Source organism: Pimephales promelas, chromosome 5, assembly GCF_988280905.1.
Source record: "Pimephales promelas chromosome 5, fPimPro1.hap1.1, whole genome shotgun sequence".
Classification (NCBI taxonomy): Eukaryota; Metazoa; Chordata; class Actinopteri; order Cypriniformes; family Leuciscidae; genus Pimephales; species Pimephales promelas.
The window spans coordinates 25,360,563-25,431,987 of record NC_142773.1 but is presented as its reverse complement, the minus strand read 5'-3'; the positions used below and the strand labels follow the sequence as shown (position 1 = coordinate 25,431,987).

At 37.3% G+C, this 71,425-nt stretch overlaps 5 protein-coding genes across 8 annotated transcripts in view; 4 read left to right on the top strand and 1 right to left on the bottom strand.

The window, feature by feature from the left end:
- The window catches only part of lamc1 (laminin, gamma 1), a 58,655-nt gene extending 53,864 nt beyond the window's left edge, over positions 1-4,791 (top strand). Inside the window, exons 24-28 of the mRNA XM_039654728.2 lie at positions 738-852; positions 1,274-1,473; positions 1,658-1,816; positions 1,902-2,001; positions 2,691-4,791. Of these exons, the coding sequence (XP_039510662.2) occupies positions 738-852; positions 1,274-1,473; positions 1,658-1,816; positions 1,902-2,001; positions 2,691-2,947 (831 nt within the window). The 3' untranslated portion in view covers positions 2,948-4,791. The remainder of the gene's footprint in view (positions 1-737; positions 853-1,273; positions 1,474-1,657; positions 1,817-1,901; positions 2,002-2,690) is intronic.
- A 4,156-nt stretch (positions 4,792-8,947) lies between these two features.
- On the top strand, positions 8,948-22,167 carry lamc2 (laminin, gamma 2). Its single transcript, XM_039654814.2, has 22 exons — positions 8,948-9,443; positions 12,873-13,052; positions 13,317-13,440; positions 13,529-13,671; positions 13,757-13,888; positions 13,990-14,179; positions 15,110-15,222; positions 15,333-15,548; positions 15,641-15,817; positions 16,068-16,301; positions 16,413-16,549; positions 17,441-17,597; positions 17,689-17,894; positions 18,079-18,158; positions 18,607-18,744; positions 18,879-19,023; positions 19,498-19,647; positions 19,862-19,976; positions 20,540-20,736; positions 20,946-21,104; positions 21,208-21,307; positions 21,505-22,167. The coding sequence occupies exons 1-22, from the start codon at positions 9,368-9,370 to the stop codon at positions 21,756-21,758; spliced, it is 3,423 nt and encodes a 1,140-aa protein (XP_039510748.2). The 5' UTR covers positions 8,948-9,367; the 3' UTR covers positions 21,759-22,167.
- A 1,304-nt stretch (positions 22,168-23,471) lies between these two features.
- nmnat2 (nicotinamide nucleotide adenylyltransferase 2) lies at positions 23,472-34,815 on the bottom strand. Its single transcript, XM_039654562.2, has 11 exons — positions 34,580-34,815; positions 32,394-32,482; positions 31,205-31,272; positions 31,007-31,085; positions 30,803-30,920; positions 30,642-30,722; positions 30,046-30,090; positions 29,535-29,611; positions 25,837-25,938; positions 25,620-25,687; positions 23,472-24,813 (listed from the first exon to the last, which is right to left on the bottom strand). Exons 1-11 carry the CDS (start codon positions 34,662-34,664, stop codon positions 24,711-24,713), a joined length of 915 nt encoding a protein of 304 aa, XP_039510496.1. The 5' UTR covers positions 34,665-34,815; the 3' UTR covers positions 23,472-24,710.
- Positions 34,816-37,347: 2,532 nt separating this feature from the next.
- On the top strand, positions 37,348-57,152 carry smg7 (SMG7 nonsense mediated mRNA decay factor). Of its 4 annotated transcripts, none has more exons than XM_039654600.2 (23): positions 37,348-37,498; positions 44,108-44,139; positions 44,514-44,631; positions 44,762-44,894; positions 45,198-45,369; positions 45,502-45,573; positions 45,677-45,827; positions 45,941-46,076; positions 46,160-46,322; positions 46,713-46,869; positions 47,202-47,272; positions 47,362-47,422; positions 47,531-47,641; positions 47,920-48,337; positions 48,418-48,559; positions 48,655-49,028; positions 49,226-49,570; positions 51,262-51,411; positions 51,930-52,007; positions 52,216-52,372; positions 52,541-52,711; positions 53,222-53,376; positions 54,337-57,152. In XM_039654600.2, exons 1-23 carry the CDS (start codon positions 37,473-37,475, stop codon positions 54,448-54,450), a joined length of 3,507 nt encoding a protein of 1,168 aa, XP_039510534.2. In that variant the 5' UTR covers positions 37,348-37,472; the 3' UTR covers positions 54,451-57,152. The 4 variants fall into 4 exon arrangements, with proteins under 4 accessions (XP_039510534.2, XP_039510533.2, XP_039510536.2 ...); XM_039654599.2 differs by having other exon boundaries at positions 47,510-47,641; XM_039654602.2 differs by lacking the exon at positions 51,262-51,411.
- A 5,324-nt stretch (positions 57,153-62,476) lies between these two features.
- trdc (T-cell receptor delta constant) lies at positions 62,477-65,260 on the top strand. Its single transcript, XM_089131191.1, has 4 exons — positions 62,477-62,918; positions 63,494-63,793; positions 63,910-63,984; positions 64,126-65,260. Exons 2-4 carry the CDS (start codon positions 63,619-63,621, stop codon positions 64,233-64,235), a joined length of 360 nt encoding a protein of 119 aa, XP_088987317.1. The 5' UTR covers positions 62,477-62,918; positions 63,494-63,618; the 3' UTR covers positions 64,236-65,260.
- The last annotated feature ends 6,165 nt before the right edge of the window (positions 65,261-71,425 follow it).

Here is a 71,425-nt window from a genome sequence, read left to right as displayed (position 1 = left end):
AACTCAGACATTGTGCTTATGAAAGTTTAAGTTCACTTTTTGAGATGTTTGATAAAGTTTGGCATTTTATAAATAGCACTTTCATGATTACTTTAATAGAGTGCCGAAGTTATGATGTCACTTTGTAGGAAAACTTGGAAGCTAGCGGCGCATGGGTTCCCTCGATCGAAAAGCTATGCATTTTCCCCATAGACTTTTGGAAAATCACAAAAAATAAGATATGTGTTCAACAAAGAGTTGTGACCCTTACACGTTTTGTCTATCAAGATAATCTTTACAAGTTAATCCAAAATGTATACATTTTGAAGCCTATATAAAGTTTAAAAAAACACAAGCTGACACAATAAAGTTTAAAAAACCACATGCGGGTTATAACTGGTGTGTTTTATGTCATAGATCATAAAATATGAAAATATTTAGAGGCTTTGTTAACCACAGACCTTATTTCAGTTGATTTAGCAAAAGCCCATTCAAAAATCCATAGACTTTAGGGTGAGGGAACCTGGAAGTGCTAAATAGCTAAATCACTTCCACAGAACTTCGGCACTCTATACTGGATGTTAATAATATTGTGTATTTGTTCACCCAAAGTATTGCCTTTCATTCTTAGAAGTGAATATGTTTCTGATAAACAGTAAATTTCGTGTCCGTGTTAGCCAGTCAAGTCATTGAAGAGAGTGGTGCAAAAACCCAACATATACTGTGTTGTCCAACTCTCTTTCTATCCCTGTCTTCAGACGGCCGATCAGTTGTTGGCACGGGCAGATGCAGCAAAAGCTTTGGCTGAGGAGGCAGCAAAAAAAGGCAAATCTACCTTCCAAGAGGCCCAGGACATATTGACCAACCTCAGAGGTGAGGGCTCTTGGGTTATGGTGCAATATTATGTATAGAAATATATTTAGGGGAAAAAAATAAATAAATAAAAAAAAAATAATATATATATATATATATATATATATATATGTGTGTGTGTGTGTGTGTGTGTGTGTGTGTTTGTATAGTGTTATATAAATAAATAAAAATATTTATTTATTTCTTTTACATCTTTAAGAAAAATTGTGTGTGTGACAATTCTACACACAAAAATTCTAAAATAATGATTAAAAAAGAAAATAAATAAAGTTTTTTATTATATATATATTTTTTTATTATATTTATTTTTTTTATTATATTTTATTATATATAATAAATAAAATGTCTAAATAAATATATACATTTAAAAATAAATATATATTTATTTAGTTATTCATTCATATTTGTGTCTCACTTTTAGATTTCGACAAGAGAGTGAATGACAACAAAACTGCTGCTGAGGATGCCATGAGGCGAATCCCAGAAATCAATGCGACAATCAATGAAGCCAATGAGAAGACCCGAAGAGCAGAGGCGGCTTTAGGCAACGCTGCCGCAGATGCTAAAGAAGCTAAGGCAAAGGCAGATGAAGCGGAGAAAATTGCTAACGATGTACAGAAGGTACATGTTGATTTTCAGATGAAAAATATCACAAGCATAAAGTTCTGGGATGTCTTTATCTTCATCAAATACTTACACCACAGTTGTTCATTGCATGTTCTTACCAAATGTGATGTTTCCTCTTTATCAAAGAGTTGCCTTATATATTCTCAACTATTATTTGATTTGCGTTTTCCTAATTTAGGGTTCGGCAAAGACTAAGACGGATGCAGAAAAAGCTTTTGAGGACACCATGAAACTGGATGGAGAGGTGAACAATATGATGGACCAGCTCACCGCTGCTGAGAAAGAGCTAGAGAAGAAGAAAGCAGAGGCGGACGCTGACATGATGATGGCATCCATGGTGCGTTTTGGACTTTTTGTTGACCATTTGTTTTAATAAATCATTGCAGAATTTGTATTTTGATTGTCTTTGCTGTTTTTCACAGGCGTCTGATAATGCTAAAGAAGCTGAGGGTAATGCCAGAAAAGCCAAAAATGCTGTCAGGACGGTGCTGAGCACAATCAATGAATTATTAAGCCAGCTCGGTAAGACTATCTAGTTGCTAATCAATAATCCACATTTTTGTGACAATAACGAATCGTTTTCATTTCTGCATTTTAAGCAATTCAACTAGCTTGAAATAATCCTAACTGTGTATATCATTTTGTTTTAGCTAATCAAGAGCTTTTCCATTTATCATGAAATTTTAATGAAAAACTAAAACGAAAATGTTTTATATTCTTGTATGTTATAAATTTATATATATATATATATATATATATATATATATATATATATATATATACACACACACACATATATGCATATAAGTGTGTGTGTATCTATTTATATATATATATATATATATATAACTGAAATAAATAGGTTTAATTTGAAGTACTGCAATTACTAAAAGTGAAATAAAATTAAACTAAAACTAAATAACTAAATAGAAAAAACTAAAATTAAAATGAAAACTGAGAATATAAAAATAAATGCTTATTTGGAATATTGTATATAGTATTTAAATAATACTAAATGAACACTGGTAAGCTAATAGGCTAAGCTGTTAGCTGTTACCCGAAAACTAAACTTGATTTTTAGCTTAATAATTCCACTTGGTATCAGTAATAAATTGAATTTCCCCATTATATTGTGCAAGAAGAATGTAGTTCTGTGAAATGTAGTGACGTCTTAGCACACATAATTACAACACTACCTTATCCTCTTCCAGGCAACATCGATAAGGTGGATCTGAGCAAGCTGAATCAGATCGATAACGCCTTAAAAGACGCCAAGGACAAGATGGCAGGAAGTGAGCTGGACAGGAAGCTGAAGGAGCTGAATGACGTCGCCAAGAGCCAGGAGGACATGATCAGCGACTACGACCGTCAGATCCGAGAGATCCGAGCGGACATCGCTAACCTCAACGACATCAAGAACACTCTGCCGGAAGGCTGCTTCAACACTCCGTCTCTAGAGCGGCCTTAACCTCCACGCCACACGCTACACTCCCTGTGTTCTTCAGTGTCCTCATCAGACAACACCCTCAACCAAAACAGGCTATTTCCTTTCAAAATCTCTTATTTGCATTTGATTTTCTTTTATTAGGTTATTGTTTGTGTTTCTACACGTTTCTTCGAGATCATGTTTTACAAACAGAAGACAAAAGCAGCTTTTGATTTTTTTTTTTTTTTTTTTTTTTTGATACGTGAAGAGAACTCCAAGCAATGGCGCTCACCAGCCGTGTGTGTGTGCGTGTGTGTTTGTGTGTGTGTGCGTGCGTATTTGTGTTTGTGTGCTTTTAGAGACCTTAAACCCACATGACTGCACCACCTCCAGCTCTTCCTCTCAAACCTCTCTGATCTTTACCACAGAATCAGAATTATATGACTCAATCAGAAGCCTAGACGTTTGTCAGGGGAAGTTCGCTACTTAAGCTAGTGTATATCATCATCGGTAACGCTCAAAGCTATAACAGTGAAGGAATCTTAATTTGTTCGTAATGCGCATCTGCTTTCGCCCCTCGTGCTAGATTTGGTACTGATAAAGTGTTTCGTACACGTTAAAACAGTATTTCAGCTCGTGTATATATAAATTGTTCAGTACTAGAAGTCCCTGCATGGCTCTGCTGATTTCATACATTTCATGGTTGAGACATTTTGTGTTCATTTTTTATTTTTATTTTTGTCAGACGCTGCTGCTTATTACAGGTGTCCTGCGAATCACATTAACATGAGCAAAACTCAACACTATGCAACTTTGTACATTGGCGTAGCAAGACTTTTATCTGAATACACTGGTGCTAATAATTATTTCAAATGTTATATTTTTGTGTGAATGTTTTTTTTTTCTCCTTTTTTTATTATAATATAGAGTTGAGGAATTGTTCTTTGTGTAAATATGCGTAAATGATTCAGGAACGGCTGATTTTAAACCCAAGATCTAAACAGCCACCTCATCGGTTCCTTCATCAGAAAAAAACAAAAATCAGCCAAAACTTCTGCATAATATATATATATATATATAATATGTTCTGTGGTATAATACGCTTGCCTGTATACATGGCTCAGTGTTGCATCATAGCTCTATCATTTATTTTATTTGTGGTTCATTTTCAGCGGATGGTGATGCGTAATGTCTTGACCCTTTAACTTGTACATCCCCCAATCATGTCTGAACATCCACACGTCTCTAACATTTCATATTTATCGGAATGATTTGCTTTACTTGAGATGGTAAGCTTAATCACGTGTTGCTAGTTAACCATCTATTTTAGTGCCTAAACTTTTGGACATAATCCTCTAAATGTGGACGTTGCATTTTAAGTTAGAGGTCTTTCAAATGATGTCCAAATGGTGATTTTAGTACATTTCACTGTTTGTTTCTTACTGTTACCGTATCCGTAGTTCCTTCAGTTACAGTCTTACTCTGACAGGTTCGCTGAGTTTAGCTGAGTTCCTCGGCCGATAATGTCACGTCGAGATTCAACTATGGAAAGTGCCACTATTGAACATCAGACATATTATTATAGACCTCCCCACTGCGGACATAAGTGCAACACGTACACGTTTATGTATAAACAGTATTTTTAATTTATAATGTATCAAGTATTTGTGATCTGTTGTTCTACAGTTAGAGTATGTGTTTGCTGCACAAGTCTTTGTGATCCTTTGGTTCTAGAGAGTGTAATGGTTTTTAAAGACTCCCTTCCCTCTGTTTTAATCAAGGTATTCATAAACACACTCCCAGGACCTCACACACCTCTGCTTGTTACCCATTTGCCTGTAAATTCGAGCGTAACATTTGAATAATAAACAGTGGTTATTACAGGATTCGTCAGCGTGTGATTTTGCTTCATTTTCATTGTAGAATTCAATTTGCGTGTGTGTGTGGTTCAGGTATTCTTTCGTTGGGAGGACAAAATGTCCCCATAAGAATAGTAATACCTGGATTAAAAAAAAAATTTAATTAAACAGCTTCTATATCGTACTAAATTATGCTCTTTAAAAACATTTGCAATATCAAACACTATAAAGAGCTGGTTTGAAGGCTACAGCTAAAAATAACTGCAAGAGAATGACATCAGAAGGCAGACACTTTAAAATTACAAATGGCCACGCCCGCTTTTACCTGTAAAATAATATGGAGACATTTTTGGTGGTTTTCAAACTTTTGAGGCCAATAACCTCCAAGTATGATAATATAATAAGAGCCTTTATTCTAAAATATAAAAGCAGATTTATATTCATGTATTAAAAATAACATTTACTGTATAAGACAAACACTTAATTTATGCAGCTTTGTTTTTTTATTTCTTAAAAAAGATTTCCAGATGTAGGCCTATTATATTTTCCAAAAAATATTATGCCGCTCATCTGTTCTCGACATTAATAAAAATTGGAAAGATTTCTTATTATAATTATTTCTGAAGAACTGTGTGACACTGAAGACTGGAGGAATTAGCTAATCAAAATTCAGCTTTGCCATCATAATTAAAATATTTAAAATTAGAAAACGTATTTAAAATTTTAACTGGATATTTGATCAAATAAATGCAGCATTAGTGAACATAAGAGATATAGTTTTATTTTAAAAATCTAACCAACCACAAACATTTGAATGAGTATATATTTAATTAAAATGCTGACTTAAAATAACCCTTAGAAATGAATTTTCTGAAATCATTTTTGTCTCGAATTGTCCATGAGCACCCTCTTGTGTCTTTCTTGTGGGTTTCGTTTTTGGACCCCTGTTAAAAAAAAATTTAAAAAATGTAAAAAACACTTCACAATTGCGTAATTAAATGTTATATTCAAACCATGTTCATATCATTATAGCAAGGCAATAAACAGTATTTATTTCTGTACAGGAAATGACACAGAGTCATTACCAAATCTTGTTGGTCAGTATATCAGACAGATTCACTCATCATGAGACACAAAATCAGCACTATTAGCAATATCACTACATTTAGTAAGACTATGTGCTATGATTCAGTGGCCGTCATCATCGGATGCGGTTGCACATCATACTCATCAAACTCCATTTTAAATGTGTTTTTCTCTTCCGCGAGCCTGAAAGTACAAAATGTGAACTAGACACATAATGAAAAGCATTGTGCCAGTTTTGGCCTCAACAGACTGTAACCAACTTAGTATTTCCAAATGTCATTTACATATTTGACATGAGAGGCTCTCTTTTAATGTGACTTTTAATGTCATGACTCTAAAAAAAAAAAAGAATTAAAGAGTTATTTTCTCAAAATCCACCAGACTGATGACTAGATTGAAAAGAGCATGAGCATCATGATTCATGTGCACATCCGCAGTCTCAAATCTTTGAATCAGTCAAATCAAATGAGTTCATTATTGTTATGGTCGTTCAACTGAAGTTAAGTTTAACACAAAATAACTGACTTAGTATAAGTAGAAATAGCATGAACAGCTCACTCTTTAATATGTAAGTTCAGGCAATGATGGTTCAATGAAGAAACTTCAACATCCATGGGACCTTTCAATTACATAAGAGGTTCTTTGTAGTTTTTCAAGCCAAAAATTAAGAATTGTTCAATAGTATATATATATATTTTCTTATGCCATAATTTCATGCACTGATACTCATGCATTTTAATGTGTGACATAAATGTCCTAACTTCTAAACTTATATGAAGCACATAATTTGAATATTGCAGTGTTTTGCTTGATGAGAGGCAGGTTATTTCTTGTATGTTGATGATCATTAGTGATCTATGAGAGTGCTGTTTCTTGCTCTTGTCTTGTGTGAGGGTGTGGTGTTGGCAGAGTCCTGCGAGGGGTTATAGATGTATTCTGTGCTGTTCTCTGTGGCCGAAGGGAAAGGGTTTGAGCATGTTTTCCTGCAGAGGTTTTGGGTGGGGCTCGATCACTGCGTCTGTGTGAGGAACAAGGTGTGGAAGATAAAGATGTGTGGCACTGGATGTTTGGGTGTGTTTTTGTAATGCGTATCTGAGACACACACCTCTGACTCAGCCCAGAGTCTCTCCTTTCCTCATGGAGAGTTCATGACAGGGCGTAGCCGACTGCACGCACTAGAAAATACACTGCCTGAGGCTTTGGATTTTTCATGAGTGGAATATATTTGGCTGTGACTCTTCCAGAGCAGTTCAGTTTGTTCCGGTATTTTTATGACAGCTGTGGTTTTGATTTCTACGCAACGGTCAAAGATCCAATGGCTTTTTATTTATTACTCATTTTCAAGATGATTAATTAAAAGATGGCAAACATCATATGATTCAGTGCCACAGTAAGTCAGGATCCATGCACCCAATTCAACACGACAGTGATTCGCTGTCAATTCAGAATATATTAGAGATGCCAAATACCAAGATCACAATTTTGTTCTTTAAATTCACTTCATATATTGAAGTTTTTGATGTGTCCAAACTTGAAATGCAATCTCCTTGTGGATCAATTATTGTAGTTAATGTACCCATAGATCATTGTGTGGTAAAGAAGAAAACTGCAATCTCAGACTGTTTATGGTTGCTACATATCTATGGCTTTGGTTTGGTGGCTTGGTCTTCAGTTTGGGTGTGGTTCTCTTGCCATCATTCTCTTGCCATGGTGTGAACTTCTAACAATTTAGCCCAATAAAAAAAAGTTTTAAAAAAATAACACATTAAATAAATATAATAATAACAACCATAGATAGACAGACAGGCAGACGATGATAGATAGACAGACAGAGAGACAATGATGGATAGATAGATAGATAGATAGATAGATAGATAGATAGATAGATAGATAGATAGATAGATAGATAGATAGATAGATAGATAGATAGATAGATAGACAGACAGACAGACAGACAGACAGACAGACAGACAGACAGACAGACAGACAGACAGACAGACAGACAGACAGACAGACAGACAGACAGACAGACAGACAGACAGACAGACAGACAGACAGACAGACAGACAGACAGACAGACAGATAGATAGATAGATAGATAGATAGATAGATAGATAGATAGATAGATAGATAGACAGAGGATTAGTTTGATAGACAGACAGACAGACGATGATAGATTAGCGTGATGTCTAATTTTACCATTGGTGATTGTAGCCCTGAGATTCTATAGTTTGAGATCCAACAGTTATTATGAACACTTTTGAAAATACTTTGTGCATTGAAGCTATTGTGTTTGGACACACAGACAACAGAATCGGCATATGAATCTCAACAATGGTGACAATAAACAAACAAACTAGTGACAAACTTTACTAGTGGCAACTTTACATTTTCCGTCGGTCTTAGTGCACGGTGTAACTACAGAACAGTGAAGTTTTAAATAAGAAAAATATCGTAAAAATATTTTGTTTTTTTGAGAAATGCTAATGGTCTTGTCTACTTCAATGATGTGTACTAAGCTATGCTAAAAGTGGTACCGCCAGAGCCGGAGATCGGCTGAATGGATTCGATAACAGTAAAACTCAACAGTTTAACTATGGGGGAGTTGTAAAATGATTTTTCTATTTCCAAAAAAAAGTCAAGTATCCCTTTAACACTGGGGATTTTGCTGTGTGTCTCTGCTTAACTTTTGTATCTTATTTTATTTGTTTGTAAATCTAACATGGCAATGTTAAATTATTTCCTTTTTTTCTGTCAACAGTCCAAGGAGCACCACCAGTGTCATTATTAGGATTATTATTCACTGGATGAAACCAGGTGTCCAGGTGGTTTGTTGTCCTGCCTCTCTTTTTTTGTACTTGAAAAATAAAAATAAAAAACAATTCTATAATTACAAAAAATATATTTTCTATAGGCCTATCCAAAACTCAAAAATTCATAAAAGTTATATTTATACATAGGCCCATATATTACCTTAAAAACATAGGCTTAGTGGAGATGAATATACTTACTGGAGATGAATATATGGAGATGAATTAATAAGAAAATTACTTCTAATGACTTTAATTAGCTACTTCAATTTGTATCTAATGCTGCCTGTTGCCTTTTTAGTTAGGCTACTAACAATAGTAGGCCTAGTCCTACTATAGAGCATATTAAGCACAACAGAGCACAGCATCAAGCATAATAGCACACTTAGATCTAAAACAATGGGTTTAATTGTTCGTTTGCGGTGTTCTAAACTTCTGCTATCTAGGCGTTTAATCAAACACGTTTTTATGTGAGGGGATGATACATATCCTATCAGGCACGTATTCTCTGTGAATCACTCGTGAGTAAATATACAGTTGAGACACGAGCTTGACGTGCCCGCGCTTGTCAAGTTGGAAGTTTTTAAATGCGCGCGCAGGGATCAGCTGGCACAGCCGTCAGGTGTCTGTCTCGCGCTGAGGACCGTCAATATCTTTAATATCGACCTGACCCTATAAAAGAGACAACGTGCCGTTTTGTTTCTTGGATGTGGAAAATGAAGAGCAGTTGGTTCTTTCTGTTCGCAGCTTGCATCTGGTATCCAATTCACGGGACTGTTCAATGTAAGTGAAGTCTGTTCATTTTGTTTTTCAACATTATTGAGTTGACAAGTTGTAGCTTCATGAAAGCTTTCATTTGCAGTAGACATATTTTGATTAAGTTGACCTATTGCTGAAAATCTGATTTGTGGGCATGATTTCTTTATGACAGTAGCCTAATCACCGAATGTAATAAGCAGATTGCATAAATTCCAGTCTAAGAAAGCTTAAGGTGTCCAAATGGGACAACCAAAGTAAGGATTTGTATTTAACATTTCTTTAAAATAATAATAATTCTGTTCTCTTCATATTTAAGTGAAATTATGAAGAGAACAGAATTATTATTATTAATTTTATTATTATTATTATAACCATGCAAAATGATATTGTATTGGATAGGCAATTTGGCATCGAAAACAGCAGCAGTGACAGTAATCAGAAAGTGTCTCATTTACTCCTGATTATAATATAAACAAACAACAAACATAGACATTATATAGGCTACCGCATTGCCTACATATAGTCTAACAATAACCTATAGGCTAACCATTACCACAATACTTTTCATAAAGGCGATGCGATTTTCTGGCCATAAATTATTTTAAAAACTGTTCTTTAAAAAATGCAATTAGCCTATATAATTATTCTACATGCAGTCGGTCGGTGTCTGACTTTTTAATTTTTTTACAGTCTATGCTTATGACCTGCTATGCCATAAGATATCGTCTTTCTGAAGGCTGCTTAAAAACATTTTTTGTTACAGGACTAGGCTTTATTTAGGCTAGATGTAAAAAACAAATTATGCCAACATAATACGACAATATGCTAGGACTTGGCTAAAAGACGATAAAATGGTTAGGATAAAAAGTCCATTCTCAGCACATTACATGAGCATTGTTTTGCGCGCTGATTTATTGTATTTCTTTGTAAACATCGATACATTTGCACGTGTCCAGCTGCATAGACAACATCTCGCGCATGCGCCCTACTTTTCTGTGAGAACGACCCTGTAAATATCAACTCACATTGTTATATGTCTTTTTCACATTTCCCGGCCGCTCAGAAGCGAAACTCGTCATGTTTGGTTAAATTCAGCAGACTACAGCAAATAGCCTATCATTTTTGCTATCCCATTTGCTCCAATAGGCCTAGCGAAAGAAAATCCATGACAAATATATAGAGGGTATTAGTCAAAATATAGCTAGACAAATATCAAAATGAATTGCAGTCACTCCCTCAGCCTTAGTATTAACACCCTTGCAGCAGTGCCAACTATTTAATTGAATGCCAATGTAATAGCCCTAGGACACAAAGTACAGGTTATAAATTAATTTTAAAACAAATGAAAAACTTAAAACTGGAATGCAACATCAGTCTGCACTGTTTACTATAAGGATAACCCTATAGTCTTACGGTTCGGTTTAGCTGTTGTTGCTGCCTGCCTGTTGCTCACCTGTGAGGGACCCTGATGTTGCCACATTAGAAGGAATGGAATGTCTGTTCTGAGTGGATGACGTTTTGGTTCATGCTGACTTAATATTAATGTATTATAACTTTGTGTTAAATTACCTACAAGAGTGAGCTTGTCCTACCCTCTAAGCCAGTCTATTATCTAACATCTATTATCGTCTGTGTGTTCAGCATTATAGGCCTGGCTGAACATAGACTAGGCTGTTTTATTGCAGGTAATCCTACATGATCTAATGTGCTTACACAGCTGAGGGCATTTCTCAGGGTGAAAAGATGTTCACCCTGGATGTCCGGTGTGTCTTTCAGATGCTTGTTGATCCTTAGGCATTTGTGGCTTTGTCATTGTATGCTCTGCAGCTTATGGTTTGTGGGTTTGAGTAATTGTGTATGTAATATCATAGAGAGTGAGTGAATATAGGCTACCTTAGGGCGGGGTGTTATTTACTGCATTGATGGCGCTGTTTGTTTTTATCAGTATAAGAAGGTCTTTAGATGTTACTTTCCCATGCTCTCAGCAATACCACTAAAAACTTGACTGGCGCCAGTTAACTTCAGCAATGTGATGCTTTCTCTTCAAAGATTGCATAAAGTTATTCAGCAGATTCCTTAACCATTGAAAGTTGGGAACATCTTTAAAGGGGCGCAGCGTCAGAAGCAGAGGTCAACGTGTGCATTTATTGATAAATTGTTATGATTTATGTATCTGTGTAGTTCTTTATCATAAATGCAATTTACATAATATGATGCAGGAGCAATTCAAGAGCATCCACTGTAGTTTCCCATCCACTGTAAAACTTGGGTTATTTATTTATTTTTGTTTATTTGTTTGTTTATTTAAATGCAATTCCTTTAATCTATATCTCATGAGACTTTGGGACTTTTCCTACTTTTGCTATAATTCATACTTTAGTGCAATAAAATAGCTCAAATTTGTTATGATATTCATTTTTATAATAAATCCAAAAACAAAATGCATGAAAAGAACTATAAAAGGGAGTAGAAATGGCAAATGAGCTAATGAGTGGTCCGCTGCTGCATCTGCTGGGTATAGTGGTAATTTGTCATGTCATTTTTCATGTTAACGACAGAAATCCTTCACTAAACTTAAAGCATGACACATTTTTCATGTTATCTCCCTGAATAAAAATGAAAAAAATGTAGATCTTTAAAGTTATAGGGTTAAAAAAGAATAGTGTTTAAAAACTGTGTTTTGAAAAATCATTTTTAAACAGTAAGTACAATCATAAGTACTGTAATATAAAGTTTCTATATATTTTTAATGAATATTTATGAATATTAGCTGGTTATTTAAAATGATTAGAATTTGATTCATTATTCAGGTAGTGTAGAGTCTATATTGTTAATGGTTATACATGTTATTGGTCTGGTATACAAGTATATATATATATATATATATATATATATATATATGTATATATGAAGAGTTCAGATGCAAAAGCCTCTAAATGCCATTTGAAATTTTCTTCTTTAATGATGATTTTTATCAAACTTGTATATTTAAGTCCAGTAATTTCACTTAAAAAACAATTAATAGGTAATTATCATTGCCATTCAAGTGAAATCACTGAACTTAAATATACAAGCTTGATAAAAATGATGATTTTAGAAGAAAATTTCAAATGGCACTTAGAGGCTTTTGCATCTGAACTCTTCATATATATATATATATATATATATATATATATATATATATATATTAAATAATACCCTCATTGTGTGCTAATATTGAAATCCTAGAATCACCCCTGATAGGGGCCCTTCTTTGAACAGGGGAAAGTCATTGGCACCAAGTAACTTATCTTGACATATATATATATATATATATATATATATATATATATTAAATAATACCCTCATTGTGTGCTAATATTGAAATCCTAGAATCACCCCTGATAGGGGCCCTTCTTTGAACAGGGGAAAGTCATTGGCACCAAGTAACTTATCTTGACATGTTGTCTTCAGCCTCCACTACTTGTTCGTGTCATGGTAATGCTCAGTACTGCAGACAAGATCATCTAGGAGAACTGTACTGTATAAACTGCCAGAGAAACACAGAAGGGCGGCACTGTGAAAACTGTAAAGAAGGATACCACCACCAGAGGGCAGGAGACAACTGTGTGCCTTGCAACTGCAACACTGCAGGTGAGATGAACATTTATGTGCTCTCCTGTTGTCATATAGGAAAGAATTTTAGTTTTTGGGATCAACTATGTTTTAGAATGTTTTCAAAAGCAATTGATAGTTTTCTTCGTTTTGTGCAATATTTTAATGCTGCATATAGAAAATTAATTTAAAAAGTTGTTATATAATGCAAATATGCTTATTTATACGTTTTTAATTGTGGCTTAAGTGCTTTACAAGTGTAGTTAAGTTGTTCAAAATGCATATATTCTTTGTTCTGTTCAGGTTCTCTAGGACCGTTCTGCAACAATGAGGGACGATGTGCGTGTAAACAGGGATTTTATGGAGACAAGTGTGATCGCTGTGATGATGGCTCTCAAGTGACTCCCAATGGATGTAAGCCTTTGAGGTGAGAATAATGAGCCCTACATCTCAGACTGCTATCTGACTATTAATATGCAGGTTTGTCTGGTTTAATGAATGATCTTCTCCTGCAGGCTAAGCTGTCGGTCACGTAACAATGGCCGTCTTACATATAATCCAGAGGAGTGCCTGCCCTGCTTTTGCAATGGCCATTCAAGTGTCTGCTCTTCAGCTGACGGATATTCCGTTCACAACATCACTTCAACTTTTGAAAATGGTGAGCTTGATGTGTAACCTCTGGTTTTAGTAAATCACATTTGGTTTTAGTTGTCTTTGTTCATTTCATTTGTCTCGTCTCACAGGACCTGAGGGCTGGCGGGCTACCACTGGTCAAGGTGTGAGCTCCTCACAAGTGCAATTCAGGTGGTCTCCCACTCACAAAGACCTTGAGGTGATCTCTAAAGAGATCCTTCCTGTTTATCTGTTTGCTCCTGGTATGATATGACTTTTTTTTTAATTAATTATGGGCAATATCAGTAATTATCACTGATGCATTGTCATTTCCTTGACTCTTGTGCTTCTGTGTTTAATACAGCATCTTACCTGGGGAATAAGGCATTGAGCTACGGTCAGACGCTCACCTTCTCTCTGCGTCTGGACAGAGGCGTCCGTCGTCCTTCCATCTCTGATGTCATGCTAGAAGGAGCAGGTCTTAAGGTGTCCGCTTCACTTGGAGACTTGAGAACTGTGGTGCCCTGTGGAAAGAAAATCGCCTACACGTTCAAGTCAGTAACATCATCAGTAATAACTAGATCTTTATGCTTTCTAAATTAACGTGAGGGTTTTTACCCTGCCCTGGTCCCTGCTACGATTTAAAGGAGTAGTTCACTTTAAAAAAAAAACTTTTGCTGATAACCCCCCCTCCATGTCATTCAAGATGTCCACGTCTTTCTTTTGTCAGTCGAAAACAAATTAAGGTTTTTGATTAAAACATTCCAGGATTTTCTCCATTTAATGGACTTCATTGGGAACCAAACTGTTCAAGGTCCAAATGAGAGTTTCAGTGCAGCTTCTACGGGCTTTAAATGACACCAGACGATGAATAAGGGTCTAATCTAGGACCCTTCGAGTCATGATTCGAAAAAAGATTTGTTCATTTTGATGTTTTGAATTTGAACAGGAGAGTCACGCACACTCATCACAGAACAGTGCAAGGCGAGCATTTGTGCTTATAAAACCTAAACTTTTTTATTTCTTTTTTAAATGACCGTTCGTTTCGCTTTATAAGATGCTTATTCATTGTCTGGTGCCGTTTAAAGCCCTTTGAAGCTCCACTGAAACTCTCATTTGGACCTTGAGCCGTTTGGTTCCCATTGAAGTCCATTATATGGAGAAAATCCTGGAATGTTTTCAGCAAAAACCTTTATTTTTTTTTTCGACTGAAGAAAGAAAGACACGGACATCTTGGATGACATGGGGGTTACTAAATTATCAGCAAAAGTTGTTTTTAAAGTGAACTAGTCCTTTAAGACTTTTTAAGGGATTACATTATAAATGGGTACCATATCAGTTATTGGCCAATTTTAGACAGGGTTTGATCGTTTTGTTCAATATTTTATATGCACTACCATTCAAAAGATTGTAGAATTGGTACAAAATGATCCATTTGTTTTAAAGGTATATAGGCTGATAATTATTATTACCATATTTCACAGACTGGACGAACAACCTGGAAGCAAATGGAAACCGCAACTCTCATCCACAGAATTTCAAACACTTCTGAGCAATCTTACAGCCATTAAAATCAGAGGAACATTTGGTGAAAATGGTGAGTGTTTAATCTCTCCAATCCAATTATGTACATCCATAAACTGTTTTAAACATGCACACAGTAATGTAATGCAGAATAAAAGAATTGCGTGTCTGGTTTCACAACAGGACGTGGTTATCTGGATGATGTCTCTCTGGTGTCAGCTAAACTGGGACCCGGCACCCCTGCAGACTGGGTTGAAAAGTGCAGATGCCCTGTTGGTTATGATGGACTGTTTTGTGAGCGCTGTGCCACTGGATACAGGAGGCGTTTCCCTGGTCAAGGCCCCCGAAGCCCCTGTGATCCCTGCTCCTGTCAGGGTGGAGCATGTGATCCAGAAACAGGTTTGTTATTTCAATGGTTAATGCGTGTTTGTGCTTTAGTTCTGAAAAAGAAGAAGCCTGAGCTGAGAAAAGTGGATTTGTTATGTTTACAGGAGGCTGTTACTCGGCTGATGAGATACCGAATCTGCAGATGTGCCCTAAAGGTTATTATGTCAACCGTCAACAGTCCAACTCCTGCCAGAAATGTCCTTGTCCCGAGGGCGAGGCTTGCTATGTTATTCCAGTAACCCAGGATGTGATGTGTGCCCGCTGTCCCCGGGGGACTACAGGTGAGGAACACGGAGCAAAAGAGCAGGGAAACATCACGTAGATGGGTCTTAAAGGGAATGTACACCCAAAAATCAAAACAAATTTTTCCTTCTGGCTTCTCTTTTCAATATAATGAAAGTATGTCAAAAAGCACTATAAAAGTAGCTTAAAAGTAATCTAGTAGTCATGCATTAGATTTCTGATTTAACTTCAAATGTAACTATAAAAACAGTTTGAATCTCATTATTTCTGTTTGTCATGTTTTTAAAGGATCTCGTTGCGAAATATGTGATGACGGTTTTTATGGAGACCCCCTGGGAGAGTATGGCCCTCCCAAACAGTGCCAGCCCTGCCAGTGTAATGGCCATGTGGACCAGAACGCCATCGGGAACTGTGACCGCCGAACAGGGGAGTGTCGGAAGTGCCTGAACCACAGCAACGGCCCCAAGTGTGAGAACTGTGATGATGGATACCACCACATTTACCCCACAGACCCATGTCAGGGTAATGAAAAATACCTTGACTCTCACAAGCATACATATAATACTGCATACAATACCAGTAAAGTGAAATACAAAAAGTCACCTCAGTTTTTGCTTTCTTTTATCACTGTAGCCTGCAACTGCAATCGCCTGGGGTCTGTGTCGAACTCATGTAGCGATAAAGGCCAGTGCGAGTGCAAGGAAGGTTACGATGGACTCAAGTGTGAGAAATCAACATGTCCATCCTGCTTTAACCCAGTCAAGAGCAAGGTAAGACATTGCAGAATGGAAAACAAAATAAAGAAATACAAAATGTTCAATTATTTGATCAAAAATACTGTAAAAACAGGAATATTGTTGAAATTATTACATTAAAAAACATCTATTTTAAAATGCATTTTATTCTTGTGGTGACAGCTGAATTTTCGGCATCATTACTTCAGTCTTCAGTGTCACATGATCCTTCAGAAATCATTTTTAAATACTGATTTGGTGCTTAAGAAACATTTATTAGTATTAGTGTTAGCATTAGTGTCAATGTTGAAAACAGTTGTGCTGCTTAATATTTTTGTGGAAACTGTGGTCAATTTTTTTCAGGATTCTTTGATGAATAGAAAATTCAAAAGGAACAGCATTGTTTTGATATAGAAACCTTTTGTGAAATTATACATTTCTTTGCTGTCAATTTTACAAAAATTTGATGTGTCCATGCTAAAAACTAATGCACACGCGTGTGTGATTTAACCATGAGAAAATAACGATCATTTAATATGTGCTATCATGTCAAAACAAGCACTTTTGACTCTACGTGTGTGAAAGAAAAGACGAGAGAATCCTGCTGGGTTTGATGATTGTTTATTATCTGGAGTGATATAACGGTATGTTGCTCTGCAGCCGATCTTGAACACTGAGTGTGTGGGTGGAATTAAATGTGCTGTTTGCCCAGGGACCAGCACACACAGTCAAGACTGATCTCATACACAATCTCAGTGCTATAGTGCATTTACCACACCTACATAAAAAGAGGAAAAAAGCCCACTCAAGGCTAAAAATGATTAAACAACGTTTAGCGTTGGATCCAGTCCCTGGGCAGCTGCTAATGTAGAGGTATTAAGAACAAACGTTGACAAATTAAATGTTGATCTTTGTGTTTTAATTCAGATAGAGGTTTATGCACGTCAGCTGCAGGAAATGGAGGATTTATTTAAAGGAATTGGAGGTGATGATGCTCCAGTCAACGATGCTCTGATGGAACAGGCTATTAGGGCTGCGGAAGTCATGGTGCAAACCCTGAAATTAAGAGCAAATGAACTCACAAGTACAAAAATCCTTCATTTGTTTTGTTTAATCCATTTTTTTCTAGTTAGTTCATTGTTTTAGTTAAACATTTTTTTTAAAATTCCAAATAGGTACAGAGAAACAGCTTCAGGATAAACTGGCGAGCATTAGCCGATCCCAGCTGAGAGAGGACAGAAACATGGAAGCTTTGTTGACGACATTGGATGGGGTCAGAAACAAGGATCAACGGTACAGAATGGAAGTTTCAGAAATCAGTGACCTCATCAGTGACATCAGGCTAAAACTGCAACAGGCCAAACGGGACATCCAGCAGGCTGTAAGTATTTAATTATTATATTTTTATGGGTGGTATTATATTAATATTGGTGTTTTGTTTAGCATTTGGTTTTCAGCCGGTTGTTGAAAGGTGATCTATAGCTTATCTATCGCATAGAGGGTTAGTAAAAGTATAATTATGGTTGTTTTGAAAATTCTCAGTATTTTTGTAATGTCTATTTCAGGAGTTTCCCTCAGGTGATGGGGTGCCAGGTGCTGACTCCTTGTTTGATTTGGTTCAGAGAGCTGCTGATCTTGCTGAGCAGTATGTCATGTGTTTTTCTCAAATGCCACAAAGAGTGAAACAGCACAACATGTTGTGCCCCATAACTACATGTGCACTAATAAGACACTTGCTTAGCCAACAAAGGCTTTAATAGGTTTCACAGTTACACATTAAAATGTGGTTATGAACTGTTTTATCCCCAGACTTTGTGAAGACATTATTATTAAACAAAAGTCATAAATCAAACAGTGAAATATATTAAAATCCAGAGTTTGACCTTCCGCATTAACCACATCAACAACAAAAGATTAAAAGCTGATAGCTGATAACTATCCATTATTTAGTTGCATTACTGCATTTTGCATGTTTGTTTTTTTACTTAAAAATGCATTTAACCATTGAATAGACTTCAACTTCACTTGCTTATCTGCTGTACATATGTTGTGCATCAGTTGTGTGTAAAACTGACTGCTGTTTTTCTTTCTAGACATCAAGGTGAGGCAGTGACGGTGGAGACCATTGCAGCAAATTCTCTAACCCAATCTGAGAAAGCACTAGATCTCATCCGAGGTGTCATCAACCGAGAAAATAAGGTCAAAGACCAGGTCAAGGACCTCAAGAGACTGTAAGTTGCTTATAGCTCAACTTTTGAATGAGAAATATTGTTAAACAAGATCATTCTCTCCTCAGTACATGACTGTTATTATGCATTATGCAGAAGTAAAGACTGAGCTTACTTTCTAATGATTTTGATCACAGGTATGAAGCAGATGTTAACAAAGTGCTTGACATGGAGAATAAGGCCACTAAACTAACTGATACAGCCGGAAAGGAGAGCGAAGTAGCTCAGAACACTCTGAAACAGTTATCTGACCTGGAGAAGAAACTTCCAAAGCCTCTGACGGTAGTGAATATGGATTCAATATTTATGTAGTTTGAGTAAAAATAATACAGGAGCCTCAAGTCTTTGTTCACAACCCGATTATTTTCCAGAAACTATTTGCTGGTGTTACTGGAGTCTAAAAAAAATACACTATATAAAATGAACATTGTGTAGTACACATTTAAAAAGTTACATAAATAAAGTTAAAGTTAAGTGAAAGCGTCAGATACGACATTTCCCTTAGGTCACATTCAACATTAAAAAAATACTTATAAAACAGAACGAACTACTACAACAGTAAAAGAAAGAAAGTTATATATATATATATATATATATATATATATATATATATATATATATATGCATCTAAATTATCACAGAGTAAGACATTTTAACCAGGTTCCTCTGGAAATGTATATTTGTGTGTGAGTGTGTTATTGTATGACTCTATTGCGTTTCTGGAAGTTGTTAGTCAAAACCTTTCTGTTTCTGCAGAAGGACATTGCTGGCGTGGTTTCCATGTTTGACAATCTGAAGGGTATGGTGGAGGGGAATCTATCACAATACCAGGACTTTCAGCAGTATATGCTCAGTGAACAGAAAGAGACAGCTGATCTGTTCAATAAGGCCAAGACTTTCCAACAGGTAAACAAGATCATCTGTTAAACCTTCCCGAGACTGTAGATGCTCAGAAACCACTGAAAAAAGATGTAAAAGATGTGTAAGAATGTGATGACTGAAAATGAGCTTGATTTTATTTAACCAAGAATTGGCAACAAGATCTCTGTGGAAACATTGACCTTTAGTGCATTTCCTGGGTCAACAGAAAACTTGACTTTTTGTTTTTATTTGATTTAAGGTTCAAGACAAACTTCTTGCCAGGGCAAACGCAGCTGAAGCAGTCAAAAATAAATCTCTGGAAATCTTTGCCAACAACAAAGATAGTCTGGAAAAGACACTAGCGACGCTCAAAGGTACGGATGAACAATGGATTTTAAGCTATTAAATATCATATACACATTACCGTTCGGAAGTTTTCTGGTCGGTAAGATTTTTTAATGTTTTTGAATGTTTAAGGTTGCATTTGTTTGATTTACAATACAGCAAAAACAAGGAATATGGTGAAATATTATTACAGTTTAAAATAACTGTTACTGTGATGGTAAGCTGTGATTTATCACATAATCCTTCTTATATGCTGATTTGGTGCTCAGGAAACATTTCTTTTTATTATCAATGTTAAAAACAGTTGTGTTGCTTAATATTTTTGTGCAAACAATAATTCTTTTAGGGTTTTTGATAAATAGGAAGTTAAAAAGAACAGCATTTATTTGAAATAGAAATCTTTTGTAACACAGCAAATGTCTACTGACACATTTGATCAATTGAATGCATCCTTGGCTATATAAAAGTATTAATTTCTTCAAAAAAGTAAAATTCATACCTCCCCGAACTTTTGAGCAGTAGTTTATATGTTCTGCCATCATTTAAACTATCCAACACAATTGACCTAAATGTCTCTTTGGTCTTTTCTCAGATTTTGATGACCAGATTGGTGGTAATAAGGATCTTGCCGATGCTGCCATTGCAAAACTGCCTGCTATCAATGACACCATCCAGAAGGCCATAGCTGACAACACCAAGACTCAGGACATTTTGGATGCAATGGCTCCTCACTACAGAGATGCTCAGGATACCATTGACTCTCTTACAAGCACTGCAACCAAACTGGAGGTATGGCGACCTGTTATCTTGAGTGTTCACCTAATTCATTTCTAAAAACAATATTTGTGCCAATGCCATTATTATGTCAATTTCACAGAGAGACCAGTTCAGTTACTCACAATGTCTGTCACAAGATGAGCCGAGATGAGTTGGCCTATTTGAATTGTATACAGAAAGTTTTGAATGTGCTCACAGGGTGCTTGTATGTGTCTCCACAGGGAATGTCCGATTCTCTTCCGTCTTCTTCCGATATTTTGGAAGCTGCAACCAAACTGAAAGAGGACGTGGATGGACTAAATATACAAGCATCTTTAACTAGGGACAGATTGAATGAAGAGAAAAACAAGGCAAAAGAACAGATTAATCAAGCGAAGAATGTAAGAATGTCTGCTTACATAAAACTATTTGAGAAAACTATTTGAAATCATATTTACTTTGGAGCTGCATTCTAAACTTTCTATCCTTTGTTTGTCAAATCAGGCTATCATGGAGTCTACTGGAGCTCTTGGAAATGCAAAGAATGCTAGGGATGCTGTTAGTGATACTTTGAAGACAATCACTGATATTATGAGCTCACTGGGTGAGTTATAACAGTAATTCACTTCATGCAAAATATACAGTCAAGTATGGGAAACTTAGAATTGTCTATTAAAGATAATTATCAAACTGGATGAAGACATGTTGGAGGCAGAATATATTTTCGTAACTTGATCTTAATTCCAAAGTTCAACGATGAGGAGGAATTCACTATAACTACTGTATGATATTGCTTTCCAGGAACTCCTGGGACAGTCGACGACAAGCGAGTGGCCGACCTAGAGACCGCCATTGCTAAAAGCCGCAACCGTGTGGAGACGGAGCTGAGGCCCAGACTCAGGGAGCTGGAGGAGAAGGAAGCCCTGCAGAGAGCCAGCATTTCAGGCATGATCAATGACATTGACACCATCCTGGCTGACATTGCCAACTTAGAGGAGATCCGTAAAAGCATTCCAAATGGCTGTTACAACATACCACCTATTGAAAGGCCGTAAAGGCTTTGGGTTACTGCCGGGCCAAATCCCAATGTTAGCTAGTTTAATATATGAACTTACTGATGATACTTTTCAACTAAAGAGTGTTTGTTGCATATAACATGATTTTGTTTTTGTTTTTAGTATTTATACGTGTTTTTTAGACTTTTTTTAAGTATTTATTTTTTCATTTTTTTTTTACTGTGAAGTTTGAAATGATGCCAAAGATATTTCCATTTTGGGTAATTAATAGAGACATATATACCATATCTGAAACTAATTGTTCTTGAGAAGAAGTAACACCCAGTTGCTTCTCCATCTGTTTCTGGATATAGTGAAAAATACATTCAAATGTGAAAGAAATGCACAACATAACAAATTTCATTCGTTTGATTTCTGTTTTGTTTTATTAAATTCAGTATTCATCAAGGACACGAGTTATTGTCATGGCAGCATACTTTTTCAGTGGTTGAATGCTTATCGAATAGCCACTATAAAATAAAAAATATATTAATATATGACATTACGCTGACACACGTATACATGCTTTTCACCATAGACCACTAATTTAAAAAAAAAAAGAATAATATTGAAGATCTAAAATTAAGTTCTGCAGTTTTAGCATCTTAAAAACAGAACCCTGAATCTCTATAATCAATTCAAAAGCATGAGGGCAATTAAAATACAAGAAGAAACAAACAATATCATCAACAATATCTACTCTTGTTGATCACGAGTTTTAATGAAGACATGATGAATGCAAGGAAGCAGTGAGGATTGTAGAGCTACAGAAGAATGCAGCATGCCAAAAACATGGAAAAATATATTATTTGTGAATTATTTCCTACAATCTTCTACATTGAGAATACATTCTTATTGAGTCTTCTATTGATTCCTAATACACCAGTTACTAAGGTGACTGCTCAGCAAAAAATGGAAATAAAATCATGAAATTATACTGATACAAACAGTGAGGTATCAATGTGTGTTTAACAATTATTTGTATATTAGAGATAAGTGTAATCGGTTCAAAAAATGAAATGGGGGGTTATATTTCTCCTTCAATGTCTGTGATAGTGTACATATCTAACACAGCATATTAGATACAGTAAACCTGGGTATGAGTTGGTTACGCAAGGAATATTTTATCATTTTACGATCTCAGTACTGTAATACGTTTTCATATTTTTGAAGATTAACATTCTGGCTTCCAATTACATTAATGATAGTCTCGGTTAAAGTGATCAACATTAAACATCATATTTCACCTATTTGTTTGAACTGAAATCATATATTGTATAAAAAACAGTAATTACAGTTAAATATTGAAGTCTTCATATCATAAAGCCAGAGCCTTGTGTAAACTTGCAAAGCCTATCAAAATGAACTATGCAATATACACATAATTCGCTGAATCTGTTATTCTTCTCATCAAATACACTTTGATTCATTTATAAAGGTGTTAGATGTGCAGTTGATTGACATTTCATGTTAGCTCAAATCATTTAAAAGATGTTTCCAACAATCAAATTGAGGAGTTTTTAAAAGCATAGAATTACTTTATGCCTATGTCTAACAGTAACAAAAAGCTCTCAAATAGTGTCAGTGTGGGTCTCTTCACAAATCAAGCAAAAAGTGAACGGAATCTTGACTGAAATGAATGGCTTGACGCAGAGGCTGACTAATGTCGAGCATTTAGAGCTGTGTGAGAAGTAAATGTGCACAAAACCAAAGTAAATGAAAATGCATTCTTTAATGTGCAACCAAATACTCCACGTATACATGAATGCACATTGAAGACAAAACATTGAGGCATAATACAGCATATGAGACAGACGTTTTCTGTACATACAGTTGATTGATGAGTAGAAAATGTATTTAGAGATGAGATGAGTCTAAGCACAGTTAACACTTGTAACCACTGACTATGGTCTACGTGGTCATTGAAACACTCATGCGCTGAAAGAAAACCCTTAGGCATGCAACTACAAGAACAGAGAGTATCAAATCAACAGCAAAGGCCGACATTATAGCAGGCAATGGTTCATTTCATTAAAGGGATACTCCACCGTTTTTTTCATATTAAACTGTTATTCCCTTAACCAAGACGAGTTGATACATACCTCTGTCGTCTCAGTGCGTGCGCTCAATCTTGACACTTTGATAACACTTATCTAGCCCAGTTCATTCATTAGGGGCCAAGCAGAGAAGCGACCAAACACCTCCACGTTTTCCTTATTAAAATACACTTACACGAGTAGTGTAACTCGACCTAGGACGGTGACACTTTGACACAGCGCATATTTATCTATGGACTCAGTAATATTATCACTCTGGGGAGTGAGAGGACTTTTCACGAGTGATGATATTACTGCGCCGAGTCGAAGTGCTCCCAAGCACTTGCTGTGGTATTCCGCCATACAATATAGTTATCCACTTTACACGCTTAGAAAAGTGCAACGTTTTACTTTGTGTCACCGTCCTAGGTCGAGTTACACTACTCGTGTAAGTGTATTTTAATAAGGAAAACGTGGAGGTGTTTGGTCGCTTCTCTGATTGGCCCATATTGAATGAACTGGGCTAGTTAAGTGCTAGAGCGATTGAGCGCACGCACTGAGACGACAGAGGTATATGAATAAACTCGTCTTAGTTAAGGGAATAACATAGTTTAATATGAAAAAATGGTGGAGTATCCCTTTAAATCAAACTCTATTTCTGTCATAGTGGCGGCGAGGCTCTCTCATCTTCCTCCTATTGGGCACCTAAGCCCACCCAGTCCCTTAAAGCTGATTGGTGGAGCAGATCCCTCAGGCACAGTGCTGTACATCCCAATGAGACATGAGTAAGAGGGGAGGACAGATTAATGCTCCTCTACATGGTAAAGCAGTGGTAGCACAGGAGGATTATACTCTAGATTACACACAGAGAGACAGACAGGGATGACTGACAGGTTCGGAAGTGGACTTCCCCACACTATCCAGAAGCATTGATGTAGAGCTGACTCTGCAGGATGTAGTCGATGACCGGCTGGCTCAGGTAATCCACCACGTGACCGTCACCGTGCTGAAGAGCTAGTCTGATAAGGAGAAAAGCAGAGGGTTAAGGCCCGTTCAAACAAATTTTTTATGACAACGTAAACGGAAAAGGAGTAGCCTAAGGACGACAACGTCGTCAAAACGACCCCCATTCATGCGGATATGCGAACACAATAAAAAAATGCTGTATTATGCATTAAATGTATTAGTACTATTAGGTCAGTAGTTAGCGATGTCACTTTGTAAAGAAACAGTACGCGCTTATCGACTGAACACGTAATACGCATGAGCATGGTGTCTCTGTTTTCGCAAATTCAGTGTGAAAAAGGTATAGGTATGACAATAAAGGTATAGTTTTGAAAAAGTTTGCATTTCAGGCCCTCAAAAAACCGCTGTTGTGTAAACGGGTCCGACCCCTAAGAATAACAATAACTATGTCAATGTCCAAACCGACAGATGATTTCGTTCTGAGCACATGCTGCAGGTATGTTGTCTGCTGCTTTAAATGTATTATTTCAAATTTAGACCAATTTAAAACTACTGGTATATCTTTTTTTTTCTGATCATTAAACTTTTTTAAAAAACGATAACTATAACGCTAAATATTTTAGCGTCCACACCTAGACACCATGCAAGAGCTCTTTAAAACAGGATGGAATTTGATTGGCTGTCAATGTTTTTATTATTCATTAGGTGGAAAAAAAATCGTTCTGAAAATTAGTGATTGCAATGATATTGTTTCTCTGTGCCGTTATCGTTATAGTTGTGGTGAGGACTCTGCTATTCGTTTACGGTACAGAACGGACAGATGAATGACATGGTCCTCAGAGACAGCAAGAACACACACCTGCTCTTGGTGGAACTGACGACGGACATCGGGTGGTCAACCTCATCCTTTACCACGATTATATTGTCCTGTGAGGGGGAAAACAAAGTCGTTTAACCGCCACAAATATGCTCTAAATCCCCTGCTTTGACAGTGTAGTAAAACTAACTGTAATAAATGTTTTCACTAGTCAATGATGATAACTACCAAAGGAAAGTAAATAGCTTGGTGCTAATACCTTATGCTTTCGGAGCACAGATGAATGGTTCATTATCCTTTCTGTATCGACTCCATCCCGAGGAACCACCACTATCCCAAAATCTCCCACAATTACTTCCATCTAGAAGAATTTAATAATCTGATTTTTAGTTCAGTTTAACAACACATATCTAGATTTGTATTAATAATAGTTTGAATGTTAGTGCCTTGAGAATTCAAAACTGACTAAATTTACTTGCACAATACATGTTCCAGGTCTTATTGTTAAAAATCAGGGACGTGCACAGGGGGGTTGCTCAGGTTGCCCGGGCAACTGCCCATATGCCCTTCTCGACTCAGGTTGCCCTTCCGAGGGAAAAAAAAATCGTACAATGGATGTAGAATTTCACGTAGGCCTAGACAAAAAATAATATAAAAATCGCAAAGCCTCATTCACTTCCATTCGGGCACTGAAAGGGAAAGTCAAACTGTTTACGTGGCTGCAGTGCCGCACGCGACCATAGACTGCACGCGACCGGTGTGTATGGTAAGGCACCGCAAATTACTCAGGCCGCGCCTCCATCTCGTGTCGCGCGCTAATTAATGTGTACGAAGTCCATGACAAAATGAAGCGAAACTATCCTTCTCGTCACGAAAAGAGGAAGAAGAAAAACATGAGAGTGAATTGCGGGAACAGCAGTCAGGTAAACTTGTGTTCTCTCCTCTCTAGTTTGATGTCAGCAAAGTTTGAAGGTTTTTGGTCTTGCTAACCTATCTGGGCAGGCAGTGCATCTCTTGCATCACTTTTTGCCTGACAAAAGTGAGAGTAAAATACCATTATTTATTACGTTTTGTTTTTTATAAACGACAAAGTGCAACAACAGTGTTTGTTTACTACAGCTCGGAAAACATAACCGCGTCGCGTGTGTTGCGTTCATATGCGCGTGCACGATATGAAACTCGCATTTTTCAAGCAGAAATGTGGAGACCAGAAATACTGTACAATACGTGAATGATGGCACTCCCAATCAAAGTACACATTATAAAGACACTGATTATCTAGTCTCAGTGTAGTTAAAAACTCTAAACAACTGCACTAATTATGCAAGATAGAAACCAATCTATTGGCAATTTGACATTGATTGACTATTGATTTATAGGCTATATTGAATTTAAAATGATGATTAGCTGGACATTCTGGTCAATATGAATGCAAATCCCTCAGTAAATAACAATAAATCAAGATTTGCTTCAACATGCATAAAAAAATAAAAAAATAAAAATCATAGGCTACTGATTCCAAAAAATACCCAGGCTGTAGAGAGAACCAAAGTTAATCCCAAAAGCCAAAGTTCAGGGTTGTACTTTATTATTTTCTTCTTATTTATGTTTACGTTAATATTCACTTGTTATCTTAACATTCTATAAAAATGCTTTATTCAGTAAATATTATTTGTTTGAACCTCATTCTGTTCTATATTGTTGTACTTATTCTTAGACTGTTTTGTTTAAAGGAGGGAGGATTGTTATTGGGCGGTATTGAGTGGCAATGGCAAATGGTTTACATGGCTCACGGCATCACAGATCAGGTAGAGGGCCCCATAGCAGAATTTTGCTTAGGGCCCCAGGGGGAGGTCAGGATTGGCAAAAAAGGATTGTATTTTTTCCCGAAATCTAAGCGTTTTTTATTTTTTCGAGTTTTTCCATTCAATCCAGATTATTTCTTTTCAAATAAATATATAAATAATAATAATTAAAAAAAACAATAAACAACAATATGAGGAACTATTTTGCTCATTTGTCTCATCTCTGACATTTTGCAATCTTTATAAAAAATAATAAGACCATAAGATGAGGCATTGCGTTTGGACATAAACACGGCCAGATAAGGCAATTTGGAAGGTGACAAATTTAACTGAATATATTCCTTCATAATATAGCCCGTGAGGGAGGGGGGGGGGTGCCCTTTTTTCAGGTCCGAGCCCGTGAGGGAGGGGGGGGGGTGCCCTTTTTTCAGGTCAGAGCAACTGCCCCTCAAAATTCCTGTGCACGTCCCTGTTAAAAATTCATCCATGCAAGTAATGTGAAGTTTTATGATGACTTTAAACTTGCATCAACATTTAATGTTTTGCATCTTTTTATTATTATTATTATTATTATTCAAACATTTGTATAATTTACTGTGTGGAATTTTTTAGAGATTCTTTTTGTAAATTATATACAAGGTGTCCCAATATATATATAATTGCTAAGAACATCCAAAAACAATGCTAGCGGTAAGCACAATTGAGAATTTAATAACAAGTTATGGCACTTTTCCACTGCTGGTATGGCTCGGTACGCCTCAGTATGGTTCGGCTCGCAGTGGTGGAATGTATTTGTACTTCGTTACTTTACTTAAGTACATTTTTCACGTATCTTTACTTTACTTAAGTACAATAAATAGTGCCTACTTTTTACTTTTACTTTGTTACATTTTGCAGCAATTATTATACTTTCTACTCCACTACATTTCTACAACTTCTGTTACATTTTCGTTACATTTTCTGATCAGTTTTTCCCCTGCCAAAACGTAATCTGACCGTCCGTTCGTTGCACGTTTGTCTCACCAGTGACGTTTGGTTGCCATAGATACAGTATATCAACCCGGTCACACTAAATGCGTCTCACACGCAGTGTGTTTATCGTGCAACTCGTACGCGAAAATTTGTTTTTACGTGCATAGGAAACACACCGTGTGTAATATATGTTTGGTTTGGTTAGGATTATGGCAAGCCAAGAGGTTCAGAATTACACCATAAATTCATCTCGTTTACTGCCAAAGATAGTTATTAACATATAGTAAGGATAAGCATGATGTGTATATTGCCTAATTGCAAGCTTGTTTCAGAAATGGTGACATTTTTTTCCATCATTATTGAACATCATTATAGGAGTAGGCTATTAGGTTGAATGAGTTAGAATTAAATGTTTTATTAATCATTAGAAAATAGACATTAAGATAATAAATTGTTATGCAAGTACTTTTACTTTTAATACTTAAAGTACATTTAAAATAAAGTACTTTTTACTTAAGTATGGTTGTCATTGTGTTACTTCTACTTTTACTAAAGTAAATATTTATCTGGTTATTTGTACTTTTACTTAAGTACTGAGATTCAGTACTTCCTCCACCACTGTCGGCTCGGCGCGGCATGGTTCGGCTCGCTTCGCTTTTCCACTGCGTGGTACGACTCGGCTCGACACGGAACGGCTTGGTTCACTTTAGCTCAGTTGCTTTTCCACTGCAGTTTGTACCGCTTTAAAGTGGGTGGGATTATAGACTGATCGATAACAGTGGTGGCTATTACTGGCTATTTAAATCTAGGGGGTTTGGTCGATGTCTATTGGTCGCAAATACAATGACGCTGGTACTGACAATTCTGTCTGACCAATCAGTGATCTGCACGTCACATTTAGTACCAGTACGGTACGCTTGGAACCTCAACAGACCAGGTACCATTTAAAGCGAGCCGTACCGTACCGTACCATGCAGTGGAAAAGCGCCAAAGCGTGCCTTACCGAACTGAACCGTTCCGTACCATGCAGTGGAAAAACGCCAATACAAAATCAGAAAACCTGAGATGAAGCTTTCTCTCGCGTTTGTGATATTGCTTCAATTTAGGTGAACATACAACATAATATATTTTATATATTTTTATACACATTTGTTTAAAGAAAGAAAGAATCATATCTTACATCACTTTCGTTCCACAAGCCAGGGATACAGAAAGATTCCAGAAGATCACTGCCACAAAGGAGCAGGATACGCAACTCTGAACAAACCACAATCACAGTTACACATCACACCATAAAAAAACACAAGACACAGTAATGAGATGTTTTTCCTTCGCTGTAGGGGTAAACACAACAACTTTGATAAGATAAAAAACAGAAACAAGTCACATTTTTCCCATGAGGAGGACGAATGAGGCAATACACAGCACACAGATGCCTTCTTCACCACAGTATAGACAAACACCATCACTTTTAATGACTTATATTATAGAAAGATGTCTACTGTTTTGTTTATTTCTCTGACAACTGTTTTTCTTATTTGATGTTATTTATATTTTCCTGAGGAGAAATACGCAGTGATTTTTCCCCCTCTCCCTGGGCAAACTCTGTACTTTCTGACGATGACTCAAAGTGACAAGCAAGGACTGATTTGAAAACCAAAACCATGGCAAGGAAAATCACATTGTCTCACCAATTTCCTCGTAGCGCATTGCTGTACCAAGGTTGGCATTTTCATCTGTTCAGAAAAACAGAAAGGCTTGTGAGGACACAGGATGATTGATTCATTGAAAGTCATGTAAAATTGTTACACATCCTGTGCGAGGAGTATGAATAATTCAAAATTATTATACTGAATTATGTGATTTCTGCAGAAACTTAACCAAAGGCATTTTATATTTTATATTTACACAAATCAGAAGAGGTTGAAAAGGTGACATTAAACTTAAATAAGTAGTTTGGGGCAACACAAAAATGACTTCTAGACTTTTTGTAATGTCTATTCAGTCTTTGTCATAATAATGTAATGTCTCAAATCATCTTCAAATTTTAGCATACGTTCAAATATAAATATTAAAATATTAATCTGCATGTCATGAAATAAATTCAGTTCAAATTTTTTTATTTCAGCCAGAGTAAAAATTAAACTGTTCAGTGAAAGGTACAGGTACATTTAATATATTTAATAGTTTTATATTCATATTTGTATAATATATCTTTATTTATATTGGTATTATATTACAATTTATATGATGTATTAAATTCTGTAGATGAGTAAAACCAACTCACCAACAAAGGTAAAACGATCCATGTGTGGGCGAACACAACATATTTTGCCCAGGTTTTCGCTCATCTTTCCCCAAAGCTTAACTGGAGAAAAAGAGGCATCAGTCGATCATGAAATCATGTACCTGTTCTCCAGAACACCGAACTAAGGTCACCTCACTTACTAGCCACAGACTTGTTCGCTGTGTTTTGGTAAATAGGAGATGTCCCATTCTGGGGCTGGCCAATCACTGGGGTTGTGGATGGTGTGTTCACATTGGACAGAATGCATCCTGTGACTCTCTGCAAAGGAAAAGCTTAGTTAATCTGACTTCAAGATGAAGTACACGTAAAAATCGAACAGCATTCAGGACAAAATTGAGACTAACCTTCATTAGGTCTCTGTGATGCTCCAAAACACTGCAGGTGGTCTGCCAAGTGTCCTGGTAGCTCTCCCAAGGATCCACTCTGCAAAAGACCATTAATCCATCAAACTTTTTATGTCTAATCGCTGTAGTACATGTAAGTGTTGCATAGCATTCTTATGAGGGAGTTGCCGGGCTCCACTTTAACTGATTGACAGTTACCTGATCCAATCAGACGACTGAACTGCCAGCTGACACATGGTGAGACGATGTCTGCTTGAGACAAGGCCCTAAAAAAAAAGCAGAAAAGAAACCAAAACAAGAGAAGAAAACCAGGCCAAAGTCATTTTTAATTCCAGTTGAGTTCTGCTGATTAAAACCTTATATGCACAAAAATAAACAGGAATCTACTTAACTAGAGACATGTGCTTTTGTTCACGTTCATGAACATAAAATTTGATGTAGGCTTAAAGTGCGGTCACATTTACCATTTTCACAGACGAAATGCAGTTTAATAGGAATCTACACAATCTTGAATTTCCTGAAATATTCCTAATAAATTCTTAATAAATATAATATCAAAAATTCAAAACACCTGCTTGATTTGAAACGGACCTTTCTTCCCTGCGAAATTTAAAGGAATTTTAAAAAAATCGAATCCACTTTTGCAAGGAAAATGTGATTGATGAGTGATTGATGTGTATTGGGAAATGGGAATTTCTCATTCTCTTTAAAAGCCAGTTGTGCTTGTGCTATGGCGGATTCGCTATTTACATGGCGGAATTTGCAAGCGGAAAGACTGAACGCTTCTCCAGAGCGCAAACGGATGCTCGTGTGCAAGGTTAATGCGCACAAGTAGACCATCTACTGCATAAGCCTGATTTCACAATATATTTATGCACTCAATAATAATCTTTTACATTATAATCCTTTTAATTTTAATATTTGGCTAGTTTGTGTGCTGCCATGTGTCCCTGTGTGTAATAAGCAGAGTGTACGCGCGTTGTGCACCCGCCTATAGGTACACATTACTAATGCGCATTTAAATAACAAAAAATATTTTGTGCCATTGACTTTTTTGGTTGTTTTTGGTGGTCAATGGCACAGTCTATTTCAGTTGCCTCAAAATAGCAACGCGCAAACAATGCGCCCGAACACACCTTGTTTTCGAACCAGCATGCCCATGGGCACACAAATGCATTTACTATTTAAACAATGTGGCGCAGGACGTGAAAATGATAATTGCGTCAGGCTGAAACTAGCAAAAAACACTTGAGTCGCGCCTGGCGCTGCATTGGATCGGATGTGATATTTGAAATAAAATAATTAATAGCACTCTACTCATGTGATATTGTGTAAATTTGCAATACTAATACTGACTTAAGACTTTAAATTGACCATATTCTCTTACCGGTTTGCCATAGGAATCGTGTACAGGTGAGATGATACCCCCAATCACAATGAATCGTCCAGTCTTGTGTAGGTACTCTCTGGCTTTTTCTGCAAACCAAAAAAGGTTACCTTATGGCCATCATTTGACTTCTGTAACACACCATGCCATGCTATAAAGGTATACTCTTAAAAATAAAGGTTCTTTATGGCATCGATAGTTGGATTTGGAAATTTTATTTTTAAGAGTGTAGCTTGGATGAAAGGCATTATATTCGAAACATAAGAAAGTGAAACAAGGTCCTTTATGTGAGCACAGCCCATGTGTTTTGAAATGAAATGGTAGGATTTAAATGTATGTTAAGTTTCTTTATTGGTTTCAGATATGTAAGCGATTCAGCACTGCTCAGAATAAGACATGAGCCCATTCTTATTTTTGTACCTCAATATATGCAAAGGCATGCAGTAGCAGAAGAAGGCTTCGAAATTAGGTCACAGACACACAGAAGCTTTTTGCTTCAGGAAAAACATCAGACCTGTATTGATCAAACTCCTCATGTTGCTTATGCACATGCAGAGAAACTCAGCTGCGGTAAATGAATTAAGGAAAGTACAAAGCTCCTAAGGTTGTTTCCCTGCCTAGTATGTTTATTGGCACAATAAAATGTGGAGTTGAACAGCGCAATTGTAGAAATCTCTCTCTTTCGCTCTCTGGGTCTCTTCCTATCCCATTTGCACTCTTAGTCAAGTTCATGTCACATTCAGTATGGTATAATTGCAACAAATCTAATCTTTAACCCTCATGCTCTTTTGAGATTGACAAAACTTACAAAAGCAGATATGTTTAAGATGTTAGTCAAGATGTAAGACCTAATCAAACCTGTAGGCAAATATTATTGACATTTTATAATGAAATAGGCATGCAAATTCTTCTTAATATTCTGTCATTAGAAAATACAATAAAACACATCAAACTAAACAAGTGAGAACAAAGAAAATCTTAACACGTAAAAATTGAATGCATTTATTCTGGAGTCCCAAAACATTGGTCATGCATAATTTTTTATAGAGGATATCTAAATCAAGCTGAAATTAAGTTTACAAATCTTGAAGTCATGAAGTATAAAACCAATGTTTTCAAAGCTTTTAAGGCCCAAGGCCAAGGGTCCCTCAAACAAAACTCGAATTAATTAATTAACTTGATTGTTCATTTTGATGATCTTTTCTTTCTTTCTTCTTTTAACTATGCAAGCTCATTGTCTTTTGGTTTTAATTGATTTTGGTCATGAATGTTTATAGAACAGTGACTGACCTTTCCTTCATGCTTGCCTTGTTTTCATGCTGTGAATCTGTTCAACTTTCAAACAGGTTTTTTTTTTTTTTTTTTTTTGTAATATAAGAAAGCTAAAATGTAAAACAATCATCCCAATATTTATTTGAAGACTTATGTCAATTACCTGTCTTTTAACATAAAATGTAATGTATGCGATGATAAGTTCACCACACTTTCAACCAATTTGGGCTTTGAACTAGAAATTCAATTCGATACTTAACTAAAAACTAAACAAAACTCAAGTAGACTTAAAAAAATGTGTTAATTGGATGCTAACATAAAAAACTAACATCCAAATTGTCTTAAATCAACTCTATAATTTATTTCAATGAATTAAATTAAAAATTCAATTAAATTCAAATCTAATTCCTTATCATTTCCTTGGTTCTATTTGACGCATGAAGGTATGTCTATAAAGTCTCTTAACAGGACAATATGCGAGTTTGAATGTATCCTAACATATTCATTTCACTTGATGTTAAATTTACAGTAGATTGTTATTTATCTTTCTCAAGCATGTCAAGTATCCTGCGCAGGATAAATGATTAATTAGCCAACACTTGTTGAAATATCATAAATCATAGATTTGTTTGTTAAAGCTGCGGCTGCGCAGCCCCATCATCTGCGCCTCTGAGAGATGATTTGATCATTCTGGGTTGTGAGGCCATCGCCCATTTCAGCACCTTCGCTTTGGACAGCGATCGACAATAAGAGTTCATTACAGAAATATCTGATGATTATCGATCATCAAGCGTGACATTATAATGTATGAAATCATCACGGTCACCATAAACACCTTTATATCCTACTCATACAACATACGCTGCATTAAAAATCAGCTCGCGCATCATCCACTCCCTCTGCGAAATACTTACCGAACATATGAATGTGTCCCTTCGTGATGGGGTTGAAACTTCCACATGACAGCAAAATGACATGCGTTTTAGTGTTCTCCGTCATTGTGTTTGTTGCGATCTATCGTTTTTAAACATACGTCGCAGATTTCAAGGCCTTTTGTTTAGTTGTAAGACCGCAGCAAGAGGCGAGGTTCATTAGGCTGCGGCAGGCGCGAGCGAGAGGCAGAGCGTCACTCTGATGTGTTCCTGCGCACTTAAAGGAACATGCGCGTAGTGATGCGATTCAAGGGCTCTTGGTTCCGAATCATCTGTAAAAGGTGGTACAGATGGTAGGTACCTTAACGGTTCCGCTTCTTTTAATACGCGGTGGAAAAAAAATTAAAGAGAGAGAGAAAAAAGAAAGAAGAGATATGCATTTGTTATTGAATATACTAAAATAAATAAATATATAATTTCTTGGAAAAAATTGTTTACACAGTGTTATTTTTTCAAAGATTTAGGCTATAGCTAGAATTTTTTTGAAAGTGACAAAATCACACAAATCAGGGTTTTGATTTATTATTGCAGTAAAAAGTAGATTATATATATATATATATATATATATTTTTTTTTTTCTAGATGATGAAAATTACACAGAAAATTAAAGTAGTTACTCTGAGAGTGCAACCCATGAAGTAGGCCTAATGCTTTTGAAAAATATATTTTTGTTGTTGTTACAGAGGCACATAACTGGGTCAGACTCGGGCCAATTCAAAAATGGACACAGATGTGTTTCTGAACAGCCGCACTTTCCTTTTATAATATTACAATCAATGATCCTTCCTAAATAATAATAGCGATAATTTATCAATGTCAGTGGAGCAGATTGGCATTCCCTGTGGGTAAATTTGCACCCATTTCCACCCCATGTTTATCAACACTAAAAATACATTTGAAACACATGTGCAGACAAGTAGCCTACTCAAGAGAGGCAAGCCAGTGTCCCTCATTAACACTGCTTGCCTCCGTCTCAGACAAAAGCTTCTACAGCTATAAGGTGTACGTCAGATCAGTTTGAAGTGAACAGAGCCCCACTGGATTTATCTCTCTCATGGCTTTTCAAACTGATCATAACTGGTAATCAGCAAATATTGTCCAAGATATTTGAAACTCCAGAATAATCAAAAGTCCAGTTACTGAACCAAGCTGCTTGGATTAATCGCTGCTCTCAAATCATTTGTTTCTGCTTGTTTTATTCTCATCCGTAAATCGCTTTGTGAACAATTGTAATGAACCCTAAAGTTGACTGCAAATAGAAACTTACTTCTGCGTGCAGGACTGAATCAAAGCCTTTGCTCTCAGTTCAACTTTAGATGTATTATGTCTTATGGAATAGATTCAAAAATGTTCCTCACATATTTAGCATTGCATTAGTGGTACGTTTATCAGCACAACGAAAATGTCCTTGATGGCAGGCATTTGAATTCGAAGCATTACAGTCAGAATGTGACTCATCAAGAGCACAACAAGCTCTCTAATGCTCTCAAACATGTTTCAAATGGGGAAAACGAAAACAGCTCAGTTTAACAAATCATCATTATATTTGAGAGGTTATGCAGGATTTTTGTTTGTTTGTCACCATAAGGAAATATAACACAAAAACTCTCAGAATTATTAAAGTCAACATAAAATAAAACTGATCAACAAATTTTTGTGTAATATTGCAGTGTTTATCATAAATGATTTGGTAATCTGTGCACATTGTTCTATTTTAAAAATTCATGTGCCCTGCCCTCATAAGCTTCACCAATCAAAATAACTTCCCCTCCCACAGCGACACCTCTCTTCTACATTTATTGGACAACCTACTCACGAGATTGCAGCAATTTCAAACTGTTACAATGATCCAACAATCCAATGAGTTTTCAATGGACAAAATTAAGTGCCTCCAAACATTTTGTCTTGTTCGAGAAGCTGTTTCACTCTCATATATCCATCAAAAAAGGAAGAAAATACTATTTCAACTTCTGTTTAATTTAGAAAAAACATGTTTTTCAACCCACTTCCTATGTTTACTGTATATCTACAGTACATGTATTCAACACGAGGCTGATGAGTTGAATCAGATGTTTCAGTAAATGAGACATCTTAAACATTTTGGTCCCTATGCAGGCCTGCAATTGAGAAAGACTGCTTTAAAACATTACACAACATAAATATTACCGGGGCTTGTGCAAATTGATTGGCATTTGAACCTTACAGTGATACAATTTTTGTCTGATTTTCACATAGCATGTCTTTGATTTGACACACATTTATTTTTTATAGTGATTAATAAAACACATTTGGATGTTTTCTTTTTACAAGTTTTACAAGAACAAGTTACAGTCGTCTTAAGAGGAACCGTATCCATTGTTACAGTAGAGAGCAAAATAATTGCCTGGAAAAGACAATAGGCTTATGATAATAGGCCTACTAGTAAATAACAATCCACAAATAAATCAACTTAATTAAGGCTATAAGTAAATTACTGCATATCTGAAAATGTAATGTCAAACTGAAGGCTATAAACCTTCAGCTCAGACTTGAGAAGTAATTTGGCCTTGCTGCAGTCTGTATCAAGACAAACTATAGCCTACTTTTTTGTTCTCTTCTATTAGCTAATATTGTAATGTTTATCTAGTATTTGATTTGCTATGATACATGGTTGCATGGTTACCTTTGATATGTTCATTGTTCAAACTATTGGGCTATAGAGAGAAATTACTGTAAGTGTGCAAGGGGGCGGGGCCTGTGACGTAGGTCAGCGCGCTCTTGTGTGTACGTCTGGACCGTATTCTACCAATGACGATGTGATGGACAATATGGCGACGGGAGTAGACTTAGCTTGTGAAGAACCTGTCGTTGTCTAAAAGACTGGCGATCCGACAGGATGAACCTCTGCGCCCAATACTTACGGTGAGTAAAATCCGGAGATTCTCGGACTCGAATTGCCGACCGAGACCGTGTTTCTGTCATTGATACCGAATGTGGTTTATCGGAATGTTGTTCTCCTAGCATTGGCTGTCAGTGCTAGACGCTAGGCTAGTTAGCATGCTAGCTTGTAAACGAGACACGAAACTCAATACAAGCAGAAGTCGATGACGCATTGTCCTGACTATTACCAAAAACATTGATAGATGGGTGGTTAGGCAAATCGCGACGTTTACTTGATCTAACGAGAATTCGTGTGTACATAGCACCTAGCATGCCCACCTACAACAGTTGCTATGTTAGCCCGCGTTAGCCACAAACATACCACTGGATGAAGTCAGAAAACAATCCGGTTACACATGCTCTCTACATTAGTCACGCAAGGGTTCGGGTGAATAATTATCTTTAAAAATGAGCCGGAAAAAACAAACCAAAATAAGGTTTCATTATGTTGCGTATCTGCTTTAACGTTATAGGTTTCCATTTTCCTTTCATTTCAGCATGAATAACAAATTACAGTGATGAGCCATTGGTGAAAGTGAACTGATGTGATCAGTACGCTTTTATAAAGCTGTTATGTTGTTTTATGTAAGGTATGTAGATGACAAGTGTGTTTTGACCTTGTTTTATTCGTGTCACTCTATAGTTTTACCTAACGTGCTTTGATTTGTACAGATAACATGCATTCAGATAAAAAATAACACGTATTTCTTAATAGATGACTTTAAACATTATCTGAGAATGTCTAGTTTGCAAGGCAGTGTTTTTTTTTTTTTTTTAGTATCCGACGTGATTCAGTAACCTTGAGTTGGTTCAAAACGGTGTGAAACGAATCGACCGAGGGAATATGTAAATAAATGTGGCGGCTGATAATGACAAATCCAGGCCATTTGATCGTGAAAGGTTGTAAGCTGTGTCAATACCGTCCTGCCGAGTAGATATGTTTGTTGTGAGTTTTGTGAAAAAATGTTGGTGATGTGATGACAGTTGGACAGCACGTTTCTGTTTTAAAGTGACTGAGCACAGTAGATGACTTCATTACTCTGGTTTTGTACTTGCTGACAAGAACGAAAGCTGAAAAAAGCTTTATTGTTGTACTTTAATGTAATCTAGGGCTTGCATAACAACATTTAACCTGATCTAGGTGTGTGGTTTCATTCTGCCTGTTTTAACGGGAAGCTCATTTAGTGTGTGGAATCCCACATGTTTTGAAGGGACTTTTCGACAACATTCAGGTACTTTTTTTATTATTTGAAGTTGTGGTAAAATTATTATGGGGTTAGAAATGGTCCTTTATTCCTAGTAAATGTGAAATTAATGTAAAGAAATTCACATAAATAAAACTTATTCACAAATAAGTAGAATGAGATACACAAATAAATGCATTAATATTAGGAAAAACAGCACTGATATTGTTGTGTGATATTGCTATCATAAATATAAAAAACAAGAGCTCATTGGCCTACAGGAGCATTTTCGCTCCCATATATATCAAATTACCATCCCTGACTGGAGGGCAGTATGTATATTATGACGCATAATTAATTTACAAATGTTAAAATCTGAATGGTTGATAAGAAGAACCGAGTGCAAATGTTGATATGATGATTAATTTCCCACAAAGAGGGTTCTAGAAACGAACCATTGCACCTCTTCCAGAAGTGGTCAAGGGACGAACTGCGAGAATACTTTTCTTATATAAATCTATTATGATGTTTTAAAATGAAAAGTGAGATTTGAGCAGCTTATTTAAAAAATCCAGTCAGACCCTGCATCCTAATAAACTGCAGCGTGAACAACGATGTGCAAGCGCCGGGAAACACTCAATACTTTTAAGATGAGAATTATTCTACACAGGGCACAGCAGATAGGCAACAGCACTCAACAACTCTTGTGATGTTTTTGCAGACGTGCGTGTTTAAGTTTTAAATAGTGTACCTGTCCGCACATAGGCCTACAACATCACGGTACTACTGTATTTATTTATTGACTGTATAGTGACAATATGTGTTCATGGGAATACTCACCAACACGGGCATTTTTTGGCATAATGTTTTGTGTATCGTGTTTGTTTAAGCACAGTAAGCCTTGAAAAAGAACTCAATTTGGTATTTGTGAGCTGTTTGAGATGCAGCTACATGTGTCAACTCTCTTTCAGAGAGAAGTGAACGAGAAAGCGACGCTGGTATTGATACTGTGAGAAATGAGTATTGGAACTATTTTAGATATTTTTGACAACATTGGAAGTTGTCTTAGTATTTTTTTTTTTTAGATTATTCAGAGATTAGAGGTAGGATCTTTGTGTGAGGAAGGAATCTTGATGGTGGGATCTTTATGTGAGGAAGGAATCAAAGATTTCATTAACAATTTTTTTTAAGTGTTGAAAGAAAAGTTTAATATCAGCATCCAGGCCAAGATATTTACCATTTGTTATGAATGTGACCGCCTCGAGGTCGACAGTCAAGTTGTGGTAGTGTGCTAGAAAATTTCAAGTCAGTTGATTGAATTGTCTCTTGTCGAACGACAGTTCTGTATTGTTTTTATGCCTGCCTTGCTAATGTTTTGTTTTCTATCATGTATTTTGTACAATTGTTATTGTACTGTTCATTTATTGTGTTCAAATATTATTGGATGTTACCAATGCAACATTATCAAGCTTGCTTTTTTTTAACCGTCTGTGGGTGCTTTTGGGCCCTGTGGAAGTGTTGTTGACATGCCCTGACATTTGTGCTTTTTTTTTTAGTTGCTTTCAAACATTTTGACTTTTTTCTTGCCAGCGTTTTTATTTTATTTTATTTACTTCCGTATTTTTTTTTTTTGAGTTGCCATTTGCCAGCCACTGCCAGGGTTTTTTGTAAGTTTCACAATTTCGTGGCCCCCAGAATATTTTGTTGTGTGTGTCATATAATAATAATAATAATAATATTTCATCACATTTATATAGCGCCTTTCTGGACACTCAAAGCGCTTATATATATATATATATATATATATATATATATATATATATATACAGTGCCCTCCACAATTATTGGCACCCCTGTTTAAGATGTGGTCGAGGACTTTTAAAAATTCTCCCTTTTTTTTAAACAACATAGAACCCAAATGCAAAAAAAGAGAAAAATCCAACCTTTTATTTAAGTACATTACTTTGGTGGTAAAAAAAAAAAATTAAATTTAAAAAAATAAAAACTTCAAATCATGTGTCCCACAATTATTGGCACCCCTGATGTTAATACTTTGTACAACCCCCTTTTGCCAACAAGACAGCACTTAATCTCCTCCTATAACATTTCACAAGATTGGAGAACACAGAGAGAGGGATCTTTGACCATTCTTCTTTGCAAAATCTTTCTAGATCATCCAGAATCCTGGGCCCTCTCTTGTGCACTCTCCTCTTTAGCTCACCCCACAGGTTTTCGATTGGATTGAGGTCTGAGGACTGAGATGGCCATGGGAGGACCTTGAGTTTGTGACTGAACCATTTTTGTGTAGATTTTGCCACACGTTTTGGATCATTATCCTGCTGAAAGACCCAATGACGACCCATCTTCAGCTTTCTGGCAGAGGCCATCAGGTTTTTATTTAAAATGTCCTGGTAGTTCAAAGTGTTCATAATGCCATGCACCCTAACAAGGTTCCCAGGGCCTTTGGAAGAGAAACAGGCCCACAGCATCACAGATCCTCCACCATACTTCACGGTGGGCATGAGGTACTTTTCGGCATACACATCTTTTGTTTTACACCAGATCCACTTAGAGTGTTTGTTGCCAAAAAGCTCAATCTTAGTCTCATCCGACCAAAGCACACGATCCCAGATGAAGTCCCAGTGCCGCTTGGCAAACTCCAGACGTTTACGTTTGTCAGTGTTAGTGAGAAAAGGCTTTTTCCTAGCATGCCTCCCAAACATCTTGTTGGCATGTAGAGAGCGTCTGATGGTTGTTTTGGAGATTTTGTGACCCCAAGATGCCACTATTTGATGCAATTCTGTGACAGTGAGCTTAGGACTTTTTTTTTACTTTTCTTAGCATCCTCCTCACAGTGCGTTGTGGCAAGATAAACTTGGGACCTCTTTCAGCCTCGTTTGTCACTGTTCCAGTTGTTTTAAACTTCTTAATGATTCCTCTAACTTTAGATACGGGCAAGATAAGGTGAGTGGCTATTTTCTTGTAGCCATTGCCTAACTTATAAAGGTCAACACACATCTGCCTTACTTGAATGGTGTGTTCTCTTGTCTTTGCCATGTTGACAAATGGGTAAGAGAATTAGGCCTCTGTGTCATGTCATATTTATACCCCAGGGAAATAGGAAGTCATGAATTACTAATTAAAAGTTCCTAGATATCCTGACCAACATTAGCAACTACAGAAAATATATTTTTTTAAAAATCAATTACAATTTTTAGCGGAATTGTTAGGGGTGCCAATAATTGTGGGACACATGATTTGAAGTTTTTATTTTTCTAAATTTTTACATTTTTTTTTTTACCACCAAAGTAATGTACTTAAATAAAAGGTTGGATTTTTCTCTTTTTTTGCATTTGGGTTCTATGTTGTTTAAAAAAAAGGGAGAATTTTTAAAAGTCCTCGACCACATCTTAAACAGGGGTGCCAATAATTGTGGAGGGCACTGTATATATATCTGAAGATGCACTATATAAAAAGTCATATCTGAAGATGCACTATATAAAAAGTATAAGAACAGACCTCTCTGCTTTTAATATCTGTTTTATTCTAGCTTCATGCATTCTTTTTTTATCAACACTTGAATGTGGGTAAGTTTCATAAGAAACAAACATTTTGAGCAAAAAGCTGAGAAAATCGTGTTTTTGTCGAGTACAGTAACACTGTCTACACCACCCGCTGTGTGCGGAGTGTGTATAACATCCTGCAAGATCATTCGCAACACCTGTTCAACCTGCTGCTGCCCTCATGGAGGCGATAGCTGGCCTTCAGAATGAGAACTACTAGATTGGCCCTGTCCCACAGCTTTTATCCCAGTGCAGTGAGACTGTTGAATGAGCAGTCCATCAATTTACACCCAGCCTGCCACTTCTCCCTTTACACATCTTTGTTGGGAACTGGTGTATGCATTGCTGAAGCAATTTTCCTTTAGCATTGTTTATATGGACAATAAATTATTTGGTAACACTTTTTACAATAAGGTTAGAAGAACGTTACAGTATTTATTAATCTTTGTTAATGTTAGTTAATAAAAATTCCACTGTTCATTGTTTGTTCACAGTGCATTACCTAATGTTAACAAGATTTTAATAAATTATTAGTAAATGTTGAAATTAACTTTAACAAAGATTAATAAGTGCTTTATAACTGGAGTTCATTATAAGTTCATGCTTGCTAACTAATCTAGTTAACTAATAAACCTTATTGTAAAGTATTACCAATAATTTTAATGTCCCTGTCGACTGGTACTATGTTGGTAAGCCAAAGGGTGTAAGATATATAACGGATTGCATTTTATTGCACTTTTATTTTAGGATTTTCTGATGTTATTTTGTTGTTATTTAAAACAATGACTATAAAGAACAAATTCAATAAGTCGATATATTGAATGATTATCCCAACAGGCCTATCAATATTCAGCCAAAAAAAGAAACAAGGGCCTACCCTGAACCAGAGGCACTGGATATTGCCAAAGAGCTGAACATACCCACCAGCCAGGCCCCTCATTACTTACTTCAGCTATGACCTGGCTGACACACTTCCCTCTTAATTTCTTTGAAACGGCCGCGGTGATATGGCGTAGTGTTGTGTATCCACTGGTGCAGTGGGAGCGTTTTCAATTTATTCCCATGGAAGTTCATGAAGCTTCATGCTCACGTGCGAGCAAGACCAGGCTAGCAAAAACAAAAACAAATCAACCACTTAAATATCTAACAATAAGTTATTATTATTATTGCCAATTTCTTATTTGACACATTTCTGTCAATTAGACCAATGGCATTGCTGTAATGTTGGTGTGTGTCATCACTTGAACTGTGTTTATTGGTCCATCTCATTGATTGATCTCATTGGTTTACGAATGCCCAGAGCTGTTTATTGGGTGCTACGAATTTCTATCAAATGTGCCTGTATGTACCTCATAGCCAATCGTTTCAATTATACCTGATGACAAATGTAGAGCGAAAGAAATTAGACGAGGAAGACGACGGGTCGCAGATTTATTTGGGTTCTAAACTAGTTAGACTTGCGTTCTAACTAGACTAAACTTAGCACAATATCAAAGGCTCCATCAAAAGGTAACTTCGCGTCTGCTGCCATGTTTGATCCATAGGTATAAGCAAACTACTTCGGTGTGTTGCATAGACATATCCCCATTCTGTGATTGATTCCCTCACTGAGGTGAAAAATTGGTCCATGGTATTCAGACTACCTAGCAGCGTGAATAAAATCGTGCTGTGCAAAGGCAGTGTGGGGAAGCCCAGGCTAGGGCAAAATGGCCTCGAGTTTGTACAATGAAGCCCCTAAACTGCAATGCTGTTGTGCTTGTTCCAGAGATATACACCAGACCTTGTCCAATGATTCTCTCTTAAATCATCACCTCATTAACATTTTAATTTCTTGTTTTGAGCAGGCAGGCAGAGGCCCTGAAGGCTGACATGACAGGTATGTGCTATCATCTCTAGTTTAGTCTATTTATGTAGGACTTGTCAATGTCATTTTATTTATTAGCATGCGATTTTAAGTTGATCTAACTTGTGATCTTTAAAATAATAACAGTACAATGGCAACGGTCATAAGCTGCACATATTATTGGAACTATTGATGTGATGTATGAGCTTACTTGGAGTCTATTGCTGTTTCATATTTGTCATCTTATTCCTGTCACTTTGGTAACCATGGCATTGGATGTGGTTACTAAGACGTGCAGATCTTTCGCCAAATGAGCTGAAAGGCACTGTTAGGAGACAGTCAGTCACGTTCTACAGTGCGGCTGCAGCATTAGCTTTTTAACATGTTCCACTCCACATGTAATGCAGATTCTAAGCTTGGTGCGGCGGAGGTCTGGACATCACGGCAGGCTCTTCAGGACTTGTACCAGAAAATGCTGGTTACGGACCTAGAGTACGCCCTGGACAAGAAAGTAGAACAAGATCTGTAAGAATATCAATTATAATACTCTGCATAATGATTTGCTTTATTTACATGCATTATGCCTTGTCTGAGTTTGTGTATTATGTCGTAAATATCTGACTGTCATTTTGTCCATCAAATACTTTTGTTTCAGCTGGAACCATGCTTTCAAGAATCAAATAACAACACTACAGAGTCAAGCTAAGAACAGGGCCAACCCCAATCGAAGTGAAGTACAGGCCAATCTCTCCCTGTTCCTTGAGGCAGCTAGTGGATTCTACACACAAGTAAGCAATGTATTGAAATGACATTGTTGTAAACAAATTGTTTTATTTTATTGAAATGCTGTTGATTTTGCCATGAATGCAGCCGTTGCTGCTTATATGGTGTCAAATAATAACTAAATAAACACACAAGGAAGCTGTGCTATTGTACAGTGCTAAATGCTCATTGTTAAGCAGATTGTGGTTGAAACGACCATAGACGAGCTCTGTGTCACATGACCAGTTATGTCAGTCTGTTATTCTTTGTTGACTGTGTTTCCCAAAATCTGTAGTGACCTTTATTCAAATCTCTTTCTGGATTCTCAGTTGTTGCAAGAGCTGTGCACGGTGTTTAATGTGGACTTGCCATGCCGTGTGAAATCCTCGCAGCTTGGCATCATCAGCAATAAGCAGAGCAGCACCAGCGCCATAGTGAAGCCCCAGCCCAGCTCCTGTTCCTACATCTGCCAGCACTGTCTCGTCCATCTCGGAGATATTGGTGAGGTTTTGTAGCAAATTTGGGGAGAGCATTAGCAACATTACTGCTCTCCTGTTTTTAGAAATATGAAATATTTGGATGTTATTTACTGGGGGGTTTCATTGGTTGTGGTTTATTTTACCTAACCTACAGCACGTTATCGGAACCAAACCAGCCAGGCTGAGTCGTACTACAGACATGCAGCTCAACTTGTTCCCTCAAATGGTTTGTATCTGTTGCTGCATGTTTTCACATACTCAAGCGCACCACTGGCATTGAAATTAAAACAAGTGAATTAAAAACGAAAATTTTCTCCCTCTGCTCTAAGGTCAACCTTACAATCAGCTGGCCATACTGGCCTCCTCCAAAGGAGACCACCTTACAACAATCTTCTACTACTGCAGGAGCATTGCTGTCAAATTCCCATTTCCTGCTGCCTCCACCAACCTACAGAAAGCTCTTTCCAAGGCCCTTGAGAGGTCAGAATGTCTTTGCAGACACTTATATTAATAGGATCATAATATTTTGCTCACATTATCATATGCAAGTAAGAAACTAGTGCTTAATTCTCCTGCGTCTCTTTAACCCACAGCCGTGATGAGGTCAAAACAAAATGGAGCGTTTCTGATTTCATTAAGTCCTTCATCAAGTTCCACGGCCATGTTTATCTCTGCAAAAGCCTAGATAAGCTGAACACCCTGAGAGAGAAACTAGAGGAGCAGTTCCAGGTGCAGTCAAAACCCCCAGCTATATCATTTTCTTGGTCTGAATTTGTTTACTCAAAAATTCTCTTGACTGATTCGCTCCACAGAGGCTGATTCTTCAGAAAGCTTTCAGCTCCCAGCAGCTGGTCCACATCACAGTTATAAACCTGTTTGAACTGCACCACCTCAGAGACTTCAGCAATGAGGCAGATGAGCACAGCTACAGCTCGGATGAGCAGATCAGCTGGATCCAACTCCTTGGACTCTTCAGTATGTCCTTTTATATCACAATGCGTCCAACCCCTTTCTTGTGGTCTTTCTAAACCATGGGTTAAACACACTTGTAATTTTAAAAGATGTACACGTTCAAAAGTTGGGGGTGGATTACGATTTTTTTTTGTACGTTTCTGAAAGAAGTTTGCATTTATTTAATCAAAAATGCTGTCTTAACAGTTATAATGTGACTTATTATCATTTAAAATAACCATTCTCTAATTTAATATATTTTAAAATGTGATTTATTCATGTGGTGTGCAAAGCTGAATTTTCAGCATCATTACTCCAGTCTTCTTCAGTGTCGCATGATTCTTCAGAAATCATTCTAATATGCTGAAAATGAAACATTTCTTATTATTGTCAATGTTGTTGTCCTTTCCCTAGTGTCTTTCCTGGGTGTGATGCTCAGCCGAGCTTTACTCAATAAGAACCGAGAGGAGATCATGGGGGAATGCCCTCTTCCTGCCATCAAAGTGTCTCTGGACTGGCTGAGGCTTCGACCCAGTGTGTTTAATGAAAGTACCATGGACAAGCGGCAGTAGTAAGAAAGACTTTCTATTTTCTTTTCACCTGAATGATATTTGAAGATGTTGGTTTTATTTCAGTTTCAAAACAAAAGCTTGATTTTAGTAGTTCTGTAGATTTAGCATTTTAATGTGTTTGTATTTAGAAGGGAACTTGTAGTGGTTTTTTAAACGGCTGATCCTGTCTTTTTAATCCGCAATCTGCTTAATCCCAGCAACAATACCCACAATCCATTGTACTGTCTGTTTGAATTTTTTTTTTCATGATGACACTTAAAATGGTTCTGCCCGAGCCAAGATTTTGTGCTATTGAATACTATTAAAATGACACATCTTTGGCATTTCACAGCATCTGGCCATGGCTGGTGTCCATTCTGAACAGCTTTCAGCCTAAGGAGGAGGATGTGTCAAATGTGTCAGGTATGAGTGCTGCATCGCTCTTAAATTTGCTTGTGAATTTTCGTTTGAGCAGTTCTTTCAGTTAATGGTCTTGATTGTTTGTTTCACAGTTATTCCACTGCCTGAAGAGTTCGAGCTGCAAGGCTTTCTGGCCCTTCGTCCTGCTTTGCGGTAAACCTTCATTATAAATTGATTACTCTTCTTGTTTTGACTCTTTATTTTACACACATGACTTTTAGCGTTGTTTGTTCTCTTAAGGTTCTTATTCAATGATTCCAGGATGCTAGACTTCTCTAAAGGGCATCAGAGTGTTGTGGAGAGCCTGTTAGTTCATGCCCGACACCAAAGACTCATCAGCCAGGGCAAGTGGGTGGCTGACAACCAACCACGGTAAACCGTTGTTTCACTTTCATTCATTTCTTACTCATGATTTTTTCGGTCTTTCTTGGACTTTCCTGAAGTTTGGCAGCTTCAAAACTGTCTCGGTTCTTCTAGCTGAAAAATGTGCATTAAAAAATGTTGATTATATCTTCTTTTACCTTATTCTTTCTCTTTTTGTCATTTACTTTGTGACTAATTCAGATTAATTTTTCTAAATTTATGACCCGTTCAGATTTTCGCCGGCATATGTGCAAATAAAGTCATTTTTTGGCTTTTGGTATCAACAGGTTAATCCAGTGTCGCATAAGTGATGGCCTTCTGCTCTTCATTACTGATATCCCTGAGATGGTGGTAGAAGAGCCACAGGAAAAAGACACACCAGTCCTCCAGGAGTCATCTAATGGTGAGCAGAGCTCCAATGACAGCACCCAGGGCCTGAAGTCGGTCCTCTCGGCTGGAAAGAACCAGAACAGTGGGCTGGATGGCAGTGAGAGACCTGTGGTCACCTTCAAAGAGAATATTAAACCTCGCGAACAGAGTAGAGAACAGAACAGGAACCAGCACCAAAGGGATGCAGGGAAGGACAGAGCTGGATTCAATAAAGGAAATGGAATACAAGGAAAGAACGAGCTGAAGAAAGAGGGCAAAAGAAAGAGTGAGGTGAAGAAAAACAGTCATGATAAAACAATGGATGCTGGGAAACAGGTAAGGGAGAATCAATTGTGCCTAATTTTGCTGTAATTCTTAGTCTAAACTTAAACTAATTTTTGTTTTTTTGCTACAAGGTGAAGACTCAGACTGAAATAAGGAAGACTCCAGTATCTGAGGTGAGGAAGACTCCAGTCACACAGACTCAAACCACATGCTCTTCACAGTTTATCCCCATCCACCACCCCGGAGCTTTCCCGCCTCTGCCCAGCAGACCAGGTACGCTAAGACACTTTCATAAATGCCACACCTGAACATTATTATACATGGGCTGTTCAGTCATTGCTCATTTCCTCATGTTTTTCCTCCTTCAGGCTTCCCTCCACCAGCATATGTGATCCCTCCACCCGTGGCTTTCTCCATGAGCCCGGGCTTCACCTTCCCCACAGGTGTATCCGTACCTGCACCCTTCCTCCAGACCGCCTCCCACCCTCAATCTGCCAATTCTGTACAGACAGGGAAACCCTCACACATTCCCTACAGCCAGCAGAGGCCCTCGGGCCCTGGAGCCCTAAACCAGGGCCCTCCCCAGCCTCAGCAGACACAGCCGCTCCCTCCACAACCATCCCAACAAGCCTTGCAGCAATCTGTGCAGCTCCAAGTACAGCAACAGCAACCGCAGCAGTCGCCCACCAAGCAGAGCTCTCAGCTTGGCAAAAGTCCACCACATCATCACAGCATGCAGCAGGTAAACTGACGCTGTTATTTAAAGCATGTGGTATTACATGAATGCTGATTTAATTTGCTCTAGTGATGCTGAGGTTCAATATCTGCTCTCCCGTTTTCTTAAAAGGCCGATTACCATGGAGACTACATAGAAACATTTATGTTGCTGACCTTGTTGGGTAATTTCTCTACTTTCTCCATTTTATTTTGTCCTTGCAGGCTTACATGCAGGTGGCTGAACAGCCTGGTCAAATGTGGAGCCAGCACCAAACTCAGCCCACCATGCAGAAAATGCCCATGCAGATGCCCGTCAAGCAGCCTTTCTTCATGCCCACCCAGGACCCAATGAAGCTCTTTGATCACCCTATGAGCATGCAGCCCCCTCAGCCCAGCATGGACAAGAAGATGAAGTTTCCAGAGGTCAAAGTGCAGGATTTCTACTGGGAGCCACCTTATCACATGGGAGGAGAGGGCAGGAGCGGAATGGGGGACAGGATGGGCAAACGTCAGCCTGGAGTCTTCTGCCCCGACCAGGAGAACATGCCCAGAGGGCCTCCATATGAAGTTAGCACTCTTTTTCATCTGTTTATACAGCTGTTGTATATTAAAAAAAATTAGCATCAGGCTTAATATACTATTATGATAGCATACTATTGTTTTTTAGTTATAGTCTAGGTTTAGTTTGTAGTTTTAGTTTGCATTCTATGTATAGAAAACAATAACAATAAAATTACCATATATTTTTATAAATATTGCAATTTAACTATATTTTGTTTAAATATAAAATAAATATCTGCATAAACTACCAAAACTACTCAAGATCAAAAATACAGTAAAACAGTAATATTGTTAAATATTATTACAATTAAAGCCACAATGAAATTTCAGTAGTGACAAATTCAGTATTTAGTATTGTGTTGTTTAGCTAAATGTAATGGGTTATAGAAAAATAAATGTAGGACAGGGATTTGGATCTGTGTACCTGTTGTTGTTTGGACTTGGAGATGTGGGTGTTGTGCTTAAAAAAAAAAAATTAAATCTAGCTTTCTGTACTTTAAATTGACTAAATAATTGGAGAAATCCTGCATAAGTAACCAGAGAAAACTCTGTTGTTTTTATCAGTAGGTCAAGTTATAATTTTATTAAATAATATCATGCATTTCTTTAAAATATCTTTGATCTTATATATTTTGAAATGTTATTTATGTTATGGCAAAGCTGAATTTTCAGCATCATTACTCCAGTTTTCAGTGTCACATGATCTTTCTAATATGACATTCTAATATTCTAGTATCAATGTTGAAAACATTTGAGCTGCTTAATATTTTTTCTGGAAATCTAGGTTATTTTATTCTGGATTATAGATGTTATTACACTCGCTTTATATCAATTTAATGCATGCTTTTAATGCATGCTTTTGAATGCTAATGTATTTCTTTTAAATATTACAATATTTTACTAATAAAAACATTCCTAAACTATATACATGTACAAGTATGTATGTATAGTTTTCTTCATTTAAGACGGCTAACAGTTGAGGCATTTTAATCAAATATGGATTGAAAAATTTCATTTTCCTTTTTAAAAACTGGACATCACTCATTAATTTAAAACATGAAACATTAGGTCAAGCATGCAATGACGTAGTTCATTAATGCTTTTAACATGTATTGTTTCATCATGTGTTTATTCATAGCATTCTGCTTGGTGCAGTGTTCCCTAAGCAGTAAGCAAGTATTCTAACGTGAACACATCCTCAGTGCTCATCATTCTCAGTCAATTCCTTCCACTTGCCTTTGGTTTATATAGGTGCAGCCACTGAAAGAGATCTGTTCTGACTCTGTGATTATCATGGGTTTTCCAGCATAAGCTGGGGATCATTTACATACAATACACATGGGTTTTATAGAAACTTGACCTCAGCTGTTGTGGAGAAGCGCATGCTTTCAACTTTTTCGTATCTTCTTTCACGTTTCCATCTGTCTAACTCTGCGGTGAAGTATTCTGTGATTCATTTGTGTGTTGTTTTAAACACTATTTTACATTTGAGTCAGTCAAAGAGCTTAATCACCAGCCGTGAGCAGAAGTCAGTTTGAGAAGGGCACTGATCTTTCAGATAGCTCTGACAGGCTGCTTCCTATTTTCTTACATCCTCTTTCTCTCATCCCCTTTTCTCCCTCTCTCTCTCTCTCTCTCTTTCTTTTTTTCTCTCTCTCTCCTACCTTCCTTCCCCTTTGTGCCTCGTTTCTCACTAGGACAACAAGAGCTCCCCTCTTCTGCCCCCAGACCTGTTAAAGACTCTGGCGGACTTTGAGGAAGAGGAGGAGCTACTCTTTACTAAACCTCATGATTTCTACCAGGCCTTGGCTGGCCCTCTTAATTCTGCTCCTGGAAGGAACATGTTTGTATGTAGTTCTCCTATCTTGTCGTCTGGTGGGAGTGGTTTGAGTTTTGATATGAGCTTCTATGGATAAAACAATCTGGTCCTTGTTTTCAATGCCAGTTGAAAGTTTGGACATGCCTATTGTTTTCCAATATATTAGAGCAATAAGTCATAGTAACTAAGAAATAACACAGAGATGGCATACATGGAACATCATGAGATGTATCCCGGGATACCTTTTAAACAGTATTGAAAGAGGTTCTTATTAAAATGAATATCTAGGTCTAAGTTGTGTTTGTCTATAAAAAAATTAATTTAAGCGTTTAGATTTTAAAAAGGTTTTAGCTTAAGAAAAAAACAATTCAATCGAATGTATCATCTATCAAATGAGTAGTGTGCTATTACGTAGTGTACTGTATCTTTCATTTGTTATAATGTGTGGCTATATCTGGAAATATAGTTTTTGCTATATTTAAAAATGATCTGTAGGAATGCATATTCTGCAGAGGGCTCATCTTTTGTGCTTTTCTCCCTCTGTAGTTGCCAAATCCGTCACGACTAGACAGTGGAGCCGATGTGATTGGGCAGTCTTCTCTTCTCCCCCGATTTTCCATTCAGGTAAAGCTGCAATACTTTTTCTCTCCCAAACAAACAATTTGTCCTCCTTTGCATTGTGGATCAAACGTCACCAGGTGGCAGTGTTTTCCTTCAAAACACTACCAAATTTTGCATTTGGCTGGATGTTGCTTTTTTTTTTTTTTTTACTTGCCAATCATGCACTGACTGGTAATGTTACTAAAAATATTATTTTTTTTCTGTTTTACAGGACAGCTCCTACCAGAACAATAGTATTTTTAGCGAGGCATACGGTAAAAATATGGCCCCTGCGTCTAAACCGGATGCACCCATGATGCACCAGGAGCCCTCGCTCTACTCCCTATTTGAAGGAACCCCATGGTCCCCCTCCCTTCCTGCTAGCTCAGGTACCGTATAGTGATTTTGATTTACTGTAGTATGTGAGCATTAACTAGATGGCTTTGAGACATCATATAATGAGAGTTCGTTTAATTCATAGCCTTTATTTTAGGTTTGTACATGTCAACTAACAGCATAATTTTTTATTAATATTTTGTGTCCGTCTTTTGTTATAGATCACTCAACACCAGCCAGTCAGTCCCCTCACTCTTCCAACCCAAGCAGCCTGCCTTCATCCCCACCCACCCACAGCCACGGCTCCCTACCCTTCTCTAACTTCGGCCCCATTGGGACACCTGACAGCAGAGACCGTCGCGTAACCGACCGCTGGAAGGCCGACAAGACTGGTAATTCCCATGCTGAGAACATACTCTCTTGGTTCTATGTATCTCTTCTAGTTGTCGACCACTATATTGCCAAAAGTATTGGGACACCCCTCCAAATCATTGAATTCAGGTGTTCAAATCACTTTCATGGCCACATTTGTATAAAATTAAGCGCCTAGGCAGTTAATCTGTCAATCAACCAATCTGTTTATTGAATGGGCAAAACCTACTTTTTAAATACACTGTTGGAATAAATTAATGTACAGTGCAGTGCGTACAAGACTCTTTCTGTGCATGATCTTAACCGTGTTAACTGAGGTGTGGACAGGAGAGTCAATGGACACACTCGAGTGAGCAACTTCAAGCTATGTTGCGCTAAATCCAGCTTTCCTCTGTTATGTCATATTCACTGTGTACTATATCTATATTTGGCCACTGCTAGCCTCTGTTATTTTAAGTAATTAATAAACTGTTAATCGGTTTTGAATATGTACATTTTTATGGTTGGTATGTAAATATGACTATCTTCAGGTGTGAGCGGCTTTGGCTTGGACTACCTGCCTTCTCCCTCGTCTTCCTCTGTGTCGGAGACCAACAGCTGGCACCAGGGGGCGCCAACCAGCAGCTGGGCAGCCCAGGACATGCCAATGGAGGACTCCTCAACTGTCCTCCTTGACAGTTTCAAGGTAGAATGAGTTGTTCCGTGAAACGTGTAAGGGTTAATGCCCGACGAGGTGTCCATTGTCAGGTTTTAATGGACGACGGCGAGGCGTGAACCGGCCGACGTGCAGCGGAGGACGGTTGCCTCCGCTGAAGTCCATTAAAACCTGACAATGGACACCTCGGAGGGCATTAACCCGCTTATACCATGGTCACTTGCCAAATAAAACATTTTTTAAAACATTAGCAGCTGGTTTATATTTTAATTAGGCTAAATCTAGTTTTTGCAAATAATAACTCGCCTGGTTTATTTAGCAACCGGAGATATTTATAGTCCGCTCAGCTTGTAGAACCCTTCAGGTTAGGTAGGCGTAGTAATTTTTTTTTATTACACATAAAACAATTAATCAAACAGGCTTCTTAGGCTTGAAACGCTGTACTCTCCTCCTGCCGGTTGTCTGGACAGCTGCGTAAAACTCCCGCAGGGTCTCATTCATAGCAGCAGCGGTGTAATTTTCTTTGTGACGTTTCTCCGTTTTATTTACATTTTTTTTTTCTTTCTTCAGCAGCATCCCAGTCGTCAAAGTTGTCATATTCTCCATAAATGTTAAAAGAAATAACGAAGTCGCTCATTGTTGAATTAGTAGGCTATGTAATATCTAACTAACGTTAGATGTTTGTTTTGATAGAGCAAAACAAATTGTTAACGGATACTTTGACGGCCTGTTGCTATGGTTACTTACAGCTGTTGTAGGCAGCGCATTTATTTATTCATTTCGAATGGTAAACAGGCAGTTTCACCAGAACTACTTTACTAGGTGTCCTTTATCACTTTTTAACGGACACCCTGCAGTCAATCAGAATCGAGTATTCACCCAGACCATGGTATAAGTTGTTTTCTACACGTTCTAACGTATTTTGTTATTTGTTTTTCTGTGGTCTTAATATCCCTTCACTTTCCATTTGTTCTACCCCTTTTTCTGCAGTCAATCTGGTCGAGCTCCATGATGCAGCCCGGTCCGTCTGCGCTGGAGCAGCTCCTGATGCAGCAGAAACAGAAGCAGCAGCGCGGCCACGGCAACATGAACCCGCCACACTGAGAGCCCACGGAAAGACGCACTTGTGTCAAACATGATTCAACAGAAGAGGTGAAACACCACAAGCTCCAATCGGAAATTTCCGGCATTATCTGCGCGCGGAGGCTGGAGACGGCGAACGATGTGAAGCGACAGGCTCAAAATGAACCGCTCGCCTGACCGACGAGGGACGTGCAGCCCTCTCCTCTCTCTCTCTCACTCACTCTGTCTGTCTCTCTCCCTGTGCCTCTATGGCAACGAGGGCGTGCAAGCACCTGACCTGTCACGCTGCTCAGCACGTAGCCGCTGCAGAACACTGACTATGAGGGGACAAACTCTCTCTGATTGCCACCTCGCTTCCTCTGGGGGTCAAAGGTCATTCTCCTGTCTCATCTGGACTTAAGACTCTGGACTAGACGCCCACATGCCACCTGCTTAAATCGCTCTGTGCGACCGGCACGCCGCACGTGGAGTTAGGTGTGGGCGTGCGTGTCGGAAAGGGATGTTTATTGACAGCAGATGTGGTTTTTACGAGGGGCAAAAAAAAAAAGGAGTGGTTTTGTTTTATTCCAAGTCTGGATTCTTTTTCTCAGAGGGATTCGTGTCGCTATGTCCAGAATAAAAAATAAATAAAAAAAACAGAATGAATGAAGGATGATGCAATCGGCGTGAACGTGCGCATCTAGAGAATGTGCTCGAATATTAGGACTTAGATTGACACAGGCATGGATCATGGTGTTGTCATGTACAGTCTGTTGATTTGTAAGAAGAGTTTGGTGAACGGGACAGGGAACGTCTCTAAAGTTCGAACCATTATGAAGCTCATAGCGACATTTATAGCTCAATCAGTATCAAGCGGAGTTGGGGGTTAGACTATAGATGTAGGATGTAGTATCATTAGCTGCAATAGAGACTGCAATTATTAACAATACTGTATTTTGTGACTTGTTCTGTAGCAGTTTTAGCTCTCTGAAATATTATTCAGTAAATATGTTCAATAGTTTACTGCTAATGGGGGAGTTCATTCGATATATATGTGTGCCTCCCCTTCTCCCTCCTTTCCTCATTTCTTTACTCTAGCTTACCAGCATAACGGCTTCTTTTGTTCCTGTTCTGCCTTTTTATTAATAGTTTTAAGCTTTATCAGCTCTCTTTGTGCCTGGTCTGTGTTTTCTCCCTTCCTTTTGTTGTTCTTTCTCTATTTTTGTTTTGAGGAATCGTTAGAATCGCGATCACGTTGGCACTGTAGGGAAGGTTTGGGAAACTTAGGCGAACAGGTCAAGCTGCGACGCTGTTGGCTTGTCAGAAAGGGACGCAAGCCGGGGAAGCCCATTTTCCCACAGCAACCTCACAGCCACTGAATTGTTCTTCTTTCAGGTACCATCTCCTCAAGAACTGCATTCTGATCGGTTTAAAAACCACAGACCACAAGTCTGGAAGGATGCTTTCCCACGCTCCCGTTATGCTAAGCACTAAAAAAGAGGAAGAGCGTCAGCCCGATTACTGCTTTACTCTGAAATCTCGTAATGTATATCATCAGTTGCCTCAGGTTTGCGTCAAGTGACTGTTTCTCATGCGATTGTGCGCTAGAAAGTGGTCACATCATCATAGATGCCCTGTTTGCAGCCAAGGTCAAAATCAAATATTGTTTTGAAAACTAACGGTTCTCTTTTCAGTAGAGGATATAGCACTGAGTAAGCCTTCAAGACCTTGTAATGGGTGCCACTGTTTGGTAAATGTTCTGGGGCCAGGGGTTAGTGTTGGATAGGCTGAGATATCTATAATGGGTTCACAGTGGTTAATTCTTCCTGGTTAAGCAATGCGTTTTGTTCGGCGAAGGTTATATGAAAGACGTACTCTCTTGTATGATGAGAATAAAGCGTGTTTTTATTTTTGAGTAGAGAACATTTTATTAAAGACAAACTTTAAATGATGTGTCTATTTGCCGTGTGATTGTGCTTCTCTTGTTGCATTTAAAATTGTATTTAAAAAAAGAGGAATTAATAATTACGTGGAATCTTAAAAGTCCAAGTATCATTTGCAAAAAATAAAATAGTTCTACAAGCAAAGTTTCAGCGGGAGCTGAGGCCTCATTTTGTTCATTTTTTTGTTTTCCTCATAGAATTGTTCAGTAAGGAGTTTTCAGAAGCCTGTGATCTGATTGGTTGCTGTGGACGTCTAACATTCTTTTATTTTGGATGGACTTGTAGTGCACAGTCTTGTGTGAATGTGCTTTTTTTGATACCCTGTATCTCACTGCATTGTAAATGTGGATTTTTCCCTGTTGTCCAGTATCCATCTTTTAACTGTGGCTTCTGTAGTGATGTACATTACAATGCTGATCACAGGACAACAGCCTTGCGCCTTTGGGCCGTGACATAACATTCCAATAATAAAGCTAAAAATAAAATGAAAAAATAAACAGCCAGCTTTTTACATTAAATTTACCACTATGAAAGTTTGTCCCAACCCTGAATTGAGTCTGACACTCTTGAAATTCTGCATGAAATCCATCTTTCAGAATGCCTTGTATTTTGGATGAGGGAGATATCCAGTCAAATTCTTTTTTTCTTTTGTTTTTTAGAGGATTTTGTCAGGGAATAGTTGGTTTTTGCGGATATCTCCTTCTATAATGGGCTTGATTTATTGTGTTCTTGTCTCTTTGTGGACACTTGTAAACGCTGGAATCAGCTATGCCTTTAATAAAATAAACCATGTCCTCATAAGCAGACTTTGGACCTTTTCTGTACCTCACACTTGAGTTTGTCTAATTCCGTTAGACACTGATGACCGTTACATCCACATGATTACAGGAAAATACGTTTTAACATTATTGTTTGTGCCTGGTATTATGCTTTTTTCGCCAATACGCTATGGTGTAGCTGTTAAAAATGTTCAGTACCCTTATAAAATATGATTTGGTCATTGCTTCATGTCTCACATCTGCAAAATGGTGTCACGTACAGGTAAGAAAGCTTCTATTTTTACATATTTCTGTGATAAACCTTCACCCATTTGCATTAAGCTTTGTATCTTTAGAAACCCAGTCATATTTTTGAATGGTCATGGTTTATTCCCTTATTTTCCCCTGAGAAGGGAGAAATACGGATTTAAGTGTTTTACTTCCTGCTTATCGTGACGTAAAAATCGTCATTTTGCGTCATAATAAGCAGGAAGTCACATTTTATTAAAATCTGTAGAGACTACAAACATTAGCTCATTATTATTTAATGGTGTGGAACCCATTCACCCTACAGGCCTACTACAGATCAGTGGGTGGAACTTCACTCGCAAAAACCATAGACAGGCATGAACTGAAATCAATATCCGCCATCTTGTTTTTGGAAGCTAAGCTAACAAGCGCTGTGGAGATAGGAAGTATGATAATGACGGAAGAAACTAAACATGATATGGAAGAAGAGGCTTTTGAAAGTCTCCTGCTCGAATCTGATGTTCATGGCTATCTTTACGAGTCGGAGTATAGTGGAGATGGAGGAGCTCGCCACAGCCAACTAACTTATTTGGTAAGTTACTGGTAACTTACTTGCCTGCTCGCCACAGCCAACTAACTAGAAATTTTGCGTGAAATGACTTTCAAACTGTGATGGCAGGTAACCTTAGCCTTGTTGACGTCACTTGATAAACTTATTGTTGAGCCACTGTTGTCACATGGAACATTTTCTTCAATGACTTTCTGGGCGTGTCAAGTTTGAACCCATTAGGGTGCCTATGTGGTAGTGATACAGCTCTCAAATTTAATCAAAAATATGAACTAAGATGAACTAAGGTCTTACGGGGTTGGTACAGCATGGGGGTGAGTAATTAATGACTTAATTTTCATTTTTGGGTGAACTATCCCTTTAAAGTATATGAATATGAAACCATTCCTAAATCCTGGAAAAATATTTTACATTCTTTGATCACTAATGCTTTAGTTAATGTAGAAAAATAGAACCTCTCTTCATTATGTTACCATGTGTTTTTGTCATTGTCTAATTTTCCTAATTGGTGCAAAATTGACTTTATAATTAGAAGAGGGAAATGGGGTTTAGTGTAAATCACAGAGGAAAGAGCTGTGAAGTTGATGCTGTCTAGAAATGGAAGGGGACGGGTTGTTCTTAGAACACCTCTCAGCTCCTCACCCACTTCCTGACAGGAAACCACAGTGGTTGAAGATCAGCTTACCACATATACGCCAGCTGCGTTATCATCTCTCCTTAATGCAAACTCCATTGAACCGTTTTTGCCACAGAATATTTCAGTGTGTACTCGGGGGTCACGTTGATTCAATCTTTGAGGAGCCCCTACTAAAACTCTTGTCATTTGATTTCAAAATGCATGTGTTTCCTACCTTATTATATGATGTTAGTTTCAGTTTGACCAGACCCTCAGTCATGGTGTGACAGCTCTTAACACTACAATAAATCACTTAGGCCTACACACTGTCAAATTGCACATTTAGTAATGTTATTTCTAAAGATGAAGTCAAGAGTCAGAATCAATGTATTTGAATTTAAACTAAAAATATAAACTAAAAGTTAACATAAATGACAGTTTATTACAATGGTACTGTAGTTATCAAACAATATATGAAGAGTTCAGATGCAAAAGCCTCTAAATGCCATTTGAAATTTTCTTCTTTAATGATGATTTTTATCAAGCTTGTATATTTAAGTTCAGTGATTTCACTTAAATGGCAATGATAATTATCTATTAATTGTTATTTAAGTGAAATTACTGAACTTAAATATACAAGTTTGATAAAAAATCATCATTAAAGAAGAAAATTTCAAATGGCATTTAGAGGCTTTTGCATCTGAACTCATTATATTTACATTAAAGTCCCCGTGAACCGGAAGTTGCAAACGATTTTTCTCTAGTGCTGTGACGTATTTCCAAGTGAAACGGAATATTGAACAGAGGGCAGGGTTTTACTCTAGAGCTCCTCCTCTCCATCTCTCGCTCATAGCAAACTAACGGTTTGAGGGGAGTGGTTAAGCGTTTCCCCACCCAAACTGTGAAACCTACGTCATCAGAAAAAGAAACCGTTCCAGACCGGAAGTAACTTTTCAGATTTTGATTAAAGATTACTAAGGTAAAACATTTTTTTAATTTATATTCACTTGCACGGATTAATTGTTCACCACAAGACTAGTAATATGCGCTAACAAAGTAAATAGGTTCAATTTTGATTTCACGGGGACTTTAAGGCTTGTTCACAACAAGAACGATTAGCGTAACGAATGGCCGTGCATAAGCTGTTTATAAGCTGAAAAAAAGGTGATTCCAAAGATATCGTTCCTCTTCGCCTTTCTTAACTTGTGTTGTGGACTCTGCTTTTCTTTTACATTTAAGAAAGATTTTAAAAACCGTATATTCATCATTATGTTCCTTGGTGTGAATCAGCATTTACTGTTGGCTAAGTTTTAAACGACATTCTGATATTACATATGCATGTGTTGCATGTATACTAGCTATTGAGGTAAAAAAAAACATTTACTAGGCCTACATCATGTAGCTACAATACAGTATCTGTAATTGTACATTACTTAACTGTGCAGGTCAGTAGCAGTCACGTTTACCCGCCTAGTGCACTATATGTACCAATACAGAACTTTAACAATTGTTATAACTCAATAAGCACAAGAATATTCTAACAGAAAACCAAAAAAACAAAAAAAACAAAAAACGTTTAAAATTAAACCCCTGAACCCTCGGGTCCGCCTTGGTCCCCTGAACCCTCGGGTCCGCCTTGGCCCCCTGAACCCTCGGATCCTCCTTAGCCCCTTGAACCCTCAGGTCTGCCTTGGCCCACTGAATCCTCGGGTCTGCCTTGGCCTCCTGAACCCTTGGGTCTTCCTTGGCCCCTTGAACCCTCAGGTCTGCCTTGGCCCCTTGAACCCTCAGGTCTGCCTTGGCCCACTGAATCCTCGGGTCTGCCTTGGCCCCCTGAACCCTCGCCTCGCCTTGGCCCCCTGAATCCTCGGGTCTGCCTTGGACCCCTGCACTGTCGGGTCCGCCTTGGCCCCCTGAATCTTTGGGTCCGCCTTGGCCCGCTGAACCCTCGGATCTGCCTTGGACCCCTGAACCCTCGGGTCTGCCTTGTCCCCCTGAATCCTCGGGTCCGCCTTGGCCCCCTGAATCCTCGGGTCCGCCTTGGCCCCCTGAATCCTCGGGTCCGCCTTGGCCCCCTGAACCCTCGGATCCGCCTTGGCCCCCTGAACACACGGATCCGCCTTGGCCCCTTGAACCCTCGGGTCCGCCTTGGCCCCCTGAATCCTCGGGTCCGCCTTGGCCCCTTGAACCCTCGGATCCGCCTTGGCCCCCTGAACACACGGATCCGCCTTGGCCCCTTGAACCCTCGGGTCTGCCTTGGCCCCTTGAACCCTCGGATCCGCCTTGGCCCCCTGAATCGTCGGGTCTGCCTTGGCCCTCTGAATCCTCGGGTCCGCCTTGGCCCCCTGAATCCTCGGGTCCGCCTTGGCCCCCTGAACCCTCGGATCCGCCTTGGCCCCCTGAACACACGGATCCGCCTTGGCCCCTTGAACCCTCGGGTCCGCCTTGGCCCCCTGAATCCTCGGGTCCGCCTTGGCCCCTTGAACCCTCGGATCCGCCTTGGCCCCCTGAACACACGGATCCGCCTTGGCCCCTTGAACCCTCGGGTCTGCCTTGGCCCCTTGAACCCTCGGATCCGCCTTGGCCCCCTGAATCGTCGGGTCTGCCTTGGCCCTCTGAATCCTCGGGTCCGCCTTGGCCCCCTGAATCCTCGGGTCCGCCTTGGCCCCCTGAACCCTCGGATCCGCCTTGGCCCCCTGAACACACGGATCCGCATTGGCCCCTTGAACCCTCGGGTCCGCCTTGGCCCCCTGAATCCTCGGGTCCGCCTTGGCCCCTTGAACCCTCGGATCCGCCTTGGCCCCCTGAACACACGGATCCGCCTTGGCCCCTTGAACCCTCGGGTCTGCCTTGGCCCCTTGAACCCTCGGATCCGCCTTGGCCCCCTGAATCCTCGGGTCCGCCTTGGCCCCCTGAATCCTCGGGTCCGCCTTGGCCCCCTGAACCCTCGGATCCGCCTTGGCCCCTTGAACCCTCGGGTCCACATTGGACCCCTGAATCCTCGGGTCCACATTGGACCCCTGAATCCTCGGGTCCGCCTTGGCCCCCTGAACACACGGATCCGCCTTGGCCCCTTGAACCCTCGGGTCCACATTGGACCCCTGAATCCTCGGGTCCGCCTTGGACCCCTGAACCCTCGGGTCTGCCTTGGCCCCCTAAATCCTCGGGTCCGCCTTGGCCCCCTGAACCCTCGGGTCCGCCTTGGCCCCCTGAACCCTCGGGTTCGCCTTGGCCCCCTGAACCCTTGGGTCCAGAACACTCTAAAACTGTAATATAGACTCATGGCTTTTCTGTAAAGCTGCTTTGAAATGTGTAAAAAGTGATATGCAAATAAACGTGCATTGAATTGAATTGTAATGCCTGTGTTACAAATAAAATAGGCCTATTATTAAGTATTATGTAATTACAGACAGCTCCACAAAGTATAGAATCTGTAGTATTTCTCACTTACTGTTCTTACATTGTCACAAGATCCCAAATGTATAAGACCAATTATTTACTAAAAGTTTTTAAAGACTTTTCATCGAGTGTTTTAGGCATCAATCTCTCCATATATTTTTTGTAAAAAGTTATTCTGTTTGATGTGTCATTGTTTGCTCTTTGACAGAGGCTGGCTGTTAGTTTTTGTGTCGGGTTGTGTCAGTGTGGATTGGGGTACCACAGTGATTCACTTCTTGCTTTGTCTCATACAAAAACCTCAAAGAGTTTAAATAGCTGCCACTGCGCTGAAAGATTCTTCTGAGGTTGTTCTGTCATCTTGGACATGCAGATTTCCACCGCAGCTTGGTGTTTCATCTCATGGCAATGGATTTTTAACATAGTTTTAGTCAAATATGTCTATTGAGAAGCTTTTTCAGAAGACAGCCTTTGACTCTCTCTTCCGTATAAGACAACCCCCCAACACAGGGCACATTGCGTCAGGTTTTTGTACTGATGTTTTTCATTGTGTTGGGAGTACCACAGTGATAGATTCTTCATTAGTGACTGTACAAAATCTCATAGCACTGTTAGGAAAGAATATCCATTTATAAATTGCATTAATAGCTTTAAACCAATATCTGACTGAAAGACTTAATGATCACAGGTTTTATTCTCTTGTTTTCTGTTTTGAAGGCGTTTGTTCCAGTCACCAGTTTGTATCTGAATGGAGCAGACATGTTTATCATGAGGACAGACCGGCAGATAGAATTGTCTTTGAAAGAAAATCAAACTGGATCTTTTCAACGGGTTATTTCATATCTAATTTCAGATGAGTCTATATTATATTTCTTAAGATATGTAGATACTTTCCATTACCAAAGGATATTGTCAGAGGGCTGAATGAAGTGCAGACCCTTTAACTTTCGGAGCTCCCATCCGTCTCACGGTCACACCAAGTAAGTAAATCCACTTCAATATTATTATTATAAAGCATTTGTCCAACCCATGCACCTGGTTTTGTGAATAAGCGAACTTTGCTTAGTTAGTTGTTGTAAATGGGGCTTATTTAGGTCAGTTTGTCAGTTCTAATGCAGATGTAGGGTCAAAAGTGTTTTTGTAAGGGATACGGTAGCAGTGCATTTTCAGCTACTGACACTTTAACATTCGGAAAGCCGATAACCCTCACTGTCTCACCAAGTAAGTGCTTCTTTTGTACTATTGCATGCTTTTACACCAACCAGTTGAAACACCAATTAGGTTCAAATGATGTTTGTTAGTTGCTTAGTTGGTTGTGTTCAGCTTGGGATCACAGTATGTTTACTAGTGTTAACCCATTGCTCTGAAGAAAATGTTTGTAATAGAGTCATTATATTTGTTCATACAACTAGTGATCTTAAATGCATGCATAGATGACTGCAAGGTGTTTTCACTACATTATGGGCTTAGTTTTGCAAATACTACATGTAAAGAAAGTACGGTCTTGCTAAAGATTTGAAAAATCGATGAAAACTGCTTATTTTTCTTTGCTTAGTTGGATCGCCGACTCCTCCGGGTTTTTTGTCCATCCTGTCCCCTTTGAAGGGCAAAGAACAGGATAACAAGGTCAAAGAACAGGATATTTGTTTGGCCGGCGGGTTCTTTCCTCAAGAAAAGACTATGGAATTGATTCTGGAAAGTAAAAGCCCTGTGAATCTAAATACCAACAATGCAGAACTGTTCAAATCCAGCAAAACCTATTATTATGCTGGATTCGCTGGTGAAAAAATCCAAACATGCCAAGTGGATGAAATCAGAGAAAACTCGGAACAACCCCCTGATGCTCCTGTGACAGGTACTTAAATTGATAATTGCGCTTTTCTTTTTTTAAATTTTATGTGATTTAATGTTTTAAGTATTGTACGTTATATATATATCTATATTGTTTTCTACTTAATTCTTATTCTGCAGAAAGTCCTGATAAACCAAATCCAGTGACTTGTGAAACACATGCTTCTAGTACTCCAGTCTCAGTGTTAAACAGCGGTTAGTAATAAAATACAGTATATTATATGCTACACATATATCTTGCATTAGTCATCTACATTATGCATTATGCTATATAAGTAAATTAAACATCAAGGGAAAATTCAATTTGTGTTGAAATTTTCTTTTTCTTTCTCTCAGATGAACCAAAAATGAAGTCTGTGACCCTTCTTGTGACAGGTCTGAGAATTCTGCTGGCTAAATGTGTTGCAGTCAACGTATTGATGACTGTAAAGGCATTTCTATTTTAATAGTTCAATTCAGCAAATAGGATTTCTTAACTGACGCTTGATCAGACCCTGGGATCAACAAACAAATGCGATTTTAGTGAGTGACAATATTTATCTATATCTCTGTCTGTTAATGTTAAATGGAATTAACAATACAAATTGTTAGTAATGCAGTTAAAAGGTAACACTTTACAATAAGTTTTGTTAGTTAATATTAGTTAACTACATTAGTTAATATGAACTAATAATGAATAGCACATACAGTATACAGCATTTGTTAATCTTTGTTAATGTTATTTTCAACATTTACTAATACTTGATTAAAATCTTGCTAACATTAGTTAATGCACCGTGAACTAACATGAACAAATGATGAATAGCTGTATTTTCATGAACTAACATTAACAAAAATGAACAAATGCAGTAACAAATGTATTGCTCATGGTTAGTGCATGTTAATAAATACATTAATTAATGTTAACTAATGAACCTTATTGTAAAGTGTTACCAGTTAAAATACAAAACATAGATACAACCTATTGTCTTTTTTTTTTTTTTTTTTTTTGCATTATAATCATTTCTGAATCCAGTGGTGTAATGTGCATATTGCTTTGTTGTCTTTCTAGATTTTTTTTTTTTCAAAAAAGTGCAAATTAGTATTTTTATGCTTTTTAAATCAGCAAGATATATTTTTTTACATAGTGGTATCAAAGAGTTCAAGACTCTTACATTGTGTAATTGTGTTATTGATTATTATTTGACTTAATTACTTTTTTCATGTAATATGATTTTTGTTTTGTTTAATCATGTAATAAAATGCCTTCATGAAAAAAGTTTCATGCGAGAATGTCTAAACCACAGTTTCAACAGCACATTGCTGCTCTAGGCAGACGCGAACCACACTTTTGGATAAAGATCTACTGCTCGCTTCGGGTTCCAAGAATTAGTGTGTTTTTTTGCTAAGTGTTTTCCCCTCAGTGCCTCTGTGATATAAAGCGAAAAACAGCTGTAAAATAAGTCTCGCATCTACAGCTTCTGGGGTCATTTTTTTTTTAATTAATCCAGTCTCCAGTGTCATATGATCCTTCTGAAATCATTGTTATTATTAGTTATTATAATATTGTGAGTTATTATTATTTATTATTATCAATGTTAAAAAGAGTTCAATAGAAAATAGAAAGTTCAAAGCATGAATAGAAGAAAGCTTTTTAACGTCATAAATGTCTTTACTGTCACTTTAGATCATTTTATACATCCTTGCTGATTAAAAGTATCAATTTCTTTCATTTTTTAAAAAAATCTTACTGACCCCAAACTTTTAAACAGTAGAGTGTATAATCGTTACAAAAACTTTCTATTTCAGACAAATGCTGTCCTTTTGAACTTTCCATTCTCTAAATAAAACCTGATTTATTTATTTTTTGTACTAAAAAATACAAATAATAGATAATAGACCAAATCAACATATTGGAATGATATAGCTGAAGGATCATGTGACACTGAAGAATGGAGTAATGTTGAAAATTCAAATAGAAAACAGTAATTTTTTCATTGTAAAAATATTTCACAATATCTGTTTTTACTATTTAACTACTATAGCCTACAGTTTTTGGATCAAATAAATGCAGAGGAGATTTATTTTAAAAACATAAAAAATTGAACATTAGTGTAAGTTACTAGTCTCTTAAAAGTAGATATTTGTTCTATTGTACTTTCAAATCAGTTAATTTTATTTATTAAGTATAATAAGTAAGATGTTATCACTCACACATTTTTATGTGAGCTTGCTGCTAACCGAGACCATGAAATACAAGGTGTAGGCTATTGCCCTCTTGTGTCTATAGTAGGCTTTTGCATGCCGTCAGGCTGGTTGTCTAAACAGGGAGACTATAGTGACCTCTAGTGGTCGCCTGAGCTTAAATGGTAGCAGCCTACCTTCTATGATTCCGCAAATTCCACCTGTTTTGCTTGTATTTGAACTCTCGAGCTGTTTGCTTAAGGAGATAATGGTTCTTGTCTAGCTTGTCTCATGTCCCAATTTCAATCCGGCTTTACCCCACTATTGTGTAGCCTTTAAATAACAACAAAAAAGAGACATCAATAGCATCGTGCTTTTACTTTCTAGGCTACTCCATCGAATCCAAGGAGGCGTTCAAAAGTGTTTTGTTTACAGCAGATAGGCCTACGTTTATTTAGAGCTTGTAAACATTCAGTTTTAATATGGGTTGACAAAACAAAAACGAGTAAAAGCCCAAATGTTATGAGCCTATTTTAGACACTGCTTAGGTTGACAGGAATGAGCAACAAAAAGGCCTTGTGTCAAGGTAAAAGTAGGCCAGTAGAACACTGATGTCTAAATGAAGAGGTGAGTTTCTTTGTATTCTTCATTTGAATGGTTTCTTCACCTAGTCTAATATGTTGTTAGGTAGGAGTTATTTTAATTCCGTAGCTAAACTCATGTTCACATTCAAAACACTTCCTTACACAGGAAGTGCAGAAAAAGGCTATCCCAGGATCTGATGGAAATTGGGAGTAGTGACACTAAGGTAAGGATTCAAACTGCCACAAAATTGAATGCATTTATTCAATTTGTTTCACCGCACCAGTCAAATATTATGTTTAAATGAAATATGGCTGTTGCATCACAATCACTGATATATTCTCAAAGATGTCAGTGATTGTTTATAGCCACTAAAGACTCTGGCTTCATTTTAATGTATGCTATCTCAGGCAAAATTTGAGACAAATAGTAAAAATCCTTCAATTCTCTAATGTAAAAACAATAATTAAAATTTTACAATTTCAAAATAATTGAAAATATATATATTTTTTTTAGGCATGCCTTTGATAATGTTTAAATTTATTGGGAAAGAATGTCAAAATATAGAAGTATATTGTCTATTTTTAGATTGTGTCATTGAGAGTTTGGTAAATAACGATGTGAAGATATCTCGTATTAAATCTATATATTTTTTTTATCTCTATATTGTAGGAAGAGGTTTTATGTATGGGAATGCAACACTGTGGTCGTCTGGTTCAGGCTACAAGCTCTTTATGGGATCTGGAACAAATTTAATTGTGCAGTCCAGTGAGTATTACTTTTAATAGCTTTTGTTGTTACTTTAATTGCATGAAAAGTATGGCTTGAAAGTATTATTTGTTTTTTATATTATATTTATAATTCTTTAATTAAAGGGAAGTGGAACGACTGCAAAATGTTCATTATAACTTGGGATAATTCAAAGATTATAAATGTAATATTTTGTATTTTTTCCATCTTAGTTTGCATGTAGAAATATTGCTCAGTTGAGGATGAAGGGTATTTGACATAGTGTGTAGTGTTGTGTGAATGACCAGGGAATCAATAAGATAATCTTTGGCACCGGTACAAAACTTATAGTGGAGTCAGGTGAGATTTATCATTTTTTTTATTGATTTTAAGTCTTCTGTAATGCAAGAAAGTGACTTCTGAAAATTTATGATGAGCACTTCTCCATTAATAATAGTTATAAAAACCGGTTACTTCTCTACTCATTTACAAACCAGTTAACTCTCCTCTGAAACTATAAAAAAAGCTCAAGTAAAAACTGCTTTTTGTCTGGATTTGATGGTATATTACACCCCAATTTAGTGTTTGACTAATGTAATGACTAATGTAGTATGAATGTTTGTGTTTATTTTAGAAAAATAGTTTGAATGGCAACAATCATAGGGAAATGATTAGAAAATATTTCTGAAAACGTAACTTGAAATATAACACATTCTCAGTCCTTAAATAAGATAAAGTGATGCCAATTGTGTCAAGGTGTTTTTGTTACGCAGTATAGCTCTGTGAGAATGCAATAGGGGTTAACAAGGTCACATTTGCCCAGGGTACCAAGCTCACTGTGAAATCAAGTAAGTTGTATTTATTAATTTAACAATTTATTAAGTAACACTTTACCAAGGTTTCATGTTTTATCATTAAATAGTTAACATGAACTAACAATGAACAGTTAAATTAACAAAGATGAATAAATACTGTAACAAATCTTACCAATAACATAATGTGACCAACAATTGGATAGGTCGCTGAATTCAAATGTGTAAGATTGAAAACAAACTTTGGTTGCAGGTCTCATGTAGTGTTTTGCATCTAAATAGCAATCTGTAATTGTAAAAATAAATTCTTATTATATATTTGAAAGACCATAAAATCATGTTGCATTTACATGAAAACGTCCTGTATGAAAACATCCTGTGCATGAAAACACCACATAGCTGTTAAATTTGAAAGACTTTACATATCTTTGAGCTAAATCCACTTTCAGTGTACATGAAACCTCAATTAAATGTCATGCATTGCTCTCTTAAGAAAAAAAATATATATTTTTATTTTAATCTGTCTTCAAAATGTGCTGTTTGGTGGGTTTGTGTTATGGTGTATAACTCTGTGTGACTAGAGGGAATGACAAGCTTATATTTGCAAGTGGCATGAAACTATTTGTGGAATCAAGTAAGTTCTGCTCTCTATAATCTTAAAAGAAATGTTTGTTAGGTGTGACTGTTAAACACTAAATAAGCCGTTCACAAAAAAGTAGTTTAGTAAAACACAACATTTATTTTGTTTTGTTCTTCTTCAAAACACAAACATTAGCAGCTTTTGAATACTTAATTTATCCTACAAGTATATACAAGTCTTGATGGCAATGCTGGGCTTTTTCAAGAGTTAAAACATCCTATATGTAACAGAACATGCCTTTTTTTAACAAACAAATCTATAAGCAATATGTCTAAAAGGATAAATGTGCAATGAAATCACTTTTGATATATAGGCAGCTTGTGGTTTTAGAGATTGCGTCTCATGCATAGGTTTATGTATGGATGTGAAGCCATGTGTGAATACTGGCAGCCTTGGAAAGATAATCTTTGCTAAAGGAACCAAACTTTCCATACATGCAAGTAAGTTTACATGTCTGATAAATCCAATAATTGCAACATCTTCAGAGTTGTACGTTTAATTTTTTTTGTGTGTGGGCATTAGTTCTGTGAGTTTGCTGGTAGTATTGGTCTAGTATCTGCTAGTAGTCACAATGTTGAAGGTTCAAACTATATAAAAAGTGATTTACAAACTAAGTGTTGCTAAGAGAAATTGCTCTAAGGAGGTTGTTGAGTCCACTGGAAAGCATGTTGAATAAGACAGCATCTTAAATGTGATATTTTAATTCTGTAAAAATATATATATATTTTTATTTTCACTTTAAACATTCCCAGTTATTAAAGACTTAAATGTTACATGTAGATTAAATTATACGCTTTATAAATCATTATATGCATAGAAAAAATAATATACGTTTTATAAAAAGTGTATATAAATAATTAAAACTGAAAAATAGTTCAACATAGTTGAGTGAACAGAAGAAGTTAGTGTTTGGCAGTATTTGGTATGGAGTGTCTCTTTGTGTGACTACTGCAGACAAAATCATTTTTGGGAAAGGAACAAAGCTGCAAATTCAAACCAGTAAGTAAAAGGCATTTGAAAATATCATGTTTGACAATGGAAACAAAAAACTAAACTGTATGAATTACATTAATATCCTTTCAATAGTTAAATTCCTGAACAACATTCTTACTAAATGACAAACAAAGAGGCATAGTCAAAATTCTTCATTTTAAATTCTAAAAACAAAGGTACAGTTCTGCATTGGTTTTAGTTTCTATCATTTATGGTACAGTAGAAATGGTTATTGTAGTGGGGACGTCTACTGTGTGAATTTTGGTGCTGGCAATAAGCTGATTTTTGGTCAAGGGACCAATCTCATCATTGAATCAAGTAAGTACGAGATGTAAAAGTATGCCAGTTATAGAAACTAATTAAGAAAAACAGATTCACTTTTAGAATTTTAATAAATGACTAGTTTTACCAAGGCCATTATCATGTGCTAAGGCTTAAACTTACATTTTGGTTTCAAACTTTTGCAATAAACCATTTTGCACAGTGAGGGAATCAAAATGACTTTTGCAAATGCTCATTTCAGGAGACTTCAGAGAAGTTTCCCATTTGGACATTTTCTTCTTCTATTGGATTCTATTGGTCATTTTAAACTCTGAACTGTCTGTAGGCTGTAGTTGGGCCAGAGCGTGTGGTGTAACAAGAACATCAAATAGCTTAAAAAGTGAAAAACTCAAAAACTATTTTTAAATGACAAATGATTGTCCATGGAAAAAGGCAAGTCTTTATAATAGTACTTTTTCTATCAATTGAATCTATTGTCATCAAGCTTCATCGGTTTTGAAATGTCACAACAGGTGTAATATTACACAACACTGTAATGTGTAAAATATTTTCTTAGACACTCTAATTTAAGATTCTACCTTTAAAGTTGATATATTTTATTTTTCTGCAGTGGCAGGGTAGTAAATTGAGTATTTGATATAGGCTTTAGTGCTGTGTGGATGCAAATAGGAACAAGTTGTTTTTTAGCAGTGGAACAAAGCTCGTAGTTGAATCAGGCAAGTACTTAAGTAATTTACATCAGAACATTAGGTTCACATTGTATTATTTGATTTAGTGATGTGTTGCTACAGGCAAGCTAAATCCATAATGAGTTTTTTTCTTCATCTCATTAGATCTTTGACATCTAAATTGCATTTCTAGTTGCCAGGTGCATATTGTTCATTTGGTTTAGTTCTGTGTGGTAGTGGCACAACTTATTACTTATTAAGTTAACTGAGTATTACCGTAACACATATTGTACATATTATACATTTAGGATGTTTTTCCATTTCCACTACAAATGTAAAACAAAAAAGAAACAAGGAAATTAATGCGTATTAGCTTTATTTAAATCAGAGTCAACACAAAAGTTGAAAATTAATATCACAAATACAGTATACACCATTGTTTTGTTCATTGTGAAAAGTCATACAACCACCAAATAGTATATTTAAGGACGCATAAGACAAGATGCAAAGATAAATGTTAGGTGCACTTTAAGAAGTTGCATAAAAGTAATTAATTAATAGTTATTGTCAATTATTTATAGTTGTGCATCTTTGCTTTATGTTTATGTCATGACAGTTGGCATGTATTTGTTAGCGCACAAAGCATTGTGTGTCTAGTAGTGGGGGAACATGGAAGGTTATTTTTGGAAAAGGAACAAAACTCATAATAAATTCAGGTATGTGTAAATCTTAAATATAAATGCACAAACATACCCAGTCTCATCACA

Bases quoted from the DNA above. Each gene is read 5' to 3' on its own strand.
- lamc2 (XM_039654814.2), top strand. From the start codon at position 9,368: ATGTGGAAAATGAAGAGCAGTTGGTTCTTTCTGTTCGCAGCTTGCATC. The intron at 17,598-17,688 runs GTACAAAAATCC...AATTCCAAATAG, and splicing joins AAGAGCAAATGAACTCACAA to GTACAGAGAAACAGCTTCAG. The intron at 19,648-19,861 runs GTAAACAAGATC...ATTTGATTTAAG, and splicing joins AGGCCAAGACTTTCCAACAG to GTTCAAGACAAACTTCTTGC.
- nmnat2 (XM_039654562.2), bottom strand. From the start codon at position 34,664: ATGACGGAGAACACTAAAACGCATGTCATTTTGCTGTCATGTGGAAGT. The intron at 31,086-31,204 runs GTAACTGTCAAT...GGTCTTTTGCAG, and splicing joins CAGTCGTCTGATTGGATCAG to AGTGGATCCTTGGGAGAGCT. The intron at 25,688-25,836 runs GTATTAGCACCA...TCCCCCTCACAG, and splicing joins CTGTGCTCCGAAAGCATAAG to GACAATATAATCGTGGTAAA.
- trdc (XM_089131191.1), top strand. From the start codon at position 63,619: ATGGAATTGATTCTGGAAAGTAAAAGCCCTGTGAATCTAAATACCAAC. The intron at 63,794-63,909 runs GTACTTAAATTG...CTTATTCTGCAG, and splicing joins CCCTGATGCTCCTGTGACAG to AAAGTCCTGATAAACCAAAT. The intron at 63,985-64,125 runs GTTAGTAATAAA...TCTTTCTCTCAG, and splicing joins AGTCTCAGTGTTAAACAGCG to ATGAACCAAAAATGAAGTCT.
- smg7 (XM_039654599.2), top strand. From the start codon at position 37,473: ATGAACCTCTGCGCCCAATACTTACG. The intron at 44,632-44,761 runs GTAAGAATATCA...CTTTTGTTTCAG, and splicing joins AAGAAAGTAGAACAAGATCT to CTGGAACCATGCTTTCAAGA. The intron at 53,377-54,336 runs GTAGAATGAGTT...CTTTTTCTGCAG, and splicing joins TCCTCCTTGACAGTTTCAAG to TCAATCTGGTCGAGCTCCAT.